Consider the following 59,477-nt stretch of genomic DNA (forward strand, 5'->3'; position numbering starts at 1 on the left):
TTTTTTTTTTTTACAAAAGAATTTTAGCCAAGACTTGAAAACCCCCCCACCAATGAAGGTTGGTCAAGTAGGGGTGTGAATCCTCATGAAGACATCATGTTCATTACTCCAATTATATATTTTTAATGGGTTCCACATATATATTTTTGAAGTTGTAAGAACTCGATGAATTTTCATAAATGATATCAACAACACATCTTCACTCATAATCATAAGATAATAAGTACGAGTCTCTTAGTTTATATGATGTTCATATCTATTATTTTGATCTAAAGTTGACACATCAACAATCTACTCATAGAGCATGTGTCTATTTATTTATTTATTTATTTATTTGTGATTGCTACCCTTCAAGCAAAAATCATTTTTGTCCACATAAAATTGCACCACAGTTGGCTGATTGGCTCCCATGCATTAAGTTAAGGGGCATGTTGTCTAATCACCACTATTTGCTCTAAAAATGATTATTTTTGCTCCCAAAATGATGACTTTGTGCCTCAAAAGTGGTATTTTTCTATTCATAATCAAAATTGGAACAATTAATTACCATAGTGTTGGTCAAAAATCATTTTTTAAACCGGAAATATGAGTTAGAATCAAAATTGTAATAAATGTGATACTTGAGGGAGCTAAAAGTTTGAGTTTAAATTAGAAGAGCTATTTTCACTAGCTTAATAAAATAGGACACGAAAACATTTGTTGTCTTAAACCATACCATGAGACTATTAACTAACTCAATGAGTTCTTGTTCTAGTGCGTAGGATCATATGACTTTACGAGGTACAATAGGCCAAACGAGCTTTCGACTTTGTTCTAGTTCATTTGTACGCATTTGGTGGTCATGGTCGAGTTTCTGAAGTAGGATTGCGATGAAAAATGAGCAAGATAATTTTTTGCGCCTTTTTTATAGTTATTTTATGAACTTAGTGTTTGGTAGTTATGAACTTTTGGAACGATGATTATGAAATATTAATTAACTAAGTTTAATATTGTGAAGTTACAAGTAATTTTTATGTGTTTGTGTGTATATGTATATATGTGAAGTTACAATTTTGTCCTTGAATAGAAAATCTTGCGAATCATGTTTCGACCCTCGTGCTTACGATCATTAACCAGCCTGCCGATCCTATGTGGAATCTCGATCTTGGCTATATTGGCTACCACTACCTAAGGGGTTTAGAGGCACAACTTTTAGGGGACACAAATTTTGGGGGGGACTCAAACTTCTTGGAAACAAACCGTTTAATTATATATTAGTTTTGGTTTAACAACTAGGAATCAAGAGTTTAGGAACTAGATTATCTTAATTTACTCACCTTATACCTTTACAACTCACTCAAAACTTTAATATATTTTTATCATAATCTACTGCAAGAATATCCATGGTAATTAATAAGTGCTAAATTATTTCTCTGTTCTCTTTTTCCTCACCGAGTACCTAATTGTGTGGAGGGAAGGGGACAAAGGAAAGTGATTAGAACTTGAGCAACATATGAATCATTTTATTTTTTTTGGTCCAAAGCTACATATGAATCATTATTGCATATATGATATGATATGAAATCTATTTAAATTAAATTAATAAAGGTGTTGCTCACAGACTGACAGGCTGCCTAGTAGAAATTGACAAATCAATTTGTTTATTTACTTTGCTTCTTCTTAGTATTGTTTTGTTATGATGTTTTATATGAAAAAGATAATCTGAAAGATATGTTAACTTTGTATCAGGAACTAAATTCCAATACTTGTCCTTCTTTCTTGTCTGGAGTAGTTGTAATCAAGGCTAGTATGAATATGATTTTACATGACTTTTACCAAAAGTGGAAGCCTTTTTTAAAAGAAAAATATACATGAGTTGAATCTCCGAGGATCACCATAATTCCTTCAAATTTTAAGGCTCAAAACCTACTATAAGAATTATTGACAAATTATCCAACAAAAAAATATTAGGGATGACAAAATATTCGCACCAACAATAAAAGTTGAACTCACTATACTCCTCCATGAATTCATCAAGGACCAACTTCTTATCTCCACTAAATCACTGCATATTCAAAAGAAAGAAAGAAAAACCAAGTGACTAGGTCACACTACAATGAATGGTGATAAAATTTGATAATATATTATTTGGAAAATAGTAAAAAAGTGGTAACAAGTTAGTTCGACGTCCAATTTATCTCTGATTCACTTTTTCAACAAGTTAAATAGAACGGAAGTCGTCTCGTCTTTGTGCGGTGTTTGTATTACCGTCTTGTTGCGGTGTTCGTTTGATTGAATTGGTAGATCAACCTCGGTCAAATACTGATTCACACAGAGATTAAGTTCGTCAACGATGCAGATCCGGAGGCATAGGTATCCCGGTCACTTTAATTTTATCACATTATTAGTAGTCATGAGTATGTCGTTTTATGCTATTAACTTGAATGTTGTGAGTTTGTTCCCAGATTCATCCTTTTCGTTTTTAGCGATATTGAATTTGTACTTGAATCTAATGTACTCAACCAATTTGAATTTGAATGAATGAATATCTTTTATTTTAGTAAGAAAAAAATAGGACGGAATAACTTAAAAGGTCAAATTATAAACTTCAATTCAATCCGCTTAAAATAACGAATTAAAGAGATAAATCTGAATAGATTTGACTTGTTTTACACCACCCATACAAACTTTTCACATGAACCATGAAAGTGAACTCATACTCCTACATAATATTCAGTATGAATCAACTTTTAACAAATGGACCAACTTCTTATCTCCAACTAAATTACTACATATTCAAAAGAAGAAAAAATAGCAAACCAAGCAACCTAGGCCACACTTCAATGGTGATAAAATATGATAATATGTTTTTTGGAAAATTGTAAAAAAAAAGTGCTACAATAATTTGTCCATTATGACTAGCTACTAATTTCAATTATGACTTTTGAACCACAATCAAAATTGTGATGATCACAAAATATAAATAGATAGGCTGTATTTGAAATGGGACCATATATTCATTGATGACATAATGTTCTCTTTTGGATTCACATGCACATATCATTTTCCCTTAAAACAAAAGCCATTAAAATTCTTAACCCCGTTCATTTTATTTTGGGGTGTTCCAATTTTAAAGCTTTAAGGGTCCCCACAAGGAACATGCCAACACAACCCTATATCTATTTGTACGTAGTGTCCTTTCATTTGGGCCCACCATCATTGTCAACTAGCCCGGGCCCTGCCACTTGAGGTTAAAATGGGCTTCAGGTTCAGCCCGTTTACCCTTGGGCTCTTGTTCAATCACAGTAAAGAAATTGTTGGTTTCCCTTTCAACTTCTCATAATCCATGATTTTTGTGAATTTTTAAACATCACTTTATTTTATGTAATTTTCAAATCTTTATGTCAATTTTTTCGATAAAGAAATTATGCATTTATGATATCTCAATTATTATACGATGATTAAACCATTCAGTTATGTTCAGTCTTCATTTGATGACATAGAAACCCGTATATTTTATTTTATTTACAAATCTTCATGATAGAGAATATAAATATGACTAAAAAAAATGAATATAAATATGAGACCAACAAGATGTTAAAATCAATCTCTATATTTAACATTGGTATAAATAGTTAAAATATAAATGTTTGGGACCTAAATTTGGCATGAAATTGCACGTTGATCCAGAGCCACATGATCATTCAACGGCCACAAAAACTATAACTTTTGTAACGGTGTGATATTAGAATGATTGACAATTCCTGTCAAATAATTTTTCTATCATTATTCCGACAATCATTAATGTCAAGGACGCAAGATTCTCCCTCATATCAATGGTTTTGGCTCCGCGTTGAAGTCTATATGTATCATTCTCTTACATAATGATATATTATTCTCTAACTATATAGCTTTCTTTTTTCTTTTTCTTTTTGGAAAAATACTCTATAGCTTTCTAACCTCTCACTTCACACAAACACTAACTTGAGCAAGCGTATGAGTGTCTTGCAGGAATAGACCCACTACAACTGTACTAAAGAGGCGTTTCACTGGTCACGACAATTCTGATTAGGTAAGATCAATAAATATAATAAAAATTTATTTATGCATTTACTTCTTTTAGTTTAATTTATATTTTATGGTGGAAAATGTTAATAATATTTAGGGGAAAAAAGTTATGATGAAACCTTTTAAACAACATTTATTTACTGGATATAAATAACATAATATGCATGTGCTGTATATAAAAAGAAATTCTACAATGACATGTGCAATTTTTTTCCTTGTACGGAGAAGGGGAATTTTTTATTTGTTACACGGAGAAGGGGAATTTAATTAGCTAGTTGTTGATGATGATTAATATGTAATTAAGAAATCTTTAAAAGGTAGTATGATGAGGAACTTAAAAAGAGCATCAAGCCAAAAATCTCGATGGCATGTGATTAAGATTGAAAATGGAAATGAAGCTTTTGAGTAATAATAATAGAGGCTAAAGTCAAACACTCACAATCCTAAATCTTGTGTGGCCTCATTTTCAAACTTTTTCATTGTACGATAATATGATCCATTGTTTTATTGATGAACTACCTGCCTTGTTATTATTTTATTTTTTATGTCAAAAAAAATAATAATAATAATAACCTCACTTCAAAAATTGTTGCGACATTTCACTCTATAAGTATAAATTGTTTGGTTCTGCGTCAAATTGGTAAATATTGCATTTCAGTGCAATTTTTACTGCAATTTGAAGAAGCTAAATATTGAAGCTTCAAGCTTCTGCCTTAACGTATGGCCACATATGGCCCAACGCAATAACAAACACATACTTTTTATTTTATTTTATTCTTCTTTCTTCTTTAATTTTGTTTTGTTTTATTTTTCGTTTGTTTTTAGGTAAGGTTTAACCCTATTTTTTATATTTCTTTTTTTATTAATAATATATATATATATATATATATATATATATATATATATATAGGGGGCTGCTAATTTAGACCCAGTTGGGTCTAAATTAGCAAGGTGCACCTTTTGAGTTGGACAAAAATACCCTTTCTTTTTTTAAAAAAAAAAAAAATAATATTGGCGCTGATCCAGTGTCGCGCGCCTACCGCAGGACCACCGTTACAGACCGTTGATTTCCATCAGACGGCCAAGAGATGATCTCATCATGGCTGTCGGATCAATCAGACAGTCTAGATCATCCATCTCCATGATAAGCCAGCGCGTGTCAACTGCTGGGTGGTTGGCGTGTTTTTTTTTTCATTTAATACTTTAAACTCAATTATTTCGTTGTAAATTAATTTTTTATTTTTTTATTTTTATACCAAAATTCATAATTTTTTTTTGTCTACAAATAGAGACTTGGTTCGTTTGATTTGGACACAAAAAAAAAAACTCAATTTTTCACTACCTTTAATTATCTTTATATAATACTGTGAAACCATTTAGCTGGTAGAATGGTTTCACAGTATAACTCTCTGAAACCATTTTACTGGTAGAATGGTTTCAGTGAGTAATTTCTTAATTGTTTGCTTCTGAAACCATTCTGAAACCATTTAGCTGGTACAATGGTTTCAGAGCGTTGTACTTTGAAACCATTTCACTGATAGAATGGTTTCAGGGGAGTTGATTTTTAATTGTTTGCTTCTGAAACCATTTTACTGCTATAATGGTTTCACAGTATAACTCTCTGAAACCATTCTTCCAGCTAAATGGTTTCAGAAGCAAACAATAGTTTTTAATTACCGTTTTATCTCATTTAATTAACGAAAAATAGTTTCAGGTCTCAAAAAATTTCATAAAATATACCAAAAGTTCCAGAATATTATCTAATATTTTATTAGAAACAAATAAAAAAACAATTGGTTTCAGAGTACAAATCTATGAAATTATTATTATTATTTGTTAAATGGTTTTAAATAATCAGCGGAATTTGTGAAAATAATTTCATGACTTGAACTAGGGAGAGTGAGGTACACAAGAGAGTTCTAAATAATTCATAGTACTTTACATAAAATTTTGGAAATTTTTTATAGAATTATAATATTTTTAATTACCTTTTTACTCATTTAATTAACTAAAAATAGTTTCGGGTCTCCAAAAATTTCATACAATATACCAAAATTTCCAGAATATTATCTACTATTTTATTATGAAAAAATTAAAAACAAATAGAGCTTCCCTGATGCCGCACGCGCCCCCACGCGCCGCCGGTGAGAGTGGGCGTGGGCGACGCGCACTGTTCATCGTCCCTCCCACCCGTTTTATGCAGAAACGGGTCGTGCGACCCGGTTTTTGACCCGGTTCGATCTCCCTCAATACTCAACGAAACTCGACGTTCCTTATATGGATTTTGATCGTTTTTCAATTTTACAAAGGTTTCCGGTATTAGTTTTTGAAATCGGCGTTCGATTCGCACGTAAAATGAGGTCGAAATTTGGAAGAAATTTAAAAAATGTAATAGTTGTTCTATTGTTTCAAAAAAAAAAAAAAAGGTATTTTTATGATGCAAATTACATACATGCCCCAGTTGCTCTATTGTTTCAAAAAAAAAAAAAAAGGGTATTTTTGTCCAACTCAAAAGGTGCACCTTGCTAACTTAGACCTAACTAGGGTCTAAGTTAGAAAACCCCATATATATATATATATATATATATATATATATAGAGTTTAATTGATATGCACTGATGGTGTAAAATAGTTTTACACCATCGTTCAATAAATAACCATAATTTTGTTACGTCATGTCAAGAAAGTGGGGTAAAGTGGGGTGATGTGGCAGAAAACATGGTTGGTATTGGTTGACGGTGTAAAATTATTTTACACCGTCGGTGCATATCAATTAAATCTATATATATATATATAAGCATTGGATTTTTATTTTAATTATGCCAAGATTATTTTAAGCAAAATTGCGCCAAAGGTCATTTATCTTATTTATTTGTAACACTTTGGTCCTTTATTTTTTTTTTGTAACACTTTGATCCTTTTTTTTTAACACTTTGACCCTTTATCTTCTTTTATTTTTAACACTTTAGTCTTCTTTTTTTTTGTAACACTTTGTCCTTTAGCTTATTTATTTATAAAAAATAAAGGACCAAAGTGGATGGTGGGATTGGTCTTTTGGATTAGTCGGTCATATGACCGGATACCAAGTCTTCAAAAAAAAACGACATAAGTGTTACAAAAAAAAAATAAAGGATCAAAGTGTTATAAAAAGAAAAGATAAATGATCAAAATGTTACGGAAAAAAATAAATGACCAAAGTGTTATAAAAAATAAGATAAATGATCTGTGGTATAATTTTATCATTATTTTAATATAGTTTGGATTAATAATCATGTGATCTATTGATTAGACCAATAAACTAGTGGTTCAGTACTTTAACCAAGTCAAGCGCCGGTTTAGATTTTTGTTTTAGATAGAAACAACAACTCTCTAAATGATCGTTTAAAGTATTATCCTGTTGTTAAGAAGTCTCACATGGATTGTGAGATTACCTGAATACATGTTTATAAGTCGGTTTTGTAGAGGTGAATTATGTCCAATAGTATTAGGTGTGGGGAAGTATGTTAAGAAGTCTTACATATGTTGCGGAATGGTCTGAACATATATTATATTTATAAAATAGACGCAATCATCATCTTAATTATAAGCCGTTTTTATAAATGAAGACCGAAGATCTTACATATAAACTTTTGTCTATATCAAGTCACTTGTGTGAAACTTCTTAACTTATATATCTAATTATATGCTTGGAGGAATTGAAACCTTATATTAATGTGAAGGAGTAACTTCCACGTATCAATTGTGTAATGGTCGACACAATAGATCGTTAATTAGGAGAAGGCAAAGGATGATGGCTTATGTATGGATGTGTGATTAAAAATATGACAAAGTTTTTGTGTAACCGTTTTAGTAGCAAGTTGACCATGACATAACATTGGAGTCACATATAGTGTGTTAAAATGCGACAATTGTCATGTTTGAAATGAATTAGAAAGAGATAGTTAGTATGGTGAATACTCAAAGTCTATTATGTGAGACTGGAGTCTTTTTTGTAATCTACTAAACTCAAAGATGATAAAGAGGAAACCATGATTTTTTTTAATAGATATTTTTAATGATATGTCGTCCAATATATATGTATATAAAATAATTATACATGAACAAAAGGTAGACAGACAACAGGCTGCGTCGCTAAATCTTTGTATAGGAAAAAATAATCTTTGAAAAACTACATTCATAGACCTAGGCGACACAACATTACTATGCATAACTTTTTGAACTCTTTTCAAAAAGTTTACGGCCTCTAGAAAGCCAAAAATATTGAATGCAAACAGTATGAAAACATGTTGATTGTGAGAGTTAAACACAATTAGGCTAAGCTAAACACAATTGGATATGACATGTCGTATCTCAGAATAGAGTGGATCCAAGAAATATTTCAAATTTTACAATGAGAAAGTCCGGATCTAATATCATAGTAAAAAGAAACTATCCACCTTCTATTGTAGAACTTTCACTAAATCATGTATTTAAAGGTCGGACAAAAATAAATATTGTAAAGTCATACGAAAAGAAGAGAAAAATACAATATGTAACAAACTACATAAATCTCAGGTGATGTGAAAATGCATAAGTGTTTTTTTTTGTTCAACATATAAATGTCCTACTGCATTGGAATGCGCCTGATGATCTTGTCAATGACTTAACATATTTAACATCAGCAACTTTAAAACCTTGTTCTTTACTATAATTCGGCTTTGGCACACGTCCTCCTTTTGTTACAACAAAGGAGGCTCCATTTTCAAATGCGTCCCTTACGGAATGAAATTCCCATTTGTCTCCACTTGTATTACCGATTTTTCTCCATGTTACCTACACACATTATATAATTAGCAAAACATCTTCCTTCATTATTTTATTAACTAAATTAGCAAAACTTATAGTAAAAGTGAAATCATTTTATTTATACAAATACATTTACTCAGCCATGTGATATAATATTAATTGGATAAATGCATTTTATTAGTTCGTAACTAGTTAAAATAAATTTGTTAAACTTAATTATATACCTCTTTACTACCGACTTTTGGTGCTATGAAGAGGTTACCCTCACTTTTGAGACTAGGCCCCATACTCCCACCAATGGCATATTGCATCCACCCTAAGTAAAGATTGTTGGCTACATGTGCATATCCATGGCGAATCCTACAATATTTTTTACCAATAAAAAATAAATAGTCAAATAAATTTACTTTTATATATTTTAACTTCAAAATCAAGCTCTTGTAAAAAAAATAGCATAATCAAGTTTTTAATTACCTAGGCATCCGTTGGTTGCAGTTAGGTCCGAAATGATTGTACACAACAGTGACTTTCATGTTGTTGTCTCTCACATACCCATCATCATGGCCAAGAAGCATAACCTTATCTTGTTCTCTAAACCAATTATTGGATATAGTGATATCAGTAGAACCTCTTGTAACATCAAGAAGACCATCTTCACATTTATAAAGTGTATTATGATCAATCCAAATTTTTGAAGCCGTGACCAATCTAATTGCATCTCCGTCTACTGAACCTAGATGAATTACCTTTCCATTAGGCCCCATCACCATCCCTGGTGCTTGAGCTTTGCAGTGATGAATTCGAATGCTATGAATGATTATGTTGGTGGCCTAGAAAATAATATAACATTGTTAGTAATGCGGAAAATAAAATTCATACTAGAAAAACTAATGTTAGAAAGAGAAACTTAGAGAGAGAAAATGTTAATTTTCTCTCAAAATTTTGTTACAAGAAAATTAGAGCGAGATTTTATTTTGGACATCACTAATTTCTATCGCAAAATTTATATTCTCTAGTTTTTTTTTATCAAATTTATATTCTCCAGTTATTTCTTAGTATTTGGTGATTACCTTGAATATCATCAAACATGCATTATTAGCAATGTGGACATTGATGCCGCGACCATCAATGGTAGTGAAACTACTAATGAGAAGGGGTTTCATGAGTTTAATGTTCATGTCTTTTTGAAATGTGATCCACACTTTACCTTGAATTACAGAAGCTCCGTATCTCAACGTACCAGGTTTCGGGGTTATGGGATCGTCATTTGGGTCAGTAACTTTATAATATATGAGGTCGTTACCAATGTTGTTTATCATCTTTCCAACATAGCCTACAGAGCAAGTCGCTAGTTGTTGTCTATATCTCCTCCATTCAGGATTTGGTCTCCAACAATTATCAATCATATTCATTTTCATGCCCATTAGCTTGGATTGTTTGGCATAACTAAGTTTTGGAGTGAAAAAGATTACAATCACAATGGCCAAAATAAAATGCCGTAGGACGAAATTGGTACCCTGAGATACCATATTGTACTATAGTTTTTCTTGACAACTTTGAATGATGAAAGGAAAACAGAGATGTGAGAAATTAAAATGATTGTGTTTATATTGGAGAAGTAATAATATTTAAGTGATTATATAGGTAAAATTTTCTCTTCAAGTTAGTTAAAGTTGTTTTTAGAAGCTATGGTTAAATGATCATTTCGTGCTAAACAGAAATCATGAATAGAAATAAATAAGAAAATTTAACTACTTTAATATTTGAACCTCATGTTGCGACGGTTATCAAAACTTAGGTAATATAACTATAAGTAAAAATAGTAATTCTAACTTACTACAACAATATCTTCAAGTATACACACAAAAAAACGACATTTTCAACGGCTTGCATGATTAAATAGTATATGTGCATCAAACGGCGTGAGAATAGAAATGAGGTAAAAAAGATTGAGTAGATTTAATATATTCTTTTTACATTTTTTTTACTTTAAGTTTGAATTTTATTATAAAATAATTATTTAATTTTTGTTTTATTTTAAGTTTTATACAATTGCTATAGTGCAATGCAAAAACGACACACAAGAGACTCATTAGCAAATTACTATGGTGTGAGTTGAATATTAAAGACTTGTGGTGCTATTCAGACTCAACCATTGTTATCCAGTTGGTATCTGATCATGTCAATACATGGCATCATTATGCAACTATTATCTATAATATTGAGGACCTACTTGCTAGAGATTGTAGGATTAGAATTGTTCATACGCTTAGAGAGAGTAATGCATGTGCTGACTTCTTACTCTCCTTTAACTACTCTGTCTGATGGAACTCTTTTTTCTAGATAATTTTTTTTTTTTGCTTTTTGTTTCCCTCTTGTACCAAAAAAAATTACGATGGTGGACTATTTTCCTCGAAAAATAAATTTAATATCATGAGACTCAATAGATTGCATATAATTTATAAGATATTAAATTGATAAAAACATATATGAAAAATAATAAGATTCAATTCACTTATGCATCTACACACACGTTACTGCTTAGATGGAATTAATCATTTTTTTTAATACTAAAATTAATGAATTTTATAGATAGAAAATTGTATAGATGAAATTCATTAATTTCATAAAAAATATATGCTAAAAAGGTGAATAGTAACTTTTAATATAAATAAATTAAATACTCTATTTGTACTTCTTTTTGTGACAAATATCCTCCATTTTTAAAACTTCTTAATATGTCACTATTTTAAGAGAAAATTTAATTATTTATTATTTATTCTTGAGTTTATTGTTAAAAAATAAAAATATTAGTACTTAATTGCTGATGAGAGCACATGTACTACACACCAATGACCAATCCTAGCTCTAGGCAATTATATGTGTCAACTTCAAAATTTCTGAGTTCACACTAAATTAATGCTTTTGTAGTGACAACCTAAGAAGACGGTGATGTTGTTGGAGTAGTCATTGACGTTTTTGCTAGGGTCAGCGTTACCATGATTCCATACCATACATTTATACAATATCAATATCATAGACTATAGTATGCCAGGTATATATAAAATATTTTGATGGCTTAAAACTAAAGTATAAAAAAAACATACATAGTATTCTTTTTATTTTATTTTATTCGCTACATAAATAAAATTTAATAAAAAATTATTATAAATTGAAAGGGATGGCAATGGGTGTTCATGGGTGTGGGTTTGACACTTACCAAACTCACACCCGAAATCATCACCCAAACTCAAATCCAAACCCAAAGGCTGTTCGGGTGGCAAAACAACACTCACACCTACACCCATTGGGTTCAGGTTTTTTCCACCCAAACCCAAACCCGCAACACATTTGAAAACAATTTGCAAATTTAAGAAATTAAATTCCAACATAGACTTTGAATTAAATTACAACTAAAATTAAGGTCTTCCGAAGAAATTCAAACATAGACTTTCAAGAACCTACAACATAGACTTTCAAGAAATTAAATTACAATTAAAATTAAGGTCTTCCAAGGAAATTGAGGGAGACTATGAGAGGTAATTATGTAAGGAGAATGTTAACTTGTGCCCTTAAGGCACATGTTAAGGAAGCAAAAATAGAAATTATTAAATGCTAATTTGTGCATTTTGACTTTTGAAGCATTAAATTTCTTGTATCATTCAATGTTGAATTTCTATTTTGGTATATCTTAACATGTGCCCTAAGGGCACATGTTAACAAGACCCATTATGTAATTATAAAATATTTTGGGTGGGTGTATGAGTTTCGGGTGTGGGTTTGACTGATACCAAATCCACATCCCATATTATTGGGTGTCACCGAACCCAAACCCAGTCAAATAGGGTTTTGTCCGTTGACTTGAGTTTGGGTTCGGGTGAGTCTCTCGGGTTTGAGTTTTTTTGCCATCCCTAAATTGAATTTAGATTCTCCTGAATAAATCTCAAGTACCGTTGACAACACATTTTTATTCAAAATTTTAAGGCATTAGGTTTATAGGTCATCTCACTTATAAAGTATCCAACCTCCACATTTCCAAGCAATGTGAAACTTAACTCACTCACATTTGCCACAACAATCTCCCCCTCAAGTGTGAGTCATTCAATTCATTATGCTCCCCTCAAGCGGAAGCTTCTTCATCCATACATGTGTACTTGTACGGTTATTATGCTCAACGAGACCCATTGCCAGACCACCTTTGTCAGACGGACTTTTGATACAAGGAGTCGCTCGAACCCTTCGTCGAATCATCGGCTCTGGTACCACTATTGATCACGATGGGGCAACTAGATAGATCATTCATATTGGGCTTAAGAGCAACTATAAAAGTGAGTTGGAGGACACCACACATCTTAACCCAAAATCTTAAGACATTAAATTTATGAGTTTTCTCATTTATAAAATGTTCAACCTTCACTTTTCTCAATAATATAGAACTTCACTCACCTCACACTTGCGAAAAAAAACTTACTAATCACTTTGAATTTGATTTCTTAATTTTTTTTAAGTAAAAAAAAAACATTAAATTTCTACTTCTTCTTTTGTCAGTAAGGCAGTATTATTTTTTGACAAACTAGTTTATCAACTTATTAACACTACTGTATTATTTCTTTAAAAAAAAATAAAAAAAAAATGTTAAACAGTACTTGGGGCAATGGTTAATGATATAAATATAAAAATTTTATCTCGTAAATTGTGCATTGAAAACTCTCATGATGTAAAAATTTATTCTCTCTCATTATTAATTTTATCACTTGTTTTCTGGGAGCACCGTTTAGCATGACCAAATAAAAAAGGGTCATGCTAACCGGTGCCCCCGGGGCACTGGTTAAGGAAACCAAAAACAGAAAGTTTTGAAAAGAAAAGAACACTTTTTAAACTTTTGAGAAGTTGATTGCACAAACTCAAATGCCAAATTACTATTTTTATATCTTTAACCAGTGCCCCGGGAGCACTGTTTAGCATTTTCCAATAAAAAATATTACTGTATTATTATTTTTTGACTTAACTGCTGACTGTATTAGTACTAGTATTATTATTAAGTACGTAATTAAGTGTTCATTCATTCTGATTCTAATTAACTTTTGTCTGATGCAAGTCCAGAATTTTGGTACAGCTTTTGAATATTGTATTGCACGTACAAGTAACTTTTAAATCTGTGGTACAGTACCTAATCGTAATTAAATCATAAATAAAAGTAGGATGAAACTCTCCTAGCATGTGCACCCCACACATATCCACCATTATCTTTTGTTTTTAACGATGTGATTGGTGAACAAAGCCACACATAAAGCTGCATAATGATCTGATTATACATCATACATAAACTCTCTTGTTTATAATTATTAGAGTATTTTTTTTAAACTTTGTTATCAGACCCTAGAACCGACTAATTCGATCTATAATTTAATTGCAAATGTTATTCCATTCATGAATAATGTTAGCAACACACTCTTTAACAAACACACTCTCTTTTATTGGTTGAAAATTGAAATTCACATGGGTCCCATAAAAAAATGTGGACCCATATAACTTTTATGTGACCCATATAAATTTTAACCAATAGAAGAGAGTGTGTTTGTTAAAGAGTGTGTTGCTAGCACTCCTCTTCCATTCATTCCATAATGAGTGACTAGTCTGACTTTATCAAGTTTTATTATTCAAGTTTTATTTAAGTTTTATTATTCAAAATTAGGCAAATTGAAAATGTTATTCCCTCTAATCCTTAATATAAAAAACCTTTTATTTTTTAGATTAATAGAATGTTCGATTTACTTGGTCTAAGAAATGGATCAGATACATACATCAATCATTTCATGTATTTTAAAAGAAAAAATTTCTTATATTAAGAACTAGATAAGGACTAGATAGAGTATTCTCTTTTGTTATTGAAGTTTTTATTTATATATGTGTTGAATAAGAATTGTTAAACTTAAAAATTAAAGTGAGACTCTATCCAACAATTCATTCGTTAATGGATTTAAAATATATGAACAGTTAGTGTAAAATAGGGTTCCTATTTTACGCATATATTTAATAAAAATACATCAATTTGCCACTTCACTCTAGTCTTATATGGTTATTTTGAAAGAATTTAATTTATATGCATCGTCAATGTAAAATAATTTTACATATGTGTCTAATAATATACTGACACATCACATATGATATTTAAAAACACATTATGTATCACATTCATTAAATGATGTGGCAACACATCATTGAATATATGTGTAAAAAATCTTTACACTAACGGTGCACAACCATTAAACTCATTTTAAAACTACTTCAAAGACATAAAAAAATGATGATTTCTTAATATAGATGTCAGTGTAAAACTATTTTACATCAACAATAATACAATATATGTCTATTAAATTTTTCTTTAATTATATTTTGCTAATAACTTTGACTCAATCACTTTAATATTGTTAAATTATTATATATTTTAAAATTTTTCCTTTTAAAAAAATCCAAAAAATCCATTTTCCCTAACAAAACTTTACAAAATCATATTTGTCAAAATGTGAAAATAATCCAATTTTGTAAGGCACATGCTCTCCTTCCTATTCCATCTTCGTGGAGCATAATGGACCCCCAAACCTCACCCCAACTTCCTCTCTTTAAAAATCAATACCATCTCTTTCTTCTTTTCTATTCATTCTCCTTTTTATTTAATGCTTTGTTCAATCCTTTTCATTTTTCTCTCTTCACTCTCACCCACCTTCACATAACTTCATAAATAAAAACCTCCCCTTTTTCTTTCTCTCAATCTCACTCTTCAAAATCTCAATGGATTCAAATCAAAAGCCTCAAACTTTATCATCATCACCACCAACTAGAACAAATTGTAATTCACCCGAATTCGAGTTTTGGGTTCTCCGAAACAATCCATCTTTTCCACAACTAAATCTTCACACCGCCGACGAACTTTTTGTCGACGGTGTACTCAAACCCCTCCACCTCCTCCCCTCCACAAATAAATCCGACCCATCAACCCAAACTCAAAACCAACACCCATTGCCTCATGACCCGGATCCAGAACCAGAACCCGGTTCTCAACCCGAATCTTCATCTGCCATAACTGACTCATCAGCATCATCATTATCATCATCATCCACTTTCTCAGCTTCTAAACGGTGGAGAGATATTTTCAGAAAAGGTGAGAAAAAAAACACAGAAAACAACAACATAGAAGAAAAAGAGAAAGAGAAAGAGAAAGAAAAGAAGAACAAGAAGAAGAAAGAAAAAGAGAAAGAGAGAAAGAATGGAAACGGTGCAAATTCTGCAGAGTTAAATATCAATATATGGCCATTTTCACGAAGCAGGTCAGCAGGAAATACGGGCACCCGACCCAAATTATTTCCCGGAGCTCCGACAACCCGGAAAGTAAACAGTGCACCATGTTCCCGGAGCAACTCTGCCGGAGAGTCAAAGTCAAGAAAATATCCAAGTAGTCCGAGTCGGGCCGGCGTTCATGTGGGTCGGAGCAGTCCAGTCTGGCAGGTTCGTCGTGGTGGTTGTAAAAACTCAGAGCAACAAGCTTCAAACACAGAGAAAGTATCAAAGACTGAAACCACCGCGGGTCGCCGGAGTAAGGTAGTTTCCGGCGGAGGAAAAGCTAGGGTTTTGAGCTTGAATGTTCCGATGTGTATTGGTTATAGACATCAGTTGAGCTGTAGAAGTGATGAGAATAGTGCTGTCGGTGTTAGTGGCGGCGCCGCCGTTAACGGTGGTGGTAATGACGGTGGTGAATGTCATAATGATGAAGGAAATGTGGGTAACCTTTTTAATCTACGTAACCTTTTTAGCAAAAAAAGCATAGTAACTTCTCATTAGTTTACCTTTTTTAACCACGCCACATGTTATGTAATTATTATTTACTACCATCACTTTTTCTTTTTCTTTTTTGGGTCCCTTAAATTAAACTTTTTGGGGTTTTATTTTTATTTTGTTATTATATACAGAAAGTTTTAAGTTTATTTATTTGTTATCATACCTTGTCTATAATTAGTAATTAATTACTCATATTAGTAGTATATCTTTATAATTTATTTTTTGGACCAATTTTAGAATATTTATTTATCTTGCATTATTTGTTATTTTAAAATATATTAATATAGTATTAATTATATGATTTTGTGATCTTTATTTATTGTAAAATATATATTAATATTGTATTAATGTTTTTTTTATGACGAAAAATCTTTTACTATTAAAAGGAAGCTTAAATTGCTCCTAGGCTAACTCAGACTTAATATTGTATTAATGTTAAGATACATCATCAAACCCCAGACTTAATGTTTCTTATCGCATTGAATAACCTCACTTTAATGTGTTTGTCAGCATAACTAAGTTAGTAGAAACATTGTATTATATATATATATATATATATATGAGTTAGGGTTCAAACCTCAAATATCTCATTTATTCATCTCAATATTGAAATTTCTAGCCACTAAGAAACAAAAAACAAAAAAAAACTCACTTAATATGAGATTGAGAAAATACATCATAATATTATAAAGTACTTGGTTCTGTTGATATTGGCAGCTAGTTTCGCCGGAATAGGAATACACAATGCAATTTAATCTGGTATATATTCATATTTGTTTTTTTATTTTCATTCGAATATAAATAGAATACCTTATTTTGATTGTATCACACTATGTATGTATCATTTGATAATCTAATAAATTTATGATCCTTTGACCAAATAGAATTTATAAAATGAAGGAATATCAAGTATATTTAGAACGAGCTAGATCTCGTCAACATGATTTCTTATACCCACTTATTTTTCGGGAGTATAAGTAAAATAAATTTTTTACTATGAATTCGTTTGGATTGACTTATTTAAGCTTATGCAGACTTATCTACCGAAATAAATCGTTATATTAAGGCCTGTCAGAATTTACTTATTTTTTAGCTTATCCAAATAAATAATTTTTCATGTATTATTATAAGCTTATGAAGATACAACTTTTGTTAGTGAGAACTTATGAATGAATATAAACACTTATTTATTTGCATAAATTATTTTTCATAAACTCAAAAATATGTCAATTCAAACGGGCACATTAACATTTTATAATTGTTTATGTAACGATACATCTAAACACTTTAATTTATGTAAGTACTTTTGGGTATATATATTCGGAGCTATTCTTGCCTAGGCACAAAGAATTTAGACACAAATTTAGGCACACACATAGATTTATTAAATTAAAAGAAAAACATCATCACTTAAATCATTTTCTCTTTAATTTTTTACTTTTGTTGTGAGTGTGTCTAAGATAAAATTATTTGGGTTTGTGCCCATATTAGAATTTCCCTATCTATTCAAACGTAAAAAACTTATTAAACTTTAGTGTTATAAGCTCTGATGCTATAAACATTTATATAAACTTTAGTGTTATAAGCTCTAATGGTAAGATTGATTTAATGGTAAAATTGATTTTAATGGTAAAATCAATCTTGAAATCAATCTCACCAAACATATTAGATTGATTTTACCATTAAATTAATAAGTCTCGATAGTAAAACTTATTAATTCAATGGTAAAAATAAACTTATACAAGATTTTAAAAAAATGTCTCAATTGTGCATAGCCAAAATGCTTATATATCTTTTATGCCTTTCGGTTGAGATTCAGGAGTTGGAACTTGATAGATTCTCTTTAATGGGAGTTGTCCTAGCTGGTTGTTTGTTGGAACAGTAGTAGTTACCCTACCCTTTATGTTGTGCACCTCTCGAGTAAATGCTTCTTTATCAGAATGTACTTATTAAATTATTTGAAATGTGGGTTAGGGACAGAAACTGGTTTTGCTTTTGGGAATTGGTAGTGAAAAAAGAAAGGTCTTTGTTAGTAAAATGGCTCCTCGGGTAAATCATACATTCCAATTCATTGTATGTTTGTTGTAACCTTTAATTGTATTGCAAGTAAAGGAAACTGTTTTTTGTTTAGAAAAGATAGTTTAATGTTAGCTCTGATCAGAGTTATGAAAGCTTTTACTACTAAAGGGCATAAATAAATTATTGTTGTTGATTTCTGAAAGAAAATTAATGCTCTTTCACTTTGCAGATGCTACTTTAGCTTATGTGCTGTCATGCATGGTTTGGCTTAAATTGAATTTGTGAAATGTACTAAGTACTAACTAACCAACCAATGTTTGGTGTAGTTGACGGTAAGATTATCATAATCATAAAATCATTATAATTTTGATAAAAAATATATTTTAGAGATTTACCGTTGTGATTTTGTGAAGCTTTCGGTAAAATATATACATAGAAAATCATAATTGAAATAGAGTGATCAGAATCAGTGGTCAACATTCAACAGTGAATCGTTAAGGTTGAAATTGGTACAAATACTTGCAAATATTTTGAAGTTAGTATGAAAATATAAAGTTATAGATTTTTGGAATAAAAATTGTATACTAAAGGTGTTGGAGGTGAATACCTTGTATGGTGGTGTCGTGGTGTGACAGAGTCGTTGGGAAACATATGATGTGTGGTTGTTAAGAGGCGGCGGCGTTTCAATGTGAGGCTCTGAATGCCGCGGTGGTGTTACAATTCCTAGGAATTTTGAGGCTTTACAATTCCTAGGAATTTTGAGGCTTTGGTGATGGAGACCTCGATGAATGGATATGTTAGGCCATTGTGTTACTGAGCCAGACGAAGTAGCAAGCATTAGTGGCGGCTTGCACACATGTGCGAGGTGTGCGACGGCATCGGACCTCAAAACTCAAAATTTTGAGGGTCTCAGCTCAAAATTTTGAGGTCCTATAATATTACTTATATATTATTTATACTTATAAAATATCATATGTATATTAATAGATTAATTTTTAGGCCCTAAACTAATAGTTATGTATTGTTAATGTTCATATAATATCATACGAGTATCAATAGATTAGTTATTTTAGTCAATTTTAATCTTTGCATAAAATTTAACCTTAGATTAGGAGGTTCCTTTTTGACGTTATATACAAAGATAATTATTTGGTATTTCTTATCTCATTTGATTTAATGCAATTGGTTTAATATTGATAATTTATATGTTTACAAGAATACAAATGATTTTTTTATATTAAACGCAATTTAAATGACAATTTTTTTATAAAAAAAATTAAATTTTTTATATTAAGATACCACTTTTATATTTTGTACAAAACCTCCTAAAATCCGAAGACACCTTGACAAGCATGGTCTCAAGCTAGTCGAAACTCCAAAACAATAACGTTTGATAAATTGGTTCTAGTACCCTCCTAATCAAGTTGGGACATCTCGATGGTTTTCATACTCAACCATTGAGAGACACTATAAATATTTTATTGTTTAATTTCATTTTAAATATTATGTGTATATAGACAAATATTTTACAAGACATACTCACTACATAAATTTTTTTTGACTAATTTTTACTTCTATTTTAAAATGAAGTAGTATAATCTTACACGACCGAATAAAACAAGGGGTGTTATATATAAACTTTTTACACGCTTGTAAAATGGATTTTTTTAGGATACATTTAAAGAATTGAGAGTAATGTACAGAACAACTAAAGAAAATTAGTCACATAAACAATGTAATTATCAATGTAGTTAATTTTCATTAATTGTTGGATAAATTATATCCACACTTCTTCAAAGGTAGCATACATGATACATCCCATCTTATAAAATAATGTGAGATTTACCAATGTTAGTTGGTCAAGTGGTTGGCACTAGATTTGGTATGGAGGATCACGGTTCGATCCATCGTAATTGCGATCGGAATGACCTAAAACCACTTGATGTCATAATTGATCCCCGAATCAGATTAAACGGTCTAGTGAACCGAATACTGGTAGTAAAAAAATAAAAATAATAATAATGTGAGATTTGAATTCTTAATACAAATTCTATTTTTGAGCACTTCCGCAAATTAAAAGTGAATTAACTCAAAAATGTTAGATTCAAATAGTCAATGAACCTTACTAAATGATGGATCGTTCGATAAAACACAAATTTAATTTATGAATAAAATACTTCCTCCGGTCCTTTTTATAAGGAACAATTTGAGAAAAAATTGTTAATTTTTATAAGAAATTTTAACCAATTTTTAAATGTTTTAAATATTTAATTTTACTTATACCCTTATTTATTATGAGAGAATATTAAAAATAAGTAAGTTAGTTGAATTAAAAGTAATTAAATAAAGACATAGATAGAATAAATTTAAATTTTTAAGAGTATTAAATAAAAATAATGATAATATATTTTCTTGATATGTGTAATTTTTTAAATTATTTATTATAAAAAGGACCTGAGAAAATATTTTTTTTATCAAATTTTACTTGTCAAACTTTAAATTACTAGTGCCTAAGCTTAAGGAGTTATGTACCCTCTAGCGTCCATATCGAGTTCTATGGTCAAGCACTTTGACCTTTTTATGAGTCAACACATTTGGACAAGTTCCATGAAAACCTTAATGGTGCATTGATGAGTTAATATGGGGAACAAATCAATTGATTTCCTCCACGACATTCATTTATGGGATGAATATTATAAATAAAAATTTGATTTTTTTTAATCAATAGGCAACAAGGGATAGATGAATATTCAAATACTCTCCTTACTGAGAAGACAGAGAAAATTAGGATTAAGTGAAACAAAATCAATTGAGTCTTCACACTAAAAGGTATATGGGCCTATATTCGAAGAATGGCTAACTAAGGCCCAAATAGAAAACAAAGTAAAAAACTAAGGCCATTAATATAAATACTATAGGTACTACCAGCTATCTTTAACACACACTCCTCCACCTTTAAAAAAAAAACACACATACACACACACCCCTCCACCACCACAGTTGAAATGTACGTTTATTTTTTAGTAGATAGACACGATGACAAAATTAATATAAACTTATACATACAAGTGAAGGAGTCAGGGTATAAACCCCGATCATAATGTCCAACATAATAATTTCGGCATATTTTATGCCTTGAGCTAGAACTTCTAGATATTGAAATGTACATTTTACATACACTAAATGTATGATTATTCCATTTTTTTTGTTATATCAAGTTTGTCCATAATTTATGCACTATTATTTTTGTTTATGTTGATGATGATTTTTTTTCTTACAGGTGAGATTATCAATATTATACAATTTCTTCAATTGTCTCTTATACAGTTGAATTTACCATTATGTCCACTTTTTCCAATAGTAATCGGTTCCATTTGGACTAACTTTAAGTTGAAAAAAGTGTTCAATGAAATTTTCAATTGTTTGGTTTGGTTTAATTTTAGTGTTTTTAAAAAATAAAAGCGAGTCTCTAAGAGTTTCAACACTGTTGTATCTTTTAATTAGATGTCAAATTTAGAACTTCGATTAAGGTAAAAAAAAGACTCATCATATCATCTTAATGCTCTTGAGTTTTAATTTTTGCGATGATTCTGTCAGTGTTAAATAACATTGCTCTTAAAAATCTAATATTATTAAAAAAAAAATATAAAAGAAATTTCAAAAATGATATTCCCAAAAAAATAAATTGTCACTATATTTCACGACTCATTGCTACTAAAATCGCTAAAAACCCAGTAGCATTTTCAACACTCGTTGCCTTGCTCAGCAGGAAAGCACTTTCTCTCCAATTTGTGACGCTGAAATCCAATTCTCACAACTCAAATAAGTGCTTATTCTCCACCGTGATTTCTGATACCAAAATCTCCCAACGCCTACGTGTCACAATATTAGCTTTTCGTTTCTCTACTCTCCAATGAAGCATCTCCTTAGATCAGCTCGAACATGGCGGTTACGTTTCCGTTCACTTCCATCTTCCCAAACCCTAACTTCTCACTCCTCACGCCGCATTCACTCTTCTCTCTCTCCAAGTACCTTTCTCTTGCTCTCAATTTCACTTTTCAACTATTCATTTTCATTTTCATTATTATTATTGTTTGTTGATTTTTAATTTTTGTGTAGAAGTAGAATCTGCGTCTGCTAAATCAAGCTACGTCTCCGATGTTTCGAGTTCGAGAGTTTTTCGAGGGGATTTGGGGATGTTTCCTGCCGTTTTGGCTGGTTTGTTTGGAATTGGATTGGTGGAAACGGCTTATTCGGAAGAAGCTAATGAGGATAATGAGGATGTGCAAGAAATTGCTAAGAAAGAGCGTCAGAGAATTCAGGATTTGCTTACAACTAAGGGAATTCGACAAGGTTCTTATCCTCGATTCAATGTCGCTGTTAAAGGCCAGAAGGTTATTATTGCATTTTGTTATTATTATATGATGATGATGATGATGATGATCAGTTTAGATATATCATTACTATTGAAAATAGTTTAATTTTGATATAGTATCAATAATAATCTGTACTCAACCATATGTGTGACTTTAGAAGTAATCATGATTAAAGTCAAAGGTTTATTAATTATATAACGATTATGATTGTCATTGTAGGAAATCCTAATGAGTAAACCATCAAATTTGACCATGACTTTGTAGGACACTCTCAAATAGGTCTCACACTTTATGGATACTCTGTCAAATTTTATTCATATTAGTCCTCAGAATATGGTAGGGACTAAATTGATAGTAAGTGAATAACATAAGGGACCAAATTGATAGTAAGTTGTTAAAATATAGGGACTTAATTGATAGTAAGTGGTTAAATATAGGGACCAACTTGACGGTTTAATAGAGTCAGGGGCCTTTTTGAAATATCTATAGTCAGGAACCTATTTGAGAACGCCCTACAAAGTCAGGGACTAATTTGGTGGTTTACTTGAATCTTTACACTGATTTTGTATATGAATTATAAGTTCTTTAGTAATTAAAGTGGCATATGATTTGGCACAAGCCAATATTCCAAGAGTGACAGATAAAAGGAGACGGACTTATGATTTATGTTTTGAAAAGTTAGTCCTGTCAAGCAGAAAATGAGGCTTAGCAGAAAAAGAACAAGAATTCCACACTTGCATGCCTGCTCATTTTTTAATGTGTAAAAGAATAAGATAACAGATTTTGCCTGTCCTTAACATTTCAGTACTTCTTTCACCTTTCTTTATTGCTAGGCAATCAGAGTAAACTGTCCTTTTTCTAGATGATATCCAATGCTATTTTAAATTCAACCTAGCTTATCTTCATAGTTCATATATTAGCTTTTAACTTCGTTGGTGACATGATTCGATTTCAACTTATCCCCCCCCCCCCCCTCCCCCCCTTAAAAATCAAAAGACATGATTTTCAATTACTGTGTGCTAGTTTGATGATGTGATGATTTTCAATTACTGTAAAGGAAAGTCAAACTATTTCTGATGGTGGATTTGCAATTATAGGTCAGTATAAAGTTTCAAATTCCTCCTGGCTGTGAAGTTTCACAACTTATTGCAAATCTTACTGCACATCTTGGACTGAAATCTGAAGGCCATGGCGGTGGTTCAGATATGAAGTTGCGTGCATGGGACAGGTACTTAATTTTCAATTTCCGTGATCTAAGGAACATTAATGCATTTGTTTATGGCTTAAGATGCCTCCGTTAGTTAAAGTTATCAATGTTTCTTTTGGCCTATCCACAGCACGGTTGCTTGGCAACTTATCCTTACTCATCCATCAAAGCAAAACCATATTCAACAGAATGAACCGTCTTCAACAGATACAAATGCACATGACAGAGATCTATGCATACTTATATTTCATTCTCTCATTGGCTCAGATAAAGTTGTAAGCCTTTAATTTTGTATTTTCCTTAAATTGATGATCCCAATTTTGTGCTTTTGTGCATTGAAAAAAGAGGTAAACTAAACACTCATCAAAAAATTATATTCATCGGCCATCACTGCAGGAAATTGAATTTATGAAGCAAGGGAACATGAGTGCCGAAGAGCTTGATGCTTTCGTATCTATTTTACAATTAGCTGGAAACAAGTTGGTAGAAAGAAATCCCCTGGAGAAAAAGACAAGGGAAGAGACCGAACAGACGCCATCTATAGATAAATCTATTTCTAGTCTTGAGGCCATGGGAGTAAGAACATATGGACTCAATGAACCCATAGGTATATCAAATGGTGACATATCATGGGACATTATCGCTGGGTACGAGCATCAAAAACGGTATGTGAATCTCTGTAAATTTGGAAATTCAGTCTCTATTTTCTGGTTAGAAAACAAATTTTGTTTATAGAGATTTTCAATTTTTGTCATTTTTATACCTGAGATTGAAGTGGACCAGCTAGGAATTGGTTCTAAATACAAAAGCGAATAATGTTTATTCATTAAAAAAACTATTAAATATCAGGTGTTTGAGAGACACGGTTCTCTGTTACTCTCAGTTCCTTTCCTCTTTCTTATAGCCTATCATTGCACGCTATAATTATCGTTCTTACTAACCATTCAACTAAGGCCTGTCAATACCTAACCCCCCCCCCCCCCCCCCCCCCCCCTCAATATTCACAAGTTGAATAGATTGAAGTTGTTGAAAATAAAGTTCCTCCGGTGTCTCGCTGTTTGAAGTCTTCGACTAGTGTTGATTTGACAAACAACCATCAGCATCGTGTAAGTTCCACTAGGATAAAAAAAAAATCCTTAGACATAGACCCCTTGTGGCCACTCCCTGCAAAACAAAAATCATATTCTATAAGCTAGCTGATGAAAAGCCTAGTAGAATGAAATTAAAGTGTGTGGCAAATTTCGCTGTTGTAAGTACAAAATGACATAAAAGTACATGGTTAGTGGGTAGTTATTACTTATTAGTAAAAATGGGATAAAATGTAAAAAACTATAAGCTATAAAGTCATACGCTACTTGAAATAGCATCTCAAAAAACGCTATAAGCTAATTAGATAAGTTTGTTACCAAACACGTCAATTCTTATCAAACAAGCTTATAAGCTAATCCAATAAGCTATAAGCTAGCTTATTGGACTTACCAAACACACCCTAAATCCTCACAGCCAATAACTGACATCATACATTATACCCAATTGCCAACATGGCAACCATTAAATTCAGAAACTTATTTTCATCTCCCACATCCTAATCTTCATTTCTGTTGACATGTGTTCTCAGCTATGTTATTCAGTTGTTAATATCGTAAAGTACTTTGGTTTACTCAATATTCAATTATACAATTTTGTAGGGTAATAGAAGATACAGTACTATTGGCTTTGCGTAGTCCAGAAGTATATGATGATATTGCTCGAGGGACTCGGCATAAGTTTGAGTCTAACAGACCTCGAGCCGTGCTGTTTGAAGGTCCACCAGGTTTGTCACTATAGCTTCTTTTATATGTTTGCTGTATAATCGAATAATTTGAAGCATAAATTACCAACTGTTGATATTTTATGGTTTCAGGTACAGGAAAAACCTCTTGTGCTCGTGTTATTGCCAATCAAGCGGTAAGCTGCTTTTAACTCTTTTAAATCTGTGTCCATAAGCTTTTATTGTTGCACTGGTTCCTGAATATCCTCCCTTGCCCTTAACTGATGTTGAAGTTACAGTAATGAGAGAGAAGAGAGAGAATAGTGAAGAGAGAGAAAGAAACTTTATTAATGAATAGTTGGTTACAAATAGAGAGTATCTGTCTTATATATAGAACAGAATACTGCACAAGTTTGTTACATAATGTAACTGAAAGAATAGAAACTAATAGCCTATAAACTTCTTATACACACTTAGCTATATTATTCTATATTCTCTAATAACTGAGAAGAAACAATATAAAACAATTAATTATAAGTTGTCCTGGAAACCTTTTTACAACTGGCTCGTGTATGATATGAAGTTGTTAGGCACTCGGGACATGTTGCATGTTACTATTTTTGTTGTTCTACGACACTTATGAGGAAGTAGAATCTTCTGTTTTTCATGAGGAAAACTGTATCATGTATTGGCTAATTGGTGATTGCTTTGTATTTTACTTTAGACACCACATAATGTTTGAATTTATATCTTCCACAGCTACAGTTTAGGAATGTTATCGTGGTCACCATGTACATGTAACGAAGTTTAGGTGCTTCAAGAACCGAATCATGGATTGTCTTCGAAAGACTATGGATGGGAAATTTATCATTTTAGTACATTGCATTGTCTTTGCAATTTGCATTTGTGTTATGCAAGGGGGAAGAAATGGTGGGTAGGTGTTTCCAAACTGGTTTCATCATTGTATTATAATCACAATTGGCAATAGGTTTAATGTGTCATTTCCCTTATATATTTTGGACCATAATAGGGGTAGCTGGCTTGCCAGCTGATTATTTTTGGGCAGGGAAAAGGTATTGGGATCATATCCCGTACTTCCTCCTTTAGTGGGGTGGGGAAAACGTGAGTTAGAACACACAAACATGTAGAATACCATTCGATAGCCATGTAAACGCTGAAAATGTATGTTATCCTGCTAGTTCGAATAACGATGCTTATGTTTTTGACTTTGATTCAGTGCAGTGTTCCTAATATGCTTTCGACATACTAAATTATGCAGAATTTTATATTTTACCCTTGAGTTTGGTTCCGTAGTGTTCCTCATATGCCTTATTTCATATAATAGAAATTCTGCGGAGTGAATTTTGTATTTTGAGTATGAGTACATAGCAAACTCAAATTGGCGTTCAACTTGACTTGGCAGGGTGTCCCTTTGCTCTATGTGCCCCTTGAGGTCGTAATGTCTGAATTCTACGGTAAAAGTGAACGTCTTCTAGGGAAAGTGTTTTCACTAGCAAACGATCTTCCCAATGGTGCTATTATATTTTTGGATGAGGTAATCAAGTAATAAATGTTGTTGAGGCATTTCTATGTGCCTCTTATTGATTTTCCAATTTTGATTTCCCTATGCGTTGTTTGTGTTTTTCTTGAGATACAGATTGATTCTTTTGCTGCTGCTCGTGATAATGACATGCATGAAGCTACACGTAGAATGCTATCAGTATTATTGCGACAGGTTAATGTTATTGCTTACTGCTTTATGATTATGCATAATGACATTTTATATATCTTTAAAGTGGAAGTTGTTGGACTGATTACAACTTGTAAATTTTTTAATCATAAGTAGTCACCAGGATTATTTCATATTAGTTTATGTGAAATGATTTGATTTTTCATAGAGCTCAATTCAGTAACATTGATTAATTTAGTAACCAACTCCTTCCAGTGTGAAGTCTGGATATATGTTGTTTGGATTAATGTACAGTGATATTGATATGTTTCTTTTACTGGATAAAGCCGTGAATTTATTTTCTTAATACAGTAATCAGCTTGATAACTGATAAGAAGTATATAATAAATTTGTTGGGCCCGTATCTCATTTTTTTTTTTTTCTAGAAAGAGACTGTCAAATAACCGATTATCCCAAAAGCTTAAGCTGTTAGGATAGAGCCACATCAATGGTTTTATATTATTTCTAACACACCCCCTCACGCAAGAGCCCAATTGGGCTTGAAGCATGGATAATGCATAGGCCCACCTACCATATGCTTAAATTCCACTTTTTAATTAGAAAGTGAGGGGAGCGGGGATCGAACTCTAGACCACTTAGTCATAGAGGCTCTGATACCATGTCAAATAACCGATTATCCCAAAAGCTTAAGCTGTTAGGATAGAGCCACATCAATGGTTTTATATTATTTCTAACAGAGACAATGAGAGACTCAGGTGATAGATAATGAGCCAAAATATGAGCAGAATAATTAGGAATATGCTGGGTTGGAAGAGAAATAGGGAATCGTGACTGAATACGAGCGGTTAATAAGGGAATCAGAGAAGAGGGAGGGGGTTAGCAAGAAAAAATGGTAGTAGGTACTTTTAGTAGGTTGGCCATAGCCTTAGAAAGCCACTTGGTTTAGTTCTGTGGTATATCTTATTCTAGTTTTCTTTTTCCTGTTTTATGCAAAGCTTCTGGACTTTTTTGGTTTAAGGAGCTTTGCCTCTCTTTTCATTTTACTCAATAAACATCTTATCAAAATCTTTGATATGTAAACTTGTGTATCAAACTATCAACAGCTCATCCAAACTATATCAACTTACTGAAAGATTGTTTTTATGGAATTTGACTTGTGAATAAAACAAATTTTGCAGATAGATGGCTTTGAGCAGGATAAGAAAGTGGTTGTCATTGCTGCCACAAATAGAAAGGAAGACCTTGATCCGGCATTAATTAGGTCTGCTTAAGAAAAACTGCTCTATAGCTTGCAAAGTTTACATAATCGTTCATGCAGGACCCCAGAAATCTTAACCAAGCTGTTTTTTTTTTCTTTCGTCTTGTAGTCGGTTTGATACTATGATCGCTTTTGGTTTACCTGATCATCATAATCGTCAGGAAATAGCATCCAAATATGCAAAGCACCTGTCTAAAGCTGAACTTGATGAACTAGCAACAGTTACAGAAGAGTAAGTTGTACTAACTATTGAGGTTTTACCAACCTATACATATTGAAAATTAGTAACCAGACATTTTTCCTAACTTCAGCATGCTACGACCTTTCACAGATAAAATGCTACTCTCAAATTACAGATATCTAAATTTTTGCACTATTCTTTTGTGTTGTTCTTTCCTAGTTCATTAGTTGTTAATTTGTTATTGTTTCAGTATGGCTGGAAGAGATATCAGAGATGTTTGTCTGCAAGCGGAACGATCCTGGGCATCAAAGGTAAGAAGAAAAACAATCAATTTCCAGTTTGTTATAGTATTCTGAGGTATTATTTTAACAAAAACATTTGTCTGTGGTTGGACAGATAATTCGGGGACAAGTATCTAAAGAGGAGGAACAGGCGAACCTTCCACCTTTGCAAGAATATATAGCATGTGCTACACATCGACGGGAAGCACTGCTTAGTGCTGCTGCAAATAGGAAGCTCCGAAATTCTTCCCGCCGCAGAATAATAAGTGAATAAGTGTATGTTTAGGAAATACCAAAAACACATCAGAAGCTACACATTTGAGCTTCTAAAAGTCATGGTGAGAGAGCTCTAAACTCACAACGGCTGTTGGCCACCACTCAACCAAACATACGCCAAGACTTTGACCCCATTTGACAGTGCCCAAATGCTTGATTATTATTTATTTTATTTTAATATATAATTTATTTATATTATATAAGAATACTCTAATTTGACTTTTTTGGACTAACCTTCTTATGTAATCTTGGAAAAGAAAAGACACCGACAACTTTCTTGTGTTTTTAGTTTTTGTTATGAAATATTATTTCATTTCTGTTTCTGTTTTAAATATTTATATAACATCCAAAAGAAAGTTTTAAATATTTATATAAAATCGTGTTCGTGAAAAGGAGAAATGGTTGGCATCTCCCCTAACAGGGATGGGAACAGGATTCGGGCTTTCTTGTTACACACCTCTGTTAAGGTATCCACCTCTTTGATGTTGGATCTATAAAAAATATTTTTATAAAATCAAAAAACAAATGAAAAATAATGATATTTTTATCGTGAAACACGAAAAAGAAATGCAATTTCTATTTATAAAGATCATTTTGTTCCTTTTTTTTTTTTGTCATTTATGTATTTTACTTATCATTTAGTAAGGTTGTATCTATTTCACTATCAAGACTATAAGAATAGGTTTATATAAATAATAGCAGTAGGTTTAGAGACATTTCCCAACCAAGTTCTTGAACCAACAATTGGAGCAACACCTACTATGAGCAAGCAACAACATTCTTACATCTTCTAACATATAAATGATATAACACACAAGTATTACTCATGACTGAAAGTAAATCCATACAGTCTAGGTCTCTGGAATACATTTTGTATTCCAGTCAACTTCAATCTTTCCATGATACAATTAACTATTACTTCAGTACCAAGTTCTATAGTCAGACTATCATACATTTTCTCTATAGGCCAATTTAGACACCGTCGGAGTCCCGTTGCCTCAGCAAAAGTGTACACAACCGTTATTATTGCATAACAATATACCAAATACCACAACCAGTCTCGTCTCGAGTCTCCCTACCTTCAAAGCATCCAACATCAATGTTGATCTTCATGGTAGCAGTCAGTGGGGTAGCTAGAATCCTGGTTCAAGGGGTTTAAACGATAGGTGAAAAGTGATATTGGTTTTGGTCTTTTGGAATAATGGTGCAAAAATATAATTGTAGGGGGTTCAAAATGAAAAATTATGAAATATGTGTACATTTGTTATCAAGTTCAGGGGGTTCAGTTGAACTCTCTCAATATACTCTGGCTCCGCCACTAATTGTAGTTCGGAGCCTCCCACTTCTATTGTTCATTTCATTCTTAGGTTTCCTTGCATTGGCTTTGTTAAAAAATCTTCCACAAATTCCAGAACACTTGCAGCAACCACTATTGGATCAAATTTTCAATTGTTGAACACCACTTGATTCCTAGCTTTACAAATCTTCCACAGGATGATTCTAATTTCATTTTTTTTTTTGGGGAATCCATGATAGTAAGGGCATTTGTTGGGAATATGGATGCCAAGAGGGGAGGAGAACCATAGTTCATAATTTCATAATTTTTCATGAGAGGAGAGCCATGAGCATCTTTTCATGCAGTGCCTCCTCATGGCTCTCCTTTCTCTCTATGTCAAATGATTTTCCTCTGGAAGTTGCCAAAGTATTGAAATAATCATATGATTTGTTGGGCTTCAAAATTGTTTGAGATATTTCAACATGAATATTATAGATTTTTTTTAATAATCAAATTGATTTTTTTTTTAATTATTCATTCGAAATCAAACCCAATAATTTTATCTTTGAATCAGATAAAATTTTTGCCTAAAAATCAATTCAAATTTCAAACTGTGCCGCGAACACCACTCCTAAAAACAATATTTTTCGAAGGATAAAATTAAGAACCAAATTATTTTGAATTCTTCAATATTGAAGACTAATTTTCAAATTTAAATGTTATAATCTTAGGAAAATGAGTGAAGATTTACAATTTTAAGTGCACAAATGAAAAATGTAAGGATTATTCTACATTTTAAAGAAGAGTTCAATCCAAATATCAAATCCAGATCATTAGAACCAGCTAGTAAGAAGACACGACACAATCATATCATAACACAGAATTAAATAAATCCAAAGCTAAGCCACCAAACTGATCCTAAAGCATATAGAGTACATGATAAAGTTTTAGTCATAAAAATAAGATATTCCCTCAATACATTGGGTTTCCTATTTGTTTTTGTTCATCGTTTCTATGCAGCATTCAGTAAGTAATGAAAAAGGACATTGAAGCAGAAGCTTTGCTAAAATTTCTGTATGACAACTGAATTTGCCAATCCTGCTTGCTCTATAGTCTGTGTTTCATCAGCTAGAACCTTTGGAGGGAACCCCATCAACTGAAGTTGATAACTCTGCCCAGCCCCAGGTCTAGACGAATCAATGAAAGCACGGATGTCGCCGACTGTGTGGTGATGATTGAAATGTGATATCAAGCGGGTACCATCAGCTAACCTGAGTTGTATTGAGGTTGATGGCAATGACTGATCAACCACGAGACCAGCAGAAGGAGGTGGAGCTGAGGTCAGAGGCTTCCCCGAAGAGACATTTGGCTCAGGTGCCGCCGAATTGGAGCTGCTTCCAAGTGTTCTTCCCACTCCCTGAAATGAAACTTGGCTCCTTTCGGGTTCCTGTTGCTGTGTGACAAAGAGCACTTGTTATTCATACACTGGAAACAACAACGAAGGACCAAATTTTGTTTCTTAGTATGACCCAGGTAAGATAAACATCTGAATTAAGCACTTATCATATTCATATAAGTACTTATACATAAGCTATTTCCATAACACAAGATAAAATAAAGCCAAGCAGTTTCAAAAGAGCGTATCAAAATAAGTTGAAAACAATTTATGAACATGTCAGAACTTGTTTTCATAAGCCCTTTTAAACAGTCTCACAAAGCATGTTAGTAGATAAACTAAAATAAGTTAATCCAAACAGACCATAAATTAGACAAATACAAACCAAAGAACTCGGACAGAAAACTCACACGATAGTTCTCATTCCTCCTTATGAGATTTACATTTACAGCTGACTTCTTATCTGCAGGCTCAAGCTCTTTGGGGCATTCAGATTTTTTAATGCTCTGCATTAAAAAATAGCAATGTCATTATACACAAAACCATTGATATAACCAAGAAGAATCTATAGTTTCCCAAACACATATCCGGGATGTCTTGACAGGAGGTTATAAAAGCAACCAAATTAGAAAAGTGAAGATATAAGTCAAATTTGTTGAGATATTACATTGTTCACTGAAATATTGATTAAAAAAACTTAATCATCTTCTAATACTCAGTAGTCTTTTTTTGGGTAAACAGCCTCATCACTCCCAATATTTTCAACCCTCCAATCTATTTAAAGAATAAGAATCTTAAGACACTACCTCCAAAAATGAGGCATTTGCAGGATCATCCAATCTCCTCAAAGGTCCATCATTTACGGTGAATCCATTACTCCAAAAAACAATGTTGTGAACAACAGACTCAGGTTGCTGAGAGCTAGAAGCAGTCTGTACAGTTCCCCCAGAAAGTAACCGGGCAGTTCCAGTAAAGCTTGTTGACCTTGGAGGTTCCTGAGGCTCGAGAGACCTTTCTACAGCTCCAAGTTGCCTAGCTTGGTTGAAAATTGCATCCACATCATTTCCTTTTGAAGGGTCCTGGACAAGCATGCCACTGGAGAAATAATGTACAATTGTTACACAATCAACAGAAACGTAACAGAACATAAAAAAACCAATAACTGACGTATTCATCTGTAAATCTTGTCCTGGATAAGTGAAACCAGTAAATAATCTATGTATATTATTAAACTTAAAAAGTTTAGAAAGCCAGATTACAGATAATACCTGTTTAATCAAACATGTGGATAACCTTTAAAGACCAACATTTTTTTTTTTACAAGGAGGGCGTAAAGCCCTTAAAGACCAACTTTTAGTGCACAAAATTTAGTTTAATCAACTTATTATGTGAACTTAAGCTATGTAGTCCAATAAGTTCAAATTTTTTGAACGTAAAACAATGTAACACCAATCAAGAGAGCTATGCTAAAGTCATAAATCTCCACATAAGACTTTAAAGACATCAAAAGGCGCTCACAATCCTTAGAGCATTAGACCTAGGAAGAGCAAAGAGAGGGGTAATTTGAACAAAGGAGTTCAGGAAATAATAAAAACATGTCGCTTCTGTAACTTCTGTCCCCTCCCATTCTTTAACAAATTAACCGAGATTTGATCTGAATTCTGAACTCTTTTAAGAATTTCAAGCAAATTAGTTTTGAAGTAAAACTTGAAGGACCTCATCAAAAGCACAATTCTATAATTTTTAAATCCCTTAGAATAAAGTTTTCAAATGCTTCCACTAAAAATTGATTCAAGAAAAATCTGAAAGAAATTTGCAATTGTTTGAGTACAAAAGAATAACATGAATTGTAATCAATGGACACAGAACACGACACAGACACTAACACGTCCACAGTCTACACCAATAATAATTTGATAAAATCAAATAATTCAATGTAATCATGTGTCAGTGTTGGACACTGGAAGACACCTAATATGAGGAGTGTCGGTGCTTCATAGATTGTAATCACTTGTCTTTGTTTGAGAAAGATTTTCTCTAAAATATCCAGAAGTATGCACAAAAAAGTGTAACAGCATAAAAGGGTCATCAAATCACTCATAAAAGGGTCATCAAATTACTATTGAGTAAAAATTAGAAAACAATTGTGCCCTAATAAGTTTCAACCCAAACCCTTATATCTCCCCCAATTTCCCAGTTCACTCACTTCACTGCTTCAATTGTGCCCTAATTTGTTAACAATTGGTTCATTCCATCATAATTACCTTAAATTATTCAACCATAATATGTAGCTAAAACAACTTAAGCATGATTAAGATATGAATTGAAGAATTAGTAAATACCCAATAGAATAAAAATCGATAAAACATGAAAAAGATTCGGAAAATTGGGGTTTTTACAAGAGAGGGAAAAAAAATAGAACCTTTTCTCGCCACCGGTGTAATACTCCTGAGGACCATCGGAGTCACTGTCGGAATCAGCGGATGGTCGGTTGAGATCGGAGAGAGTGCGGATTCTGCCAGTTCGACTGGTTGATGCCTTCTTGTTGTCCCGTGATGCCATTGATTGATTTCAGTACTCACAACAGAGAGAGAGAGAGAGACGAATATCTTTTGATGAAGAGTGGTGGTAACAAAAAGTTATGTATTTTTTAAAATATAATCAAAATTAACAAACTCTAACCATGTTATTATTTGAGAAAAATAGGATATGCATGACCGTATAAATCTAAACTAGATTTACCCATTAATATTTACGAGTGTATTGGATTGAGATTTTAAAAAATTATTTTGACAAAAAATTGTGTTGGATTTTATTGATTTTATGAGATTTTAAAAGAAAAAATTGGCATGGTTTGATGGTATAAAAAAATGTTTCTTTTTTTTTATAAGCGATTTGGTTAAATACAATATTTTGACAAATTTTTATTTATTATTTTTTATTTGATAAATCATTGATTTTTTTATATGCGTATATAAGTTAATTATTTATCTTATTCATCAATGTACAAGATAAAAGATAACTAACGCACATTTATGATGATACGGATCTGTGATAAAGGATAGAGTGTGTTTGTTAAAGAGTGTGTTGCTAGCACTCCTCTTAAGAATAAATTGTACCATAATAAATAAGATATAAGACTCATGATATAATAATCTTGTTTAAAATATTATAAAAAGTTCAATAAAAAAATTCAAAAATTAATTTTTAAGTCGATATTTTCATTACTTTTGACTGTATCTTTTGAAATTTTAAAAATTCATTTTTAATTCTTCTCATTTTAAAAAATTTTAAAGTTTTGTAAGAAACTTTTTATATTATTCTAAATATGCCTGGGAAAAAAAATTATTCAAAAATTTATAAATTTAAGAATAATAAAACAATTTTTTAAAAAAATACCAAGGAATATAGTGCAACTGCAAGCATAAATTTTTTATATGGACTAAAACATGTCGCTTTTTTTATAGGGACTAAAAATAAAATTTTATAGGGATCAAGAATGTATTTAACCCCTTGTCAAAAAATATGTATTTGACCCTAAATTTTTTTATAAAAAATTATTTTAAAATTAATATTTTATACATTACTTTTTTATTTGAAATGTTTTATGCATTACTGACGGTGGTTCTGCAAATGCACAGAATCGCTACCAAGTAATAAAGTGATAAGTTGTCGTTCTCTACAGGGAATGTGTCAAAGTTACTAGTTTCGTTTAGGAATATGATAGTTGTCTTCGTTTTGTGTATTTAAGAAGGTATCTTTGCGGGTACTTTAGTAAATGCGGAAAGTAAATGACAGAAAAGTAAATTGTGGAAAAGTAAATGTTGTATGTGTGACCACACGGGGGTGGTTAAGTGTGGTTGGATCTCTCCCTTATTCCTGCTTGGTGGCTTAATTATTTCCCTCTTTAAGGATTTAGACTCTTGAAAATAGGTTTGAAGCAATATATGTTCCTATTTCTATTACAAGCTTTTATAGAGCCTAGTTAAAGGTTACCTTATCTTTATTTAGACACCCTGATCCAGAACTCCACTTTCTCGTTTAAACTTTGGTCTCATCGCCATGGGAACCCCTAAATTATAAGCTGTCACGTGTGCCTAAAACTAGTCACCTACCCACAAACATACTTTGCAAGGTAGAAATTAACGTTCTTTCCAATCTTATACTAAGACAGAAGATACTGAATTTAATGGTCTCCTATAGGCCCTAATATGTCATCCTTCGGTCGGGATTACTAGCTTCGTTTCCTATGCGATATCCACTAGGTCCTTAGATTTTATTTTAATGTGATAAATATTAAAATAACTAAAACCTAACAACAAAAGAGTTTGAATAGAAATAACTAAAATTCATAAATATTATAAATATTACAACCAAGCATTCGTAAGGAAGTTTCTCGACTCCACCTAACCTAGGAAAAATAAATTACAAAGACAAAAAGAAAAGAACCTTGTTGGCCTTGGAGTTCCTTGGCCTCCTTGCCTCCTTCTTAGAGTTCTCCTAACTCTCTTGTGAATATTCAATGTTCTGAATATTGTGGGATGAATAATTGTGAATGAGGAATGCTCTATTTATAGTTTTACAGCTGGGTTTGGGCTTTTTTTGCGCCTCCATCGCACCCATCGTGGCCACGATGGTGTGTAATTTTGCGTCATCGTGGCCACGATGGATCCTATCGTGTTACGATGGAAGATTTACTCGGGATTTTCTGCTTATTTTTCAAGTTATCATCGTGCCACGATGACAAGCCATCGTCCCACGATGGTAAAGATTTTCAGCAAATTTTCTTCAATTTTATCATTCTTCTCATCGCGCCACGCCCAGACTCATCGTGGGTACGATGGTGCGCTTCTTTATTCCATTTTTGCCCTTTTTTGCTATTTTTTCCACTTTTCTTGCTTCTGGTCCTTGTGTCTTCACTTTTCCTGATCTTTCCTTGCTTTTGGTCTTTATTTACTATAAAAATTATACTAATCTACTACTAAAAACGTCATATAATTGGCTGTCATCACAACCCCACACTTAAACTGTTGCTCGTCCTCGAGTAACACGTCTGCCAAGTAAAATCGTCAGCGAAACAACAAATAACTTAGATGACAGACAATTCACAACCTTTATTATTTTGTCGGCAATGGTACCACTGATCTTCACTGCAGCGATCATGCCCAATCAGCGCTTTTCGACAATGGTACCATCGAAGTAATATCTGTTGTGGACTTAGGATATTTTCTTTGTTGCAGTTTCAAATTCAGTTCGATTTCGACGGATGCAGCGTTCCAAGTAAAGGTGTATTTCAAATACGAAGGATACGTGGCAGAAGATTAGTATAGGGACGTTAAGTAACGGTTATCATCTTTGTAACTATAAATACTAGTTTTTTAGTTGAAATCTGGGTCACAATTCACATACAGAAAATCTCACAAACTCAAAGTACCCATGCTAAAGCGAGAAACATGTATGAATCTGTGAACCATTTACATTTCTTGTAATCATTTTACAATTCAATGCAAAGTTAAATTTCTGCAAAGTCTTTACTTTCAAATCTACTTTTCTGCATTTAAAATGGTTCTCTCTTTCAAGTGAACTTTCGTTCATTTTACTCTTAAACTTGCAATTTACTTTTCTTTTTGCAACTTTTGTCTTTCAAACCTTTTTACCATTACCTGCATTTAAATCTTTTTTAACATTTAATACCTTTTTATGCAATAAATATTTGTTCAATGATGAGCTTTCAAAACTCTTTTGAATTCAATGCACAAAACTTGTCTCGAGATTTACTAGTTGATCTCTCAAGTAATTAATTTAAACTAACTCTTGTTTACCAAAAATCAGTGTAACCTTGCTAAGTGAGGTAGTGGATTTGGTAGATTCTTGACATTCTGACTTGTCTGGCTTTGACCTCATTTTGCCTCACTAAGCGAGCCATTTAACTTTGCATTCTGACTTGCCTCGTCTTGAGCTCGCTTTGAGACTTCCTTTGAGATTATCGCTTTGAGGCTCGCTTTGACCTCGCTAAGCGAGCAAGCTGAAACTCCATTTCTTGCTCTTTTGGTCAGAATTCATCTTTATTCAAATACCTAAAAAAAATGTTTGGGAATAGGCAAATGAAGCACAAATTGATATTTTCATAGTGTTCTGGTAAAAAAACGAGGGGGTTTGTATTATTGATCAAATGGTGTGATTACACTCAGTTCAATCCCAACAACCCTGGGAGTTTAATAAGTCAGAATTCGATCAGAACATAGGGGGATTGTATTATTCAAGATTGATAACTGATATAAGTATGATCAGAGAAAAAATATTTTCTCTTTACAAGATTGAAAGTATGGTGGTTTCTCAGAATGAGAGAGAGTCTATGTAGGATCAGTGAAAAATTATTCTCCCCTGTTCTCTTGAAGAAGATCCTATTTATAGGCAAAACATCTCCCTCTTGTTGCTTGATAACCGCCTTGCTTGGAGAGGAATTCATGGGTAGTGGGCGGTTACTTTTCCTTCTTCTCCAAGCTTCTTCCTTCTTCTCCAAGTTTCTTCCTTCTTCTCCAAGTCATGGTGGATCATGTGTTTTTCATGGTTGTTTTCACGCTTCTCCTTTAGATGCTCACATTGGGCTTTCTTTGTATTGGGCTTTAACAAATCACCTTTTGGTCCATGACCCGTTACACAGCCCCCCAAGCACGAGGCTTCGGGAAGGCGAAGTGCTTTTAATTGAAATCACTTGGCGATTATTATGCCTCGGCGTTGTTCTATGTCGCCTATTTGTTGCCGACTTATATTCTTCGTTTGCTTGTCGCCTTATCCTTCCTTTTGTTGTTGATATTTCTTAGCTAATTTGTACGCCCTTCTATGACTTTTGAATATCTTGATGTACGCCATTTGTGGCTTTGAATATTGTTGTCATTGTTTCTTGGCGACTTTGAGCAAGTTAGCGAGTCGCCCTTCCTCTTTTTTCATTGTATTTGCATTTTCAAGCTAGCGTTGTCACCAATCTCGCCTCTTCGTCTTTCGCGATTCGTCTCGCCTGTTCCGTTGTATTTGCATTTTTACGTTGGCGTTGACAACAATCTCGCCTGTTGCCTTTTTGGCGATCGTAAATGATTCGGCGTCATTATGACTCGCCCTTCTTTGTTGTAGTTGATTTTCGTACTGCCGGGCTTGCACGCCTTATTTTGTGACTTCTTGGCAATTTAAAAAGAATTGGCGCTGCTCGGAGTCGTACTTCCACTATACTTTGTGTCTGGTGTTGACAATAATCTCGCCTTTGAAAATTTTTAACTTTGCACCTGCAATGTCTTTAGCTCTTTAAATATAATTATATATCATTTATGAATAACTTTATACCTGTTGTCATTTGGCGTTATAATGAATCGCCTGCTTTGGTTGTGTATAAGCTTCTTCTGGCGGTGTTGATAATCTCGCCTTTTTCTGACGTACCCAACTCGTAAGACTTACAGGTAACGCCAAGGCACTGTAACCCTTGTTTAATAATAATTTTTTTTCTGACGTACCCAACTCGTAAGACTTACAGGTAACGCCAAGGCACTGTAACCCTTGTTTAATAATAATTTTTTTTTCTGACGTACCCAACTCGTAAGACTTACAGGTAACGCCAAGGCACTGTAACCCTTGTTTAATAATAATTTTTTTTCTGACGTACCCAACTCGTAAGACTTACAGGTAACGCCAAGGCACTGTAACCCTTGTTTAATAATAATTTTTTTTTTTTTCTGACGTACCCAACTCGTAGGTGACGCCAAGGCACTGTAACCCTTGTTTAATAATAATTTTTTTTCTGACGTACCCAACTCGTAGGTGACGCCAAGGCACTGTAACCCTTGTTTAATAATAATTTTTTTTCTGACGTACCCAACTCGTAAGACTTACAGGTAACGCCAAGGCCTTGCAACCTTGTTTAATTTTTCTTTTTCTGACGTACCCAACTCGTAAGACTTACAGGCAACGCCAAGGTCTTTCAACCTTGTTTTGTTGTCTTTTTCTGGTTCAGAGCCCGCAACTTAATCATGATTGCTGCAAATAAGCTTTGATACATTAGAAGTTCAACAATAATAATATATGAAAAATAAAACAAACGAAAATGATACCGCCATGGGCGGTTTGTTGCGGCGCTCCTCGCCTAGCAAGAAAACCAATTATGTTTTGGCGTGGCAAGACTGAGTTCCTTTGCGGTAGTCAATGCGGAATATGCCTTAACCTGAAATATGAGTTGGCGGCTTCTATCTAGCTGAGTGATAATTACTGAATTTTCATGTTAATTTTCCACATTTGTTTGTTGCCCTGCGCATGCGATGATGTTTGTCTAAGTTGAGATCTTTATAATATTTTGTTTTCACAAATTCTTCCACAACTTCACTTCCTTTGTAAACAAATTCTGAATATTGCAAGCTGATCAACGGACAAAAGATCTTCCAATATCAAATAATTCATGCTCAAAGCTCTGTAATTACTGCTAGATGCATAATTTATGCTCAAAGCTTGTGAATATCCAATTTCTGAAAAGTTAGATATGAGATAGTGAACGTGCTAAGCTAACAATGCTTAAGATATATAGATATATTGTTTTAATCGAAAAATTCAATTGCACCTTATGAACCAAAAACAATATCACTCATAATCATAAATGGTGAAGAAACAAGTATATATAACATGACTCAATACATTGTGTAATTTTCTATAGCAGAATTTTTTCTAAAATGTGCTATAAATTAAGGATGAAATTCACCAGAGTTTAGATTGATATCACCTGGATTGTGATCATTCAAGCTAGCAAATGATCCGATATAGTTTTCACTTGCGTTTAAAAGGGCGATGAGCAAAGTTGCAGCTCCAACGATCAGCAGCAAGATGGTGGCGTTAGATGGCAACGACGGTTCGCGGCGAGATGTCAAATTTAGCTCCACATCATTGATTAAATCAAGTCAAAAATAAGTGAACCAAGTTAAAATAGACAAAATAGATGAATGACACCAACTAAAACGGAAACACATGTTAGCACTTCATCACTCATTTATAATGCATTTAATCTTTTCAAATACTGTGAATTACTTCTATATACAACCTTAATAAATGGCGTTGGCAAAATAACATACAAGTGTTGACTACAATATCGTATTCAGAACAAATCTTAAAAGCAAATATATGTATAAACAAGAGACTGAACATGTGGGCAACTAGTTAAATCGACGAGCAAAAAGAGAGATTAGCTAACTATAAAAATATGAACTGATTATTCTTATAGTATGTAAGAAAGATGATTTGAAACTCGGACACGCTCTTGCTTTGCAGAAAACTCCAAGGCTAAATTTCATATATATTTATATTATGATGAAAAATTCTATTGATACGTAATATTTGAAAGAAAGAAAAACTCTATGGGGTTACAAGAAAGCATCAGGATCATATTGATTCAAACGAGCGTTTATTATAAGAATCATATTGGCAGAAATAACAATTAATTCATTACCTTCTATTCATCAGAATATTGAAGCTTGTGTATAAATTTTAGTTCATCGAAAGTTAAGTGGCCAAATCTTATAAATGTTTTCAATCACGGAGAAGATAAATAGTATTTGATAATTATATATAGACCAAAGCACGAGTTAATTTTATGCATCTCGCCGTGACGCAAGGTGGGTCCGAGGGCGAGGTTATTAACAATAAGGATGCTTCCACAGACAACATTAAACTCACAACCACTTATAAATATATATCACTGACGCCGACACATTCTTAACCAAGATTTTAATAATCATCTACTTAAACAAAATTGATAAACATAATTTTCTACATCACAGGAGGAGTAATTTAGAAGTACACGTGTTACCACATATTCTAACCGTTTTTGCTGTGTTAAACACAAAAAGATTAACACAAATTTATCACATGACCAAGTCTCATGGAGATTATATCCCTTTTGATTATTAGTTTCATGTGGATTCCATTTCTTTTCTTATTTGACGGATTAAAACAGAAACATCAATCTATGATAGCAAATTGCAGCCAAATAAATCCAACCATTCTTGTCAGAATAATTCAGAGACATCGAAATAGAAATAAAGGATTGAATTCACCTGGGCGAAATCGGTTCACGTCGCCTTTAGTCGGCGTCGATAACACTGGTCTACTCTTCTTCGCCGCATATTTTCTTTCCTGTCGTTGGCGTGAGAAGACCCACACCTTCATTCTTGTTCGTGTCGTCGCCACTGTTTCTTTTGTTGCCTCAGCGTAATTATGGTTCCGCCAACGAAGATCATGACGTTGCGCTGGTGAATCTCTTAAGTAGAAGACGAGTAAACGGCGACACCAGTGGTTTCCGTGTTCTCCAGCCATGTGGAGATGCCTAACTTTTTTGTCTAGTTTGATGTGGTAGGCTGGGATCAAATGATTTTACCGCAGCCCCACGGTGGGCGCCAAAATGTTCTGGTAAAAAAACGAGGGGGTTTGTATTATTGATCAAATGGTGTGATTACACTCAGTTCAATCCCAACAACCCTGGGAGTTTAATAAGTCAGAATTCGATCAGAACATAGGGGGATTGTATTATTCAAGATTGATAACTGATATAAGTATGATCAGAGAAAAAATATTTTCTCTTTACAAGATTGAAAGTATGGTGGTTTCTCAGAATGAGAGAGAGTCTATGTAGGATCAGTGAAAAATTATTCTCCCCTGTTCTCTTGAAGAAGATCCTATTTATAGGCAAAACATCTCCCTCTTGTTGCTTGATAACCGCCTTGCTTGGAGAGGAATTCATGGGTAGTGGGCGGTTACTTTTCCTTCTTCTCCAAGCTTCTTCCTTCTTCTCCAAGTTTCTTCCTTCTTCTCCAAGTCATGGTGGATCATGTGTTTTTCATGGTTGTTTTCACGCTTCTCCTTTAGATGCTCACATTGGGCTTTCTTTGTATTGGGCTTTAACAAATCACCTTTTGGTCCATGACCCGTTACACATAGTAAAACATACATTTACATTATGGTGGAGAATTTTATATAAATATAATTTGCAAAACAATAAGTGCCTTAATTATTTATGTGATTTTACTATTTTTTTTTTGCAATTATCGGTTAACACCCCCACCTCCCCCATCCTCAAGAAAAGCCACATTGTAATAGTTGAAAATATGTGTTATATTTCGTTCTAATCGAAACTAATACTCATACTTAAATATTACCTTTGCATGTATCCGACCCCCACACTTAACTGAATCAGGTTAAGAGGATCGACCTTTTTGGATCAATGATGGAAGAGCAATTAAATTTTACGGTCAAACCAATCAAACAATTGAGACTGAACAAATAGTATATTAAGATAATTATATTTGAAATTTTTTGTATCATATGCTATATATTTGAAGTTACTTTTATATAAAAATAAAAATATAAAATTACTTGAAATTGATCGAGATGCATGATAAATTTTGTAATCAACCATTCAAAGCACTGCCAATTAAGATTTCATAAAGGACTTGTATTGTTTTATCGTTTCTTTAAACAAAACAAACTATTATTAAATCAAACAAACAACATAGTCATTTTATTTTGGATATTGTCTTAAAAAAAAACACAGTCATTTTATTTTGGATATAGGTTAAGATGTATTTTAAAATATTATTAATCCAGTCTTAGGATGATTATCCAAACCCTAAACCTTAAAGGAAAACACCGCCGCTTCACTACTGAGATAAAAACCTGCGAATCTGATTCTAGAATAATGTTTTTCGTTGATAAATTGTAATCCAAAATCAAATTTTATGAAAACTTGTCATTTATAGGTTCTTATACAATAGAAACTCTTTAAATTAATACTCGGTAAATTAATAAACTCTCTAAAATAATAAATTTGTCCTGTCCCAACTTGGGGCAATGTAAAAAATTGCAAAATTCGATAAAATAATAAGATAATAATTTTTCGGGAGATCCCTTTATAATTTTTGGTCTCAAGAAAATCATAAATTAATAATTCATAGAAATTGAAAAAAATATATTACACTCTATTGAAATATGATTAAATAGTTGTCTGTTTTTCTTTAAAGTTCAAAAGTCCTTATTGATTTCCAAAACATATGAACACAGTAGTTACTAATTTACGTTGAGTCTCAAGGTTCGCTGCAACGTAATTCTAAGAGGCATAGACTAATTTGTCTTTTTATTTGGTATGTACAGTATAATTACTTAAAAACTCTTTAATAATTATTAATTTATCGATAAATTAATAACTTTCTAAATTAATAAATTTCTCCGGTCCTGATATTATTAATTTAAAGAGTTTCTACTGTATAATTTTATTGATGGAGTTTATTTTCCCACCCCCATAATTCTTAAAAACCGCCTATGTCTAGATTAATCAATTCAAGTGTGATAAAAAATATGTTTTTTATGTGTTGGGATGTATTCAATATTAGACTTCTTCTTTTCGCTCCCCTAAGTTTTATAGATGCCCTCGAGCCTTCCAATTCTTTCCATTCGCAACGTATGATGCGAGTGTGTAAATAGTAAAAACTAGACATATATACAAAATAAAGGAGCATTCTAGGATGCGAAATTTTTTCTTTCAATTTTTACTATTTACACACTCACATTCTACGTTATGCGAGGAAGGTAGAATTGAAAGACCAAAGGGCGCGTGCAAGACTCGAGGATGCGAAAAGAAAAATTCTCAATGTTATTCATTAGTAATTCTTGGGCCCCAAACATGAACTCAAAAGTCCAATTGAGAAGAAACAACGAATAATCTTAGGGTCTTGTTAACATGTGCATATAGGGCACATGATAAGGTATCTTAATATAGAAATTTAACATTTAATGATACAAGACATTTAATGCTTGAAAAGTTAAAATGCACAAATTCTAAGACATAATTTCTATTTTTACTACCTTAACATGTGTCATATATGCACATGTTAACATTCTCCGTAAACTTAAGCATGCTCTAGCCTCTAGCCTGTAGCCTCTAGCCTCTAGCCTCTAGCCTCTGGCCTCTAGCCTCTAGCCATCCAAAACATAAATGCTCCTCCAAGTGGAAGTCATTATAAAAATCTAACAATAATCTCACTTACAATCGTAAGTCTAAGTTTGGCAATTAAATCCACAACGTTTTCTTTCATTTCAACTAGACATAGATTAGCAATTCAATTGGAACAAACAAAGCTTAATCTCTTGGAACAATATCTAATTTTCACATACAATCTTATCTTGGAACCTAAAGGATCTTATGAGAAGACCTAAAAGTGTTACTCCACTTGAATAAAAGCTAAATATGCTTATAGAAAAAGCATGATTTGATTTATGTTGGAAAATTGTAAGCCAAACAACAGTAAAGAAACATAAGTATGCATCGCACCCACTTTCCAGCTAGAGGTGCCATATCTATAAATGTAACAAAAGTAAGAGTAAGTCTTGCATGGTCATTGCATGGTCATAACTTAAGACCTAAGTACAAATTTTAGGTACACTCACAAAGTAAAATATAGAATAAATTATCTTATTATCTATCAAATAATTAAAAAATAAAATGAAGAATTAATATTTTTGTGGGTATGCTAACATATTATTGGGGGGAAAACAAACATAGTCAAATAAGAATAATCTTCCAAGCCAACATATATTAGAGGAGAATTAATTGAAGGGTACTAAGTTCTAACATGTGGGCCTTCCACCCAATTGTGGTGTACAGATAATAATTGTGCAAGTGCAATGGAAAATATCTAGGACCCACCTTCTCATACGGTTGATATATTCTCCCGTTTGTTATCTAGGGCAAATTGAATTTTTTTATTTTACAGGTGGTGAACATGATGGCATAATTGAGTCACTTTACTATGCATTCATAGATTTAACCTCTTATTGTATGTACAAAAAATATTTATTAAATAGATCATGTTACCTTGATATATACACATTTTAAATCGGACATCCTTATTGAGCCTTGTAAGAACTAAATTGTGGTAAACTATTTTAAGAATTTTAACATTGTTGTATGTCCAAGTTAGTGATTGTATCCGTGATCTTGGTTAAGCTAAAAGAGACTCTTAACATCTCATCTAAATATTTTTGGGTTCATTTATGTGGGTCGCGCGAACGCAGGCCCAGTCAACAACAAATTATGATGTAGGTTTTACCACTGGAGTAAACTTTAGAAAGACACCCCTCTTAAATGTAATGGAGGTCAGTCTAGACCATGGACCTTCATAACTTTAGTTCTTTTGAAAAACCAATACATAATCAATGATGTTTTATTATTTGTACCTTTAAAAAAATTGTCATTTTTTTTATAAGGTACCAATGATAAAACATCATTGATTATATATAAGTGAATTCCACTTTCTTTTTTTTATTATGTGACAAAGTTTAAAATGATCAAAGATTAAAACGAACATGCCAAAAAAAGTTAAAACCAAAAATTAAAATAGACTAATGTGTTTTCAATAGATTTCTTTGATATTGAAAGTAACTTTATTCAAAATCGTTTGGGAGTTACATCGGGTTACATGCTTTAGAATCACAAAGGAGTAGAGGCGCACATCTTTACCTAAAAACTTAAGACATTAGGTTCATGGATGAGTTGATTAGTCTCTCTTATAAATCAAAGTCTCATTCGTAGTCGATGTATGACTTAATCTCTTACTCTTGAAATCCAACAATCTCCATCCAAGTGTGAGTTCTCATATCTCTACCAGGATGCTACAACATATCTACCCAAAATTTTAAGACATTAAATTTATGGGTCACCTATCTTATAAATTTTAAACATTATTCTCATTCATAATCGATGTGAGACTTAATCACTTCCACTTGAAATTAAAAAAACCCAATAAACACTAAATTCAAAGACTAATTATTAAGATTTAAATATCCATTCATCACATTGTAGAAGTGTAATATATTTTGTAGACCTAACCAAACTTACCTCCTCTCTTCTTCTTTTTTTATCAACCTCCTCTCTTGTTGAATGGAATCTTCTTATAAAAAGGGGTCCATATGTTTGGAATAGCAACCCAAAATGCCCAACATGCTATAATAGGACACTTTTTCATTTTGTTATCGGTACTCCCTCCGGCCTTATTTGTAGGCAAATTTCTCTAGTTTCACGCATATTAAGAAAATTGTTATTTTTACTAAATTGCCCCTTACAATATATTAAATTTGCATTGAAATTATACAATCATGTTAAAAGTAGAATAATTAATTAGGGGTACTTTTGAAAGAATAACATTAAATATAATTGCTTTTGGTAGTTTTTGCTTATATTTGAGACCAAATTTTTTTGTTAACTTTTGCTTATAAATAAGGCCGGAATGAGTACTTTTAAATTTCACCCGATAATTCTATTTGCTAGTAACAACGTTAATTTTAAGATCAATATTACTCTATTTCAACCTGAATATAAGCTGACTCTATAGTGATCAACCACGAGCCTTTTACAAAGTGGGGAAGCCTATAATATTGACTAGCATAAAAAGTAAATACTATAATTAACGATAACTTTTGGATATTGTAAAATCAATCAAATTTAATAGTATTGCCAAAGTATGCTTTGACGTTGATTTCATATTTGTTTATTTATTTAAATGATTGCAAGGAGTTTACACTATCTATAAAAGCAGTTTGTCTCCTTAAAGATTCATATAAACAGTGTTAATAGCTAGCCATCTTTTTGGCTGTTCATAAGCATACACTATATATCTAATAATCATTGCTTGATTTGCCTAAAAGTAAAATATGGAATCCCAGTAAATCTACGTAACATTTATTCAAGATTTAGTAAAAAGATATGCATCAATTATTGTTGAAAAAATAAGGCTTAATTAGTCTATTGGTTCCTTAAAAATATTTTAAGTTTCACAATCGTCCCTTAAAGAAAAAAAGGTCTGGTTTGGTCCCTTAAAGAAAAAAAAAGGTCCGGATTGGTCCCTTAAAGACATATATGTTTGTCATATTGGTCATTTCCGTTAAATTTTAACTCCAAATATAACAAAAAATTCCAATTGTTAAAATTTTAAAAATTAATAAGGTTTTTGGTGGACCACTTAGACTTAAGGACATCCACAATTCAGTCAACTAAAACTAACGTTTTTTGTAAAAAATTGACGGAAAGGACCAATGTGAGAAATTGATGTGTCTTTAAGAGACCAATCCGGACCTTTTTTTTTTCTTTAAGGGACCATTGTGAAACCTAAAATATCTTTAAGGGACCAATAGACTAATTAAGCCAAAAAATAACTAGAGAAATTTATTACAAACTTAGTATAAATAAAAATAACTCATATTTTAGGTCGTTTGATTGAAAGGAAAGAATGTGGGATGAAATAAAAACACAAAAATCGATAAATGAATTTGGACTAAGATTTAGTTTAAGTTTATTCATCGATTTCTGTATTTTTCTTCCTTCAAACTTTATTTTCTTCCGATCAACCAGACTATAATGTTTAAATAACACAATTTTAAAAGTTAACATATATGTGATTTTAATTAGTATCTTTCTTGTTCATAAAATATTGAGAAATATATTTTGATATCAAAATTTTGATGTTAAATATGGTGTTCTTTGAATAGAGGGCCAATATTATAAATCTCTATCACATTAAACCCAATTTTTATTTTTTTTCATATTTGATATCTGACTCAAAAACTGATTAATTTGAGAGATATTAATTTCATTGTCAATGTCCACTAACAAGAGGCATAACCGACCCAAGGCTAACAAGACAACTTTAGACCTCCAAAAATATTTTAAAAATTACTTAATAAAAAGGCCTCATATTGTTCTTTTTTTTTTTGGTAAAAAAGTCTCATGTTTTACTATTTTCAAAACTAAAATCAATAAAATATTATCTAAAATTAATATTTTCTCAACAAAGATTAAAAAATTTAATTGAATTTATTATTTATGAATTAAGAAAATACAAAACAAACTTGATTTATGTTAATTTAATACAATAAATAATTTTATATTTAAAATGTATAAAAAATATACTAAAAATACTATTATGAACTTTAAAAAACCTCATTTTTAACGCCGACTTAGACCTCTCAATGTGTCCATGGGTTGGCCCTAACCAGGGGCGGGGTCATCTAAAGCCATATTGATTAAATTGGTTTTGTTTGGATTATTTTTCACATTTAGGTCTAAACTATAATTGATTGCAGGCAAACTTGTGTCTTCGGCGCATTAGTTAGACCATTCACAATGGAGCACTCCAACTTTGAGTATTTAAATGAGTCTCACATTGATACATCACTAATTTATTATTTTTTTAATAATAGTATCTAATAGGTACTCAACCCCTCCAATGGAGCATTTCTTAAAAAAATCTAAAATGGGTCTTATTATTTAATTATCTATTTTATAATATAAATTGTTTGAATGATAAAATTATAAAATTACTATGTACTATTTTTTTATAATTCAAAAAAATAATTAAAATACGAAATTTAATTTAAAATAATATTGCCAAATTTTAAGAATGACATAATTAAAAAATAATTTAAAATAACATTACATAAATTTAAAAACAATTAATTTTGTTGATCATCATGCCCAAAACGTTGTCAAATATGCTCGACAAGATCATGTTGAAGTTGAAGATGAGCTCGCCTATCTTGAATTTATGCTCTTCTTTGAAGGTATGATGCGGGATTTAGATGAGGACCATTATGTGTGTCACTTGTTGAAACATCATTGTTGGGGGTTGATCATAAGAATAATTAAAATGACCAGCATACGTGTGTCGTTCGTCTTCCACAATCATGTTATGCAATATAACGCATGCATATAATATATGTTTAATCGTATCCATATGCTAATTACGCACCGGGCCACGTACAATTGCGAATCGAGATTGAAGTACTCCAAATGCACACTCCACGTCCTTCATGGGGTTAGTAGGTGGAGGTTGATCCAACACGGGGTTAGCAGGTGGTGGTTGAAACATAGGAAATTGATATGGATATGAAGGTCTACAAAATGGAAAATTGCCAAAGCTATTTTGTGAGTTTGAAATAAATGGTGGATTTTGAAAATTTGGATTAGTAGGAGATTGAGAATTTGACATGAAATTATAGAATCCTTCATTTTGGTTTGGATCCATTGTGAAAAATTAAATGATAATTTTGATAGAATGAGTAGAATCCTTCAAACAGAGCATATTGATTTATATGATATTCTTCTAACAGTAAAAGAAAAAATAAGCACAACGTCTATATTGTGCAAGAAGAGAGAGTTGAATGAAAAAAAAATTTTAATGAAAAATAATGTGGGTCTAAGAGGAGAGAGCGTTCTTATATTAGAAGTAGTACCTAATAGGTACTCAAATGGATGATACTCCAATGATAGTACCTAATAAGTACCATGAGTACCTAATAGGTACTACACCATTGGAGATGGTCTTAAGGTAACTAAAGATACTCCCTCCGGTCCTTATTATAAGGAACAATTTGGATTTTTTTTTGTCCTTTATATAAGGAACACTCCTTAAATCTAATGTTTTATTAAATAAGTAATTCCTTTTATACCCTTATTGAATTGAATTGTATACTCCAATATAATTTATTCCAATGCTTAACATTAATTACACACATTTCCTATACAAAAAAATTGAAGGCAAATTTTAGTAAACAAAGAGTCACGTAAATGGTCTACCACCATTCAATAAAATCTATATATTCATGTATTTGTTCTTTTCCCTCCATTATTCCTATCTTTCTCACATAAACATGGACATGACATCTCATAACTTTAATGAAGATGACTTCAAGTCTCATGGTGGAAAACTGAAAAATCTTTTTTATTTGAACAAGCTTCCTGAAATTGAAGATTCATTTGAAATTGAAAGTGAGATTATTGAAGATTCACTTGATGATAATGAAATTGTTGAGGATTCACTTGAAATTTGTGTAGTCAACATCTTAAAACTTAAAAGTCTAAATTTTACTTCTGTTTTATCAATGCATAGTTTTTCTTTTCTTTCGCTTTTTCGTTCTTAACTAGTGTCTCGTGGCACTAGTTAGTAAAGACCCTTATTTCATTTGTTTTTTTCTTCTAATTTTATGTTGAAACCAATGCATAATAAAGAATTTGATGATTTTGATGCATTAAATTTTATGAAGTTTTAATATTTTCACTTACTTTAGATATCAAACATCATTTTTATCGGTTCAGTAAATTAGCAAAAGGCAAAAATAGCAAACACTTCCCTTCATCTCATTTGGTTGCATCTCATTTAGTTAGCAACGACGTGGAGCATTTGGCATTTGCGCAATAATATTTTATTTAAAGGTGATTCTGTTAATGTTCCTTCTTTAGTGAACCAAATCATTTATATATCGTGGTTTTGATATATAGGCTGATTAGGGAGAAATGTAAACTTAACTTTTTCTGATTGATGTAACAATCCTTCAATATGTTTCAAAAGTATATAAGATGATTGTTCTTGAATTGTAAGAATTGAGTATCCCTTGCATTTCTTATAATTCAATATTTATTTATAAAAAAAGGAATGAATTATGGTGGTGGTTGCCCTTCATGAGATATACTTGCTTGGTCACAATCATTTGGGCACAAGTTTTAGGCGCACACAGGGGTGGACCCAGACACAAATAACCGGTGGGGCTAAAATTTTTAGGCACTACCGGAGAAAAAAATTCATTGAAAATTCATTTAAACAACAAACAATATATATATATATATATATATATATATATATATATATATATATATATGTGTGTGTGTGTGTGTGTGTGTGTGTGGGGGGGGGATTTACTAATACAACATGTATATCCATAAACAAAAAAAAAAATCAACAATCTATAAAATTTCTATTAAAAAATAAAACCAACAAACTATATAAAAAAATCACAAAATTTCTATTCGAATAAAAAAAAGACTATAACTGTTAAATCATGCATATCATTATTGTTAGAGTCTTCACAAGATCCTACATTGGACCAAAATATATAGAACACAAAATTATACTAACGTACACTTTATTTTGATAGGCTAATTCAATTAGTTTATAACTTATTAATTTTTATTCCAATTTAACCCATATTATCTTACTTCAAAAAATTAAATATTAATTATGTCATTTCATATTTATATTCCAGTTTAATCGATAATTTTACCCAATATTACAAACTCAATTAGTTATTCATTTTTTTACCAAACAAAGTTAAAGTTAATTATTATAAAATCAAATTAAACTATATAAATTAAAATAATACTTTACGTATAATGCAAGACTTGAAATCATCAATAATAGACTACGAACTATAATATTTGCACTAGTACTTAAACTAATATGTACGAGGGACTTACAGTATCAATAATAAACTCTAAAATAATATTTATATTAATACTTGTACGAATATGTATACAAAATGACTTGAAATCATTTATAAAATATTTATTTATTTTTTATAGGAAAAAAATTGGCTAGGCTGGTGTGGCTATAGCCACACCAAGCCTTGAAGAGGTCCGCCCCTGGGCGCACACACAAATCAAAAAGATTAAAAATAAAATAAAATTGTCACATCAATTTATACATTTTTAACCATCTTCTTTTATTTATTTTTGTTTCTTGTGAGTGTATTTAACAAATATTATTTGTGTTTGTGTCTATAGAATACTTTTTGGCCCCTCATAATGGAGAGAAAGTGGAAATTTTTTGCAACTATTGTACGTACGTAGTGAATATGTAAAAAAATCGTAGTTATAAGTGAGGAAGCTGAAAATCAAGTGCAGGAAAACTAAGATTTTTTTACACTTGATTTTCAGCTTGATTCATATACACCCGCACAAGTTAGAGAGCAGAAACTTCGTCTGTATTTTGCCTTGGATCTGCTACAGGTCGCCAGTAATCTGGGGCTATGGCTAGTACACTGCCTCGCCAATTTTAATTGATCACACTTAGTGTATTTCGAGAATAGATTCTCTCATGTTAATTTAGGGTAAATTTTTTTTGAGCCATTTTATTTGATTGAAGAGAGAAAAGGAGAAGGGGAAAAAGATGAATTGAAAGATGATGATTAAATAAATTGAGGAACATGAAAATTGAACTCATAACCTCTAACATATTACCCAAATCAAGTTAGTTCTTTTTTCTTGTCTTTTATTTTATTTTATTTTGTTGTTCGCCATCAACATGAGTCGGCAGTTTTCTTTATCTTAGAATGTGAAGTATACTTTCTATAATTCCAATTCTTTATCTTTTGCTTTATGAAACATCCAAACAATCTCAATTCCATCTTATTATACCCAAGCAACATTTTAAATAGTTATTGTAGTGTTGTGGTTAAAGCCTCTAAATACCATCGATATATCGCAGTTTATACGAATTGAAATCTCAACGGGACATAGAATGTGCGGAGGATGCTTCTTCGCTCCCTGCCTCGGCCCTAAATTTATTCTTCGTCTTCGATCTTCACCATGGAGGAATATTTATTTCCCCGCTCCATCTCAACATATTTACCACAGTGCCACCGGAAATCCACGAAAATTAATAAAATTTTATACTTTTTGATCAAAAACATGATACTAATAACTTGTTATTTTTTCTTTTTAAAAATAAAATACATATATTTGACATCTTTCATTTTTCAAACATAAAAACACATTTTGCATCGATAAAAAAAAATACAATCGAACAGACTAGTGTAGCTGCACTTATTAATGAATTTTGGTGGTATGGCAAGTCATGAGAACATGAGGTTATATCGGTTTAATATACGTACATATTTTTTCTAAGTCTTGCAAACTCTATATGAGTAAATTAGTTGACCTTTTGAATTTGCTTATGAAATGATTCTCCATTGCAATAGAAAGGTTTAAAATTTAGAAATACAATTTTGCGATGAATCTAGCTATTATAGGATGTTTATTTAAATTGTAATTGTTGTCTAAATAAAAGTTAAACTTCATTATTATATATTACATGCAATGTCTTTAGTTATGCTAATTCAAAATAAAAGTTAAACTTAAAAAGCTTCATTCGTATTTTTTTTTATTTATCTTTCTTTTTTATGCCATTTATTTATTCATTCGCATTGTTGGCCAGTATTAAATATAAATAATTAATGAATTTGATTTATATTATAAAAAAATTAATTATGTAATAAATCTAAAATATAATTTTTTACTTGTATTTAAAATCAAAGAAAAAATTAAGACATTTAATTCAAATGGTTAATAAATTTCACCTAAGATGAATGATTTGAAAGAACCAAAATTTAATTTCTAATGAAAATAATTCTTAACTAGACTTTCATAATTTCTTGATTGAACTCCAAATTATCAAAACACTTTGCTCTAGTTCCTAGAGGGTTAATAATACCCAATTTACTATCAGTACTCGGTCTACTGAAACGTTAATTTATTTTTGAGATCAGTTATGTCATCAAGTGGTTTCAGTCAGTGGCGGAACCAGAAAAAATAATTTGGGGGGGCCACAACTTTTTTTAATATACAAATTAAATACGAAAATAATATTATATATAAAAATATACCGTGTAAAATTATATGTTGGTCAAATTTGTGTTCAAATAAGATTTTTTTTTTAAGCAAATAAGATGTTATGTTCATATTTATATACATTTTTTTTTGTTTACAATGAGCTGAGGATCGAACTCATAATCTATTTATATACGTTGGTTCAGTTAATTTTACTCAATATTATAAATTCAATCAGGTATGTGTTTATTTTGGACGAACAAAATCAAAGTTCATTATTATAAAATTAAACTATATAACTTAAAAATAATACTCTACGTATATATACAGAGTGAAAATCATCAATAATAGAATATAAACTAATATTTGCACTGATACTTTGAACTAATATATATGTTGAGTTTCTTATGGTCATTAAAAAAAAACTGTAAACAAATATTTACATTAATATTTTTACAAATACGTGTATAGAATTTCTTAAAATCATCAATAATATATTTGAATTAACACACCTATAAAAAAATTATTTTTTTGGGGTGGGGGAGGGCCGTGGCCACCCTCAGCCCCACCCTAGTACCGCCACTGGTTTCAGTCATCTCCTAACAGCAGTTGCATGGAATCAAAACATAACCAAATCTAATATTAAATACCACCGAATTAACTAATGATCTATGATTAAAGTAACTAGTGAATTACATTACATAGTAATTAATTAGATTAATTGCGTATAGCTTTAGAGAAAAGAATTCATGATAAATTATGTACGAAAAAAATCTGCAAGGATATATTGAGGACCCACTGATTGGATGGATCATCAAGGGAGGTCATGTGTGTCAATCAAGGCAAACTATTTCTTGATTTGCCTCTCTTCTTTGAATCCTTCAACCTTGAGTGACATAGTTTGGGTTTCTTTCTTCTATTCCTCTTTCACTCCTCCTTCTTTCTTTACCATACATGCACCCATTAGTTGGTTTCGTTAGGCTGGGATTTGGCTCCACCAATATCCTTTCATTTGCGTAAATTAATTTTTAATCGTGCTTATCATTCGTTAACTTTTCATTTTTGGATTAATCATTCATTAACTTTTCACCCTAGCTACGAAGCTAGAAAAGATGACCACTACGAGCGGTATACACCTAAAAAAGTTTCACATTATTAGATCACGAGAGGGGCAATTAGGAATTGTACAATTGAATTCGATGTCGCACTTCACTTGGTCATCACACTTAAAATTATTCAAACTCCACTTGTCCAAGCAATGTGAGACTTAACTCACCTCACACTTACCATAACACACATCACTTGAGAATCGAGTCTAATAGTACGTAGTTTATATACAACATTTACACACTTAACCCACCGAGACACCTTTTACAAGAACAAACCCTAAGGGCGCACATGCGGTCTGAAACAGACAATACCTCAGAACATGATGCGACACACTTGAGGGTGGAACGTAACATGGCGCTAGAAGGAGGGGGCAAACACAACATGCCCTCTAGCCCCTTGGTCTCGATTGAGGGGCAACTGTTCTGGTATACTTAAAAAAAATCTCACATCACTTGAAAATCAAGACTAAAGGTACCCACTCACCTTAATCCATTGAGGCATTTTTTATAAGGATAAAATCGTGAGAGTTCACATGCAATCCAAAACGGACAATACATCAAAACGTTGTGTGACACACTTAAGAGTGAAATATAACAATTATCAAACTGACTTTTTAACTTATAAACTAGAAGTAGAAGGCATAGGTATGTGAATAAATTTGAAGCACAGACAACAAAAGAGAGGGTTAAAAATCAATTTCCAAAAATAACACTTAATTGTACTAATTTACTCACACATGATTTGTCAAAAAAAAATGTACCCACACATGAGAAAATAAAAATAAAAATGAAGAGTATAAACCGGGTGAGAGGGGGGACAATGAGATGCGACAATAAGTACGTAACCTGATGATGGGGATGCTTTTTTCTTTTCTACGGGAAGTCAAGTGATGCTAAGTCTATTATTATGCCTTTATTGTGGAGGGGAGTGAGGGAGGGATATATTGATAGATAACTATTCTATGGTGCTACAAGCTAGTAGTAGATTAGTGAGTGAGTGAGTTTATGAAAGATTTAATAAAGAGGAAGAGACATTCGGACTGTCTCACATACTTTACAGCTTTTTTTTACTTACCTAGAGAAGTGCTTTTTCTGCGCTAATTAGGAGTACTACTAGTATTAGTAGATGGAAATGGATTTTATGCGGTTGAATTTTTTGTGCAATTACTTTATAGTCGTCCGATTATGATCGGATGATTTAAATAAATACAGTTAATTAATATAAATTTTAAATCATGACTGTTCGATCTTAATCGAACGGCTATAAATAGCGTGAATGCATGACTGCATCAAACAACCCAACTGCACGGAATCCGAATTCTTAATAGATACCTCTACTACCTAACATTAAGATGAAGTACGGTAAGTTTAAATCTTGGATATGGGTTCTTTGCGTTTACAAATTAGTGATCGCACACAATCAACAATTTTATAGTGGTACGATCGAATACAAACACCTGATTTGATGATGAAAATTTAATATTAAAAAAACTTAAAAATTGTCTTTAAACATAAGCTATTTGATCTTAATTGGATGATCCTGACGAAATAACTACAATGGACTGCATGAAGCAATGTCTGCACTTGATACAAATCGTTAAATCTCACGTATTGATATCTATCGATTCTGTTTTACTTAACCGCCATCTGTCTCCGGGCGTCAAAAATAAAAAACCATTCGTCTCCGGGATATAATAAGAATATTTTTTGAAAGCGTATTTTCAATATTTTCTTTAATCACCGTGTTGGTTTGTAATTTTTCCGACTTTCAATTTAGCGAAAAAATGAAGAAGAAAGAAGATAACATTAACTTGGAGACATTCTTACATTGGCACTTGAACAAATCCTCAATGAGCTTAATCTCATATATCAAAATTAATTGAGCACAAACACACATAAGAAAAATTAACATTAATAAAATTTAGTCATATATCATTTAATATTATAGAATCACTTATAAGAGGTGAATTTTGCGGGAAAGGATCTTCTCCAGTGTATTTTTTACTGGAGAGTGTCTAATTTTAATCACATTCATCCAATTTTGTGGGACCTATTATAATAGTAAAACATCAATGACTGAGATTCAACTGCAGACAATTTACACTCCACGGGATCCATTCCCGAATTTTGCTTATAAAAAAAAAAAACTTATAAGAGGTGAATTTGATATGACCACCAATTGCTCAATACACAAATCATTCCTAGAGAAAATCACACTAACGTGTGGGAATATAGTACAAAAATAACATTATTTTATAGTTGACGGTGATTCTGCAAGTGTACAGAATCGCTATTAAGTAATAAAGTGATTAGTTTATCGTTCTCCACAGGGATTGTGCCAAAATTACTAGTTTCGCTTAGGAATGTAGATAGTTGTCTTCGCTTTGTTTGTTTTGAAAGGTATCTTTTGCGGGTAATAGTAAATGACAGGAAAGTAAATGACTGAAATTAAATGTCAGAAAATATAAATATTGTGTGTGTGACCACACGATAGGTGGTTAAGTGTGGTCGGATCTCTCTCTTACTCCTGCTTGGTGGTTATTCCCTTCTTTCCCTCTATTAGGAATTAAACTGTTGAAAATAGGTTAGAAGCAATATCATTACCTATTTCTATTACAAAATGTACATAGCCTAGTTAGTTACCCTTACTCTATTTAAGTTTCATCGCCTCGGGTTCAACTTTTTTGTTAAAAACGTTGGTATCATTACCTTAGTAGCTCCACGTGTCATAAGCCGTCACGTGTGCCTCTAACTAGTTATAACTCTGTCGGGTAGAAATTATAGTGCGTTTATAATCCTATACTAAGACCTTATATACCGAATTTAATGGTCTCATATTGGCCCTAGCATACCGTCCTTCGTTCGGGATTACTAGTTTCGTTTCCTATGCGATATCCACTAGGTCCTTAGATTTTATTTTAATGTGATCAATATTAAAATAAATATAAAACCGGACAATAAAAGAGTTTGCAATTAGAAAGCAATTGAATTTATACTCAAATTGTACAAAATACAAAATCAAGCATTCGTAAGGGAGTTCCTCGACTCCACCTAACATAGGAAAAATAAATTACAAAGCCAAAAAGAAAAAAACCTTGTTGGCCTTGGAGTTCCTTGGCCTCTTTGCCTCCTCCTTAGAGTTCTCCTAACTCTTGAATATTTTGGAATTTCTTCGGATGATTAATAGTGAAGGAAGGAGGCTCTATTTATAGTTTTTCAGTTGGGTTTGGGCTTTTTCTGCGCGTCCATCCCACCTATCGTGGCCATGATGGCATGTATTTTTGCCTCATCGTGGCCACGATGGAAGATTTCTTCAGGATTTTCTGCGTGCTTTTCAAGTCATCATCGTGCCACGATGACAAGCCATCGTGGTACGATGGAATAGATTTGTTTCTGATTATCTTCAATTTTAACCGTCTTCTCATCGCGCCACGCTGGACCGCATCGTAAGTACGATGGTTTGCATTGTTTATTACATTTTTGTCCTTTTTTAATGTTTTTCCTCTTTTCTTGTTTCTGGGCCAAGTAACTTCATTT

The 59,477-nt window shown here is 32.0% G+C and overlaps 4 protein-coding genes, 1 non-coding gene and 1 pseudogene across 7 annotated transcripts; 3 read left to right on the forward strand and 3 right to left on the reverse strand.

The window, feature by feature from the left end:
• Nucleotides 1-8,634: 8,634 nt before the first annotated feature.
• LOC123900069 (probable pectate lyase 4) lies at nt 8,635-10,361 on the reverse strand. Its single transcript, XM_045951367.1, has 4 exons — nt 9,903-10,361; nt 9,307-9,662; nt 9,057-9,192; nt 8,635-8,859 (listed from the first exon to the last, which is right to left on the reverse strand). Exons 1-4 carry the CDS (start codon nt 10,359-10,361, stop codon nt 8,635-8,637), a joined length of 1,176 nt encoding a protein of 391 aa, XP_045807323.1.
• Nucleotides 10,362-15,359: 4,998 nt separating this feature from the next.
• LOC123899528 lies at nt 15,360-16,721 on the forward strand. Its single transcript, XM_045950681.1, has one exon. The coding sequence runs from the start codon at nt 15,625-15,627 to the stop codon at nt 16,669-16,671; it is 1,047 nt and encodes a 348-aa protein (XP_045806637.1). The 5' UTR covers nt 15,360-15,624; the 3' UTR covers nt 16,672-16,721.
• A 5,643-nt stretch (nt 16,722-22,364) lies between these two features.
• On the forward strand, nt 22,365-30,027 carry LOC123899460 (probable 26S proteasome regulatory subunit 10B). Of its 2 annotated transcripts, none has more exons than XM_045950594.1 (13): nt 22,365-22,715; nt 22,807-23,081; nt 24,161-24,291; nt 24,401-24,542; nt 24,667-24,935; nt 25,959-26,083; nt 26,174-26,217; nt 27,444-27,575; nt 27,678-27,755; nt 28,889-28,971; nt 29,078-29,200; nt 29,400-29,460; nt 29,546-30,027. In XM_045950594.1, exons 1-13 carry the CDS (start codon nt 22,601-22,603, stop codon nt 29,702-29,704), a joined length of 1,737 nt encoding a protein of 578 aa, XP_045806550.1. In that variant the 5' UTR covers nt 22,365-22,600; the 3' UTR covers nt 29,705-30,027. The 2 variants fall into 2 exon arrangements, with proteins under 2 accessions (XP_045806550.1, XP_045806549.1); XM_045950593.1 differs by having other exon boundaries at nt 22,367-22,715; nt 24,401-24,545.
• Nucleotides 30,028-30,085: 58 nt separating this feature from the next.
• LOC123900208 lies at nt 30,086-30,213 on the forward strand. Its single transcript, XR_006805861.1, has one exon. It is a non-coding gene; the product is annotated as a U6atac minor spliceosomal RNA (small nuclear RNA).
• A 1,616-nt stretch (nt 30,214-31,829) lies between these two features.
• On the reverse strand, nt 31,830-35,036 carry LOC123898454 (plant UBX domain-containing protein 4). Of its 2 annotated transcripts, none has more exons than XM_045949414.1 (4): nt 34,801-35,036; nt 33,185-33,473; nt 32,789-32,884; nt 31,830-32,435 (listed from the first exon to the last, which is right to left on the reverse strand). In XM_045949414.1, exons 1-4 carry the CDS (start codon nt 34,938-34,940, stop codon nt 32,046-32,048), a joined length of 915 nt encoding a protein of 304 aa, XP_045805370.1. In that variant the 5' UTR covers nt 34,941-35,036; the 3' UTR covers nt 31,830-32,045. The 2 variants fall into 2 exon arrangements, with proteins under 2 accessions (XP_045805370.1, XP_045805371.1); XM_045949415.1 differs by having other exon boundaries at nt 31,830-32,429; nt 34,801-35,014.
• Nucleotides 35,037-46,452: 11,416 nt separating this feature from the next.
• LOC123900229 lies at nt 46,453-46,584 on the reverse strand (annotated as a pseudogene).
• Between the last annotated feature and the right edge of the window lie 12,893 nt (nt 46,585-59,477).

The sequence above is a fragment of the Trifolium pratense genome, linkage group LG7, assembly GCF_020283565.1.
Source record: "Trifolium pratense cultivar HEN17-A07 linkage group LG7, ARS_RC_1.1, whole genome shotgun sequence".
Classification (NCBI taxonomy): Eukaryota; Viridiplantae; Streptophyta; class Magnoliopsida; order Fabales; family Fabaceae; genus Trifolium; species Trifolium pratense.

What these genes read in the sequence shown, in the direction of transcription:
- LOC123899528 (XM_045950681.1), top strand. Translation starts at nt 15,625, where the DNA reads ATGGATTCAAATCAAAAGCCTCAAACTTTATCATCATCACCACCAACT.
- LOC123898454 (XM_045949414.1), bottom strand. Translation starts at nt 34,940, where the DNA reads ATGGCATCACGGGACAACAAGAAGGCATCAACCAGTCGAACTGGCAGA. An exon ending in TACACCGGTGGCGAGAAAAG is followed by an intron (nt 33,474 to 34,800) that starts GTTCTATTTTTT and finishes TTATTTCTCCAG; the next exon opens with TGGCATGCTTGTCCAGGACC. An exon ending in CAAATGCCTCATTTTTGGAG is followed by an intron (nt 32,885 to 33,184) that starts GTAGTGTCTTAA and finishes TTTTTAATGCAG; the next exon opens with AGCATTAAAAAATCTGAATG.
- LOC123900069 (XM_045951367.1), bottom strand. Translation starts at nt 10,361, where the DNA reads ATGGTATCTCAGGGTACCAATTTCGTCCTACGGCATTTTATTTTGGCC. An exon ending in TGCAACCAACGGATGCCTAG is followed by an intron (nt 9,193 to 9,306) that starts GTAATTAAAAAC and finishes AAAATATTGTAG; the next exon opens with GATTCGCCATGGATATGCAC. An exon ending in CAAAAGTCGGTAGTAAAGAG is followed by an intron (nt 8,860 to 9,056) that starts GTATATAATTAA and finishes TAATGTGTGTAG; the next exon opens with GTAACATGGAGAAAAATCGG.
- LOC123899460 (XM_045950593.1), top strand. Translation starts at nt 22,601, where the DNA reads ATGAAGCATCTCCTTAGATCAGCTCGAACATGGCGGTTACGTTTCCGT. An exon ending in AAGTTGCGTGCATGGGACAG is followed by an intron (nt 24,292 to 24,400) that starts GTACTTAATTTT and finishes GCCTATCCACAG; the next exon opens with CACGGTTGCTTGGCAACTTA. An exon ending in CTAGCAACAGTTACAGAAGA is followed by an intron (nt 29,201 to 29,399) that starts GTAAGTTGTACT and finishes TTATTGTTTCAG; the next exon opens with TATGGCTGGAAGAGATATCA.